The following is a 60,948-nucleotide window of genomic DNA, read 5'->3' on the forward strand; positions in this document are numbered from 1 at the left end:
CTTTTCACCTATGACATATTTTTACTGTACTGTTTTGTAGGATGGGCTGAGAATCACCTACTTCTGGATCAAGGAACAAATCGAGAAAGAGAAGGCGCAAGGCATTGACCTGACGGTCTACGGGTCATCTAAGGTTGTGGGAACTCAAGCTCCCGTCCAGCTGGGCTCACTCCGTGCAGCCGATGGCAAAGAATGAAGAAATAAAGCTCGTGTAGTTGCTTTAAAGCCAAGTTTTGTTGGCACTGAATGTGGGAACGCATAATCCGGTTTTTACTATTTATTTTTGGTACTGTAGTTTGTGTACTATTGTTAATTTGTTGAAGGGGAAAGCGTTTAAGTTTTTTCGCACTGTATTCAAATTTAGCTTTCCATGGTTACCCCACTGTTGTAAGATGATGTCCAAGGCTTTTTTAGCCTTTAAATAAAATATCATTTCTTCGTTCGAGTATATTCGGAATGAATTCGCACTTATGAACCATGTGCTCGATCGGTATCTCCGGACACAGTCGATTCATGGTTGTTTCGAAGTCGAGTTGTTATCTAAAAGCAGTGCAATTTGCTGGGGGGCTTTTTGGGGTGGTCCCCTTGAATGTTTCATGATATGGATCACGGTATTTTGAGCAAACTGGTTTTACCTTTGAGTGGTCATACCTGGGGCTGAAATAGGGATCAAGCAATATTAACCTTTGAATTTGATAAATGTTTTTCTTTTATTTTCAATTTAGTCAATAAATTTGTATAACCCTAGAAAAAATTAGCTCACCCTTACTCCCATATGTAATGGGGTAAGGGGAGGTATGATAGTAGGTTGTCCCCAACGTCAAGTTGAGAGCAGCTTTCGTAGGAGACCTCCAAATTATGAAATGCCCTCCGTGGGACTCGATCCCACGACCCCAAGATTAAGAGCCTTGTGCTCTACCAACTTAGCCTTGTATAACCCTAGAAAGCAACATGTAAATCCAAAAGTGCCCTAAATCATTAGATATACTGCCGAAATGTGGTTCAAATGTATGTGGCAGTAATGGTGATAAAACTAGTTTCAACATACACCTCATCAACATGTATACAATATAGATAGGCAGATAATTATAAACATGATAACCACTCTGGAGAGAACTAAATGCCGGATAACTATGAACAGACTCCGTTACTCGAAGAATCGGGCTCCCTCAATTCTCAAGGTCACAAAAGATGGGATTACCTTCGAGCTGTTCGGCAAACTTCTCGAGGATGCCTTTCACGAATTCTCTGAATTCCTCATCTGCTCCTGCAACACTCTTCTCGTTCTCTATTTCGGAAAATACCGCATTGTAGAGAAGAATAACAGCTTCGTTGGATTCCGATGGTGGCAAGCCGAGATCACCTCCATGTTTCTCTAAGTAACTCCTGATTAGCTTTGTCTTATGTAGCTCATCTTTTTCGCTCTTTGTTTCCAACGAAAGCCTCTCTATGACATCGTTGAGTTGCTTCTCATCTGCCAAGAGCTGCAATGTTTAAAGATATAGACGTCAGAATTCATCCTTGAGTTCAAAAGTTCGATAATTCTCCACAATGGAAAACTAATTCTCCTACTATATTGGATCAACCATGTTAAATATTCAAGTTTTTCCACTCATATGTTACTCATTCTTGGGCGTGAGTACCGGATAAGAGTATGAATCAGACAAATATGCATCAAATATGAGTACTTCAAGGAAAAAAAACAAGAGTCGGAGCAATGTAGCTTCCGCTTATCCCGTACGAAAGAAAATTTGAGGTTAAGCCATTTGGATGGATGCAAACCATCTCCCTTCCTTTTCTCGAATGATTAAGAACTTCGAGTAGAGATTACATGCTGAAATTCGAGAAACATAAGATCCTCTAACTTCATATTACTGCAAATATAAGAAGCAAATGATCGGGTTTGTGATCTACCTTTCTTAGCTTAGAACCATTGACAACCTTGATGTTATGTATGACAACAACATGCTTTTCGGACAATGCATCAGCTGTTTCCTGCAGAATTGGCTGAAGTAATTCGGCGAATTGTGCTTGGCCCAGTTCTTCTTCCCCCTCAGCCCCATGCTTTTTCAAGATGTCATTCAACATAGGAAATTCTGTTTAAACATTGGGAACCAACACGAAGATTAGACTCTGATACCACGAGAGTCACCTACGGAACAGGGAAATGCTCTATTTATTTAAAAACATTTTTGCCTAATTCCAGAGGCAGTAACAGCTCCCAAATCAATGGAAGAGAATGGCAACAGGAGGCTTTCACGTCTGAACTTTTAGTCATTAACTCGAATGTTCGAACCAAGTTAAATACATGAATATATTCGAGTTCCGGAGTAAAACATCCATTTCTCAGTTCTCACGTAGCAATTGTCATTATGGTGTTCAAGTTACGGTATCAAACATGCCATTTAGAATGACGGGGAGGCGAATACAAAATAGACGCAGGGGAATAGATCAAAGATCTTATTTGATTCCGAAACGATTCTCCTCATACGCTCGAAAGTCGAACCAAGTTAGATTCATGAATACAATTTTCAACTTTTTGCTGCATAAACACTTCATCTGATGTAAGAAGTTAACTTCTCACACAGCATCTCATTTTGGTGTTAAACTTACGATGTCAAACATGTCATCTAAAACGACATGTCGATCAAAGACCTTATCGATCCGCAACAACTTCACATTAAAAAAACATAAGAAAATGATATGGAAATGGAAAGATGAACCTGAGAATGGAGGAATCCCCATTTCAACGCCCATATGAACAAGTGCATTTCTTATCTCACTCTTGCAAATCTTCCCTTTATCTTCAATATCAATATCAGTAAACAAATTCTCTGCCACCATAGCGTAATCATCTTCGTCCTCCATAAACATCTTCAAAGTATTCCCATCCAATATTGACACCACTAATGGATCATCTAAACAAATCAAGTAAAACCAATTTCAATAATTCAAAATAACATGAAAGAACAGAAAAACCCCAGATCATAAAATTACCAAACAGTTAAAGGTCCCCCCCCCCAAAAAAAAAGGTTGAACTTTTGTACATATAAATATCTTAACTACAAAGTTGACTTGATCAACACTTACCTTTCATCTCATCAGCAATGGCAGATATGTAATTGGAGAGAAACTTGGACGCTTTGTCTTTTCCGAACTCTTCTTGCCGGAACGTGACGTCATCATCTTGATCATCGGATCCGGCGATGACACGAGAAAGAGCGGAAGCTTTAAGGTTCTGAGGTAATGAGAGGCCAAAGATAGAGCTAGAGGCTTTGGAGTCAGCGATTTCAAGGAGGTGAGACCCACTGACGGCGCCGTTAAGTTCAGGTAAAGCGGGATTGAGCGACCGGAGATGGGTTCCGTCCAGAACCGTTAAACCTGTTTCCGACATTGTAAGAAAGAAAAAAATATCTCGGGAAGATTCAGTTTCGGTCAACGGGAAGATGTTTTGTTCCTTCACATTTTTGCTTTTATAGTTGAGTTTCTGATTATGGTTTAGGATTTGTATTTTGCTGAAAATATCGTAAATGCCATCTCCGATTATTCAATTTATGTTTACTTTTTGAAAGTTTTTATCATAATTATTATTTGGCTTAAACTAAAAATAAATATTTTTAACTATGCTCTTTTTTGTTTTAGATATTTAAATTATTTTTTTTATCAAATTAGGTATTTAAATTATTATATTTAATTATTTTAAATCCTTCAATTAAAAAATTATTTCAGTCAATAAGATGTTAATATGACATATAAAATTAGGCATTTATTTTAACTAAAAAATATTTTATGAGTTTAAAGCAAAAAAAATGTCTGTCCATTTTTCCCATATGTATGGGGTAAGGGGAGGTAAGATAGTAGATTGTTCCAACACCAGGTTGAGAGCAGCTTCCGTAAGAGACCTCCGAATTATGAAATGCCCTCCGTGGGACTCGATCGCACGACCTCAAGATTAAGAACCTTGTGTTTGAGTACTTTTTTTTAGTTCAAGCCTTATTATTTTAGATAGTACGAATCAAGCTACAAAGTATTTGAACACATTATATGTCAAGAGTGTTTAAACATTCATTGTTAAATTGGTTGAAAATCTTCAAACAAATATTATCTTTTACTTATCCATAAATTAATAAAAGAATTATTATTTCAGATAAATTTCATTTTATTATTCAATTAAGATAACTGAATTTGTATCGGTTGAAAAAGTTACAAAGTATTATTTTAAATTCAATAAATTAAATTATAAAATTGTTTTTATTAAACTATAGATATCTAAGCTGTGAACATGTATATTTATCTATGTTTTCTCTGTTTTAATTTTAATTTTTATATTTATTTTATATTTTTAAAATGATTTAATTTAATTTTTAATGTTTATATAAAATTTATAAAAGTATTTTAAATAAATTTAGGTGTTAATTGTACCATAATTTATAAGGTGGCTCTCATGTTCTTTTTTTTTTAATACAGAAGGAGTGAAAAACATTAAACTAGCTAAGCAGGCTCTCAAGTTCCTTATATGTGAAAATAACAATACAAATGATAAATTGTAGTTTGTTGTAATTTCCACGGGAAAAGAGGGAAAAGAGAAATAATGATAGTTCTGTAAACGAACCGAACGTTTAATGAACCGTTCAGTGGAAAATTCGTTTCTGTTCGTTTATTTATTAAACGAACGGACATGAATAAGATTTTATGATTGTTTAATTAAATGAACAAACACAAATAAAAGACTAATTCGTTCATTTATTTTCGTGAATGTTCGATAATCCGTTCGTTTATGTTTGTTTATTTATGTTCATATATGTTCTTCAACCCTGTTTGAAATAGTAAGACTTAATAAATTTTAACTTTAATCCCTTTAATATTTTTAAACTCGATTAATTTTAAACTCAAATAAAAAAAATACTCAAATCAATTAAGGAAATATAAATCCTAAAATTATTTGAAATGAAAAAAAAATCTTCTCAAATATAAAACCAAATAATTTTATATTCGTTCGTTTATGTTCGTTCGTTTGTGTTTGTTTACGTATATTCATTTGTTTTCGTTTATCATTTAAATAGACGAACATGAATGAACACGAACAAACTAAATTTCTTAATAAACGAAAACGAATAAGAAATTTCATTCGTTTAATTGTTCGTGTTCATTTATTTATTTAATTAAAATTAAATGAATAAATATGAACATATCCTCATTTATATTCGTTCGGTTAGTTTACATGCCTAAATAACATGCATACCCGGTTTTAGGCATTGCTTTTATCATGAACTTTCAAACGTCAACGTTTAGCTCTTTGAATTAAGGGTAAATTACACCAATCATAACTAAACTTTTCACTATCTCCTATTTTACTCATTGTACTTTAAATATTTATCATACTTACTTTTGTGGTCACTCAACCGTTTTCTCACTAAACAGCGTTATAAATGAATTGTTATATATAAGGTTGTAAATGAGATGAGACAGATCGTGAGCTACTCGAGATCAAATTGGTCAAAGCTCGATAAATACTCGACTTGAATGGACTCGACTCGACTTGAGTTCTTAACGAGCTGAAACGAGCTACTTGATGCTCAACTCGATAAGCTCGTGAGTAGCTCGAAAATATAATATATTAAGATTTAAAAAAAAAATTATTAATAATATTAAAATTTATGTGTTGATTTTTTTTAAATGCAGTATAAAGTTTTAATGTATTAAAGTTTAGGTTCGAGTTCGAGTTTGAGGCTTTAATCAAGTTAAGTTTAAGATTTTTTTTTCTTTTTGAGCTTTTACGAGCTTCAGTTCATGATTTCGAGTTCGAGTCGGGCTTGAAAATTTTAGTCTCGTGAGTTTTCGAGTCGAGTTGAGCTCGACTCGGCTCGTTCACAGCCCTAGTTATATAGATGCAAAATGACATCGTTTTGGCGAAAAATTTGTTTCTCTAAAACGGTGACGTTTTAACGCGTTAAATATTTAACGGCTGAGTGACAAAAAATGATAATTGTACTAAATTCAGTGAGGAAATTGAATGAATTTAAAGTACATTGAGTGAAATAGGAGAGATGATACAGTTGAGTGATGATTGGTATAATTTACCCCGGAATTAATTACCCCTTTGGCGTAGCAGCTCGTATGTTGTTCAAGATGACGTACAACAAATTATTTGAAAGTTTCCGGTGCTGGTAAATATATTACTCTAAAATAAAATATTAAAAATAATTGTAATAAATAGTTTTAATATAATATGATAAAAGTTATTGTATTAAAATTTGAAAGTGATTTTATTTTGATACCAATGATATATCACTCGTGCTAAAATTCAGTTGATATTTTGTATGTTCATATTAGGTGTGAAAATGCGTTACAAAGTTTAATGTTATGTTTATATTAATATAATTGGACCGTGTCTAGTGTTGGTAGATCAACCCCTAACTTCATTGGATTTGTGATTAGCGAGACACGGCGCCGATGAATAATGAAGGGCCAGACCTTTTTAACCCAGTTCGGAAGAAAGAAAGAAAAAACACATGGAGCATCAAAGCCACATTGAGCCTCGTGACCCTCGTCTTCTAACGAAAAGCCGTCCCCCGTACGGTGGACCAATAAACAAACCACACATCTTCCACTGGAACCTTTAATCAACGTCTTTAATCTCGGGTGTCGAACCCCATTATCGCTAAACTCTATACCATCAAACAACTGGCCTTTCTGCTCCCAAATTCAACTCCACCTTAAAGAAGTCAAATTTAATTAGTTATGACTAAAAGGAAACTCACCCACTCTCTTTTGAAAATTGTACATGTACGACATGTTCAAAGAACGTGAAAGACAAAAGGTTTGCTCGTGTGTCGGTCCAAAGTCTATGTCCAAATTTTGTGGCTATTATCAAAAGTTAAAAATTACAAATTAATTTACATTAATAAGAATCATCATTTTGATTTTGATCCACTCTAGATTTCGAATTTCTACTTCAACTCGTAAAAGAAATCGAAGGATCCAAGGAGAAAAGCCTTTTAATCCTTTTAAGCTGTCAAAAAAAGTACGTGATAACACTGAGGATTCCGTAGATCATCTATCATAGAACAAAATTTATATGGATATTCTAAGAGCTTCTAATAAGCTTAAATGCAACATCTTTTCAACTACCCATTGTATGTCAAAAATTGATATTACTCTCGTCCTTCTAATTCCATCTATATTTTTAGAGGATTACCATAGTATTTTGTAGGCACTTCTTGGCCAATAAAATCATTTTTAAGTTAGAGTGACTATCCTTAGGGTGGTACATGCAACATGAGCCATGTCTAACCTCCTTACATTATACCTTAAGATTCAATCGAGTTATTCATAATATTCAGGGATTGAAGATGATTTATCTATTATATATTGTCTTCATTTCGAGTTTAAAACATGAGCATTCGCAATATACGATAACGAAAAGAAAGTTGGATAAAATGAGTCAAGTATATGAGATGGTTAAGTCTATGATTGAAAAAATTGCATAGTAAACTCGCTCAAAACGAGACCCTAATACCAACAAGGATCATCACATCAACAGATAAGGCAAAACAAACCATGACCGTTAAGTTTAACGACACAAGACATACATGAACTATCGCATTAACACAATTAATTAACAGGTGAGCTAAGATAATTATTATATTAGTACGTACTATAACAGTCAACGACAATTTATGTGGATCAAAAGATAATGTTGATACAATTTAAACAGTTTAAAAACTAAATTGATATAGTTAAAAATAAGCAACAACATTAGTGATTTGCAGTGACTATGAGAACATAATTACCCTTTAATCAAAAATATATAATATAAAGCTCAATCTCATATAGTTCTTAATCCAAGTAAAAACGAAAAATAAAATAGAAAAAACATCTTTTTAACCTTATTCATGGGGAATATAGAACAAGACCTTACCGTTTCATCGAACTGGCTTATTCGATGATCATAAAATCTATTGCAACTTATGGTCCAATTCATTTCCACTATTTACATACATACATAGTATATATATTTCTTCGGCTGAAGGACTGATCCGCGATGGAGTATAGATACGTGGATTCACCATACAAATTGGTAACACCAACAGCTTATTAGCGGAACTTTGGCGAGTTCGACAAAGCCTGACAATAGCAAAAGAGCGTAATCATGTATGGATGCGTAATTTTATATTAGGGATGTGAACTTGAATTTTTAAAATTCTAAGGGGCGAAAATAAATTTCCAATAAAAAATACATAATTTTTTTTAAAATATATAATAATTTTAAATTTTCAAGGTCCATCCCCTCTCGATCCATCCCGGAACCTAATATAACAAGCCTTTTTCAAGATAAGAGCCAGATGTGAGTGGAAGGATGACCTTGAAAGCATAAAAAACTACAACAGAATAAACCTGCATTAAGACAGAGAAAATTGTCACTTAAAACCCTAAAAAATCCTAATATGTATTAACAAATGCTATAAATGAAGCACGCGAATGTAAAAGCTGAAATATACCCACGTAGATAGAAACATACCCTTAATCAAATCTTCTTAAAAAAACAAACCTTAACCCGAGAAGTATGCAGGAAAATAGAAGGGGTTTTCTTCTAAAAAAAATTATTAATTAGGGTGTTGTTCATGCTGCCATGGACAGGTGAAGATGCCATATGATCTAGTCTCTCCCTTGAATGTTTGAAAATGGAGATCACTCGCTGACTAGATCATGCTGGCAGCTTCAACTATCAATGGTGCATGATATATATATCGGTCTCCTGCAGATGAGACCATGAATTTGCAGAAAACCAATGAAACCCTTTTCTTTTGCGTAAGTATACTGCCTTGAAGGCTTGTTTGATGAGGATATAAATATAAACAGGGAGACTTCCTTTATCCCTAAGGTACAACTTCTTTTATACAATAGGACCAAAGGGCTAGTTGAAAGTGTGGTCCCAAAGGAGAGAACCACCCCCAACTTCTTTTTATCAAACTAATGTAGCTTTTAATAAAATTATTAGTTTTGATGGATGAAAGTTCAACTTTGTGTTGGTTTTAAAATATGGTGATTATGTTGTGTAGGTAGATTCACGCATGAATATGTAAATGGTGGAGAAATCATCACACCAACTCAATCCCATTAACTTGGCTATAATTATAAAGCTTCTTTCTTTATCTTATATTAATAATGTGAATTAATCATTACCTACTGCCCTTGGCAATAGGTTTAGCGAAAAAGGGGGTTGGATTTCGAGGGAAATGTGTTTAGGGTTTTGGACAGCATTGGAGGGGACTCTGATGTGTGTTTCAATTGTTCACATGGCTCTAATTTCATCAAACGGTTGCAAATGAATGAAGGTTGATCCAAGAAGTTGATTTTAGAGTTTTTTTCACCAAGAAGCAGCAACAACTAAAGGAATTCAAAAAATTTCATAACCAGATGGTGATACGTGTTATCATATGTTTAGATAATTAAATTTATTAAATTAAAAAAAAAATTAATATCTAAATAATAAGACATATAAATAACAAGAACTATATATGTAATTGATATTATTTTGATAATTAAATAATATAACTTACAAAATTAAAATTGTTCCATAATTAAGTGGTAACAAATACATTGTTCTTGGACCTTTATTTCGAATAGTCTTTCCAACGAACACTACAGCAAAACCGGCTTTTTGCGGCGTTTTTTTACATATAGCGGCGTTTTTAAGCGCCGCTAAAAACACATGCGGCGTTATGAAAAACGCCGCAAAAAGCGCCGCTGAAAATAGCGTCGCTAAAGTTCGCTGCGTTTGTTAACGAAAAACGCCGCAATAGGTGACGATATATAGCGGCGTTTGTTAAAAAAACGCCGCAGTAGGTATTGATATTTAGCGGCGTTTTGCTTACAAACGCCGCAATAGGTGTTGTTGTTTAGCGGCGTTTTTCCCACAAACGTCGCAATAGGTGTTGTTGTTTAGCGGCGTTTTTCAAACAAGCGCCGCAATAAGCATTGAGATTTAGCGGTGTTTTTATCGAAAACGCCGCTACATGTTATGATATTTAGCGGCGTTTGTGGTAAAAATACCGCTAATAACTATGTATATAGTGGCGTTTTCTTCACAAAACGCCGCAAAAGAACCTGACTTCTGGTGACTTTTATTTACAAACGTCGTTATGGTTATCTGATTTCGCATATATCATTTTCTATTTTATATTACGTAAATTTAATATTCTATAGCATTATCTAATAACAATAAACTTAAAATTTAATTACGACACAAATTATGTAGAAAAATAAATCAAAATTACTTGCGGCGAAAGGAAAAACGCCGCAGGAAGCGCCGCTAAAACCAGCCCAAGGAAATTAAAAAATGACACTCCACTTCCAACCATACCCAGAATTACATGTAGATTGAGACCTTCTTTACCAAAGAAAAATACTAACAACAAAATAATGTAGTTTGACATTGTTCTTCATTGCAATAATCCAATAAGAAATTTTTAATAAAGGCCAAGGAAATTAAAAAATGACACTCCACTTCCAACCATACCCAGAATTACATGTAGATTGAGACCTTCTTTACCAAAGAAAATGAAACCTAAAATCAGGACGAGAATAGTCTTCATATGGCCAAGCACTTGGAACGATACGGCCGTAAACATGCCGATGCAGATAAACTGGCTGAGGTTGGTCGTCCCCACGGTAATGGTGCAAGACAGGATTATGAAAAACTGCAAGAAGAGAGTATCACATATTATTTACAGCAGTCATAATTACCTGCATGCAAAATATATTAATAATCCATATGTCAACTTGCACTAGCACATGAACTTAAGAATGTAGAGTTCATGTTCATGGTTCTCCAGTTACAAAAACAATACAAGACAATATTAAAAGTAAGTATGATGGTTAAATCTTCCATGTTTTCTTAATCATTAATCCTAGTTATATGACCAAATGTAAGGATGGAAGTCAGTTCTCAGTACGCTCGATACAAACGAAGTATTTCTGATAAAATACCAATACAACTTAAGTTAAAATGATGTATCATAACCAACTATATTCTAGTAAACTCTGATAAGAACCGTACCATAGATATGGCAGTGTAGTTATAGGCATAAACCTTTTTCTCTGTTAACCAGTAATCCACAAAAGGACCAAAAAGCAACATGATTGCAGCTTGTACCGGAGCAGTATGTCCCAATAAATCAAAAGATCCTGAAGAATGCTTGCATTGAAGATAATGTACATACCGCAAAATGATAAATAAAATTAAAAAACAAAAAAGGAGCCAAAATATCAATCCAAGTACAAGATCAAGGAATGGTCGGTGCTTCATTTATGGAATGGATCAGTCCATGACAAATACTTAGAGAACCTTGTTCAATCATAACATTAGTTGAAATTACTATATGAAATCTTACAACTTAATTGTAGCTGCGGCACAGTAACAAATGGGACACAAAATCAAAGTATTTCTTAGGTGAATATTGTTAACTTTTGACTTGCACCATCAGAACTAACATAGTCATAACAAATAATATTATACTCCTCTACATAAATTCTATCTCTAACATTATTTTATTGTTTATAAGAGTTACTAGGCATTTGAAAAAGTTAGGTTTGCTTCAATTGGAAAGAATTTTTAATTTTTCATCTCAACTTTAAATAAGATCTATGAGAAAAAATGAAAACAAGTAAAACTCTAGAACCCTTAGTTTTTTGGGTTTTGGGGGAAATTAAGAAAAGACAATCTTAAATAGCTATCCTACCTAGTTATCTCCTTAAAGATATAAAGTAAAAAAAAAGGAAAATGAGCATTGTTTAACAAAACTAATAGGCGTAAATCTGTTTGCATCCAAGAAAAAAACCAAGGTGTAAGAGGAAGCTTTGTTCTAGTTTATGGGAGCGATCTTAGGAGATGGATTGTTCCTAAATTTTGAGATAGTCAGCAATTAGTCTTGCTACCCTGTTTTTCTCCTTTAGGTTGATCATATGGAGTTGGACCATAGAACAAGAAGGCTACATAGAAACATAATGAGCAAAGAAGTAATTGATCCATTAGATACCAAATCTATATGCAAGCGCAATGAACAAGACTATGTGCAAAAGCAAAGTTAATCAATGTTTGCATGTAAATACTCACTCAAAACATACCAAAACTGAAGCCATAGGTAGCCATCAAGGCTTTATTGACCATTATTATACCCACAGATGTGACAACGTTGAAAAACCAGGATGCCATATCTAGAGCTGCTTTCCTATCAACCTTGCTTACTGACGACATTTTTACCAATATAACTAGCAGAGTCTTTGTTTCTCAATTTTCATGCAGGCAAAAGTTAGGTTCAGATCTCGAAAATCCAGTAGGTGGTACCTGTATCAACAAATTGTTTGGAAAGCAAATATCACTTTAACATGCATAGTTTATAATTTGTACAAAGAAATGTTAAAGAGAGAACACAAACAATCATCCAATTCTAACAAAAACAATGAAGAGTGTTTCTTGCTCAGAAATAAAACGAGCAAACTAAAAAATAGACTGCAATTACAATGCATGCGTTTCCAAAACAATTACAGGGAAGTAAAAGTTTTAGAGGAAGGAATCTCTTCCAACTCTTGAGAGCCGCTTGGAAACCATCATTGGAACAATTATGAACTTCAAAATTCAAATTTATACTTAAAGAATGATGCTTACGTGGAGATTCGGTTTCATACAACTAGACATTTCATCAAACACAAGAATTCTCTTTATCTCAAGCGCCTCAGGTAAAATATGCTTCAATTGAGCTAAGTGACTGTATAAAAACCTCTTATAAAACCACATCAAACCCAAAAAATAAAATACTCAATATAAACAAACCAAACAGAACTTAATAAATCTATTAACCAGCACTAACTGAGATGATTAAGGTGAAATTACCTATAAGTTAAACACTATTTTGGGGCTGATATTTGTAAAAGTAGGCATTAACCCCTTCGATCTTAGCATCCGGATTGCAGAATCTAAGCTATTGTAAAACTAACACAATATCTCGTACATTTTCCAAAAACCTTTAATCAATAACATTATTAAATAAAGAAACCAGGGTGAGGGTCTTAAGCGGGCCTACTTTTCAGGGAGTTTATCGGGACGGCCACCGGAGGCCTTGGGTGGAGGATATTCGGTGGGCCAGGATAAGATCTGCTTTCGGGCCAACTTGATCTGGACTGTAGAAGCTTTGGATCGAGTCTGAGCCACTTTCCGGACCTCTTTAATGGAGATGGCAGGGTTACGAGCACGATTGGGGAGCCGGGAGGAGTGCTTTTCTGGGGTTTTGGAAACCGACGATTTCGAGGTTAGGCTCCGAGAAGCCTTGGATTTCAAAGCGGTTGCTTGATGAGAATCTAAGGAGCTCATAAGTAAAAATTTATAGAGCATACAGACAATAGACAGCAAAAAGAAAATGGAAGTGACTTTATGGCCGAGAAAGAAACAAGCTTGATTTTAACAAGAAAATGTGAATCTAAAACCCTAGATGTTTTTAAAAATATATAATTTTCAATAAATTTTAAAACATTTTAATTTCTTAATTTGATAATTAAATGTGATTTAAAAAATAAATTATTTTTATTTAAAAAGTATTAATAATATTTATATTTTAATATTTTTTATCATTACAATAAATTAAAAATTTAGTTTTAAGAAAGTATTCAATTGAGATTATGTTACTAATCACGTTAAGTTATATATTTTAATGTTCGTTAACTTATAACTATTATAATATTTTTTAAATATTATTATAATAACTTTTAATTCAATTCATGTCATTTTTGTTATTAATCCATAATTTAATAATATTTTCCTTTAATTATTATAGCATTTCGTATAAATTCAAACAACTGCGGCGTTTATTGAAAAAACGCCACTATAGGTAAATACTATTACGGCGTTTGTATAAAAACGCCGCCAAAGTTATAATCTATTGCAGCGTTTATTGAAAAAACGCCACTATCGGTGAACCCTATTGCAGCGTTTGTATAAAAACGCCGCTAAAGTACTAATCTATTGCGGCATTTATTGAAAAAACGCCACTATAGATAGACCTATTGTGGCGTTTATATAAAAAAGCCGCTAAAGTACCACACTGTTGCGGCGTTTTTTTAAAAAACGCCACTATAGATGAACCTATTGCGGCATTTGTAAAGAAACGCCGCTAAAGTTACCATTTTGTGGTGTTTGGAATGTAAACGCTGCTATATGTTTAAAGTTAGTGGCGTTTACTCTAAAAACGCCGCTAAAAACGCTACTAAAGAACAATTTTGCTGTAGTGGAAGTTGTGATCTTTTCCGAGTTATGACGTGTGTCTAACTAAGTGAAGATACCAAGTTGATAAGGCAATTGAGGAACACCAACAATACAAACCTCAGTTAGCGAGAAAAGAAAGAAACAAAATGTCCGAGCAGCAGCAGAGTATTCAGATTCCTAGAGTGAAACTAGGAACTCAAGGACTTCAGGTAATACATTCATCATTCGGATGCTATTCTCTTCAAAAACATATATTTCAACCGATCATAACCCATAACTCAACATCCAATCTCTTGAACCAATCGTATTTTGTCGTAGGTCTCGAAGTTGGTGTTCGGCTGTTATGGTCTTACCGGAGGATACAACGACCCTGTCCCCGACGATGTCAGGATATCGATCATCAAACACGCGTTTCACAGAGGGATCACTTTCTTCGATACTTCGGATATCTATGGTCCCCATACCAATGAAATATTGGTCGGGAAGGTAACATGTTTAGTGTCGTGGTCTTGGGAAAAAATAACACGAGAGTTTTAAAATCAAAGGATCTTTGTGTGTGTTTCTTTTTGGCGTTGAAGCAGCTGCCTCGGGAGGAGGTCCAATTAGCCACAAAATTTGGTTTCGTAGAACTGGATACAGCCGGTGTCATAGTTCTAAATGGAAGCCTGAATATGTCCGCAGCTGTGTCGAGGGCAGCCTGAAGCGCCTCGATGTCCAATACATTGATCTCTATTATCAACACAGAGTCCACAGCCACTCCGATAGAGCATACCGTAAGTGATGTTATGATTATTAACATAATAAATCCTATGATAGGAAATCACCGATTTCGATGATTTTTTAAAAATTATATTTAATGTTTAGTTTAAGTTTCATTTCGATATTTGTCATTAGAAAAACTAAATGGTGATGTCCACGTGTCACTATAAGATAATGTCATGTTACTATTAAAAAAAATAAAAATGATACGTCAACAGTTCTGATAATTTTTTAACGGTATATTATCAAAATAGAATCTAAACTAAACGTTAGGTATAATTTTAAGAAAAAATAAAGTTTGGATGCTATAATGGAATAAAAGTAATGATTTAGATACTAATCATATAATTTACCCTAAAAAGAAATAGTACTTGTTCATTCTAAACGATTGGAGTTTGAGCAGTTAACTTTATAAGATTTATACTTAGTGATAATTAATTAAAAAATTTAAACAAATAATGCTTATAATCCTCGTGCATGTACGAAGTCATAGTTTTCATTACTTCATACTCGGAATGATATTCAGTTTGTTGAACTAAAGATTAAGCAATAAATTATGGTACTACTTAGATGGGTGAACTGAAGAAGTTGGTGGAGGAGGGGGAAAATAAAGTACGTGGGTTTATCGGAAGCTAGTGCCGACACTATAAGGAGGGCGCACGCCGTGCATCCCATTACCGCCGTTCAGATGGAGTGGTCGCTCTGGGCTCTTGAAATCGAGGAAGAAATAATCCCCCTTTTGCAAGCTTCTTCTTCATTTTCTTTTTGTTCGAGTTCGAACATGGTAGATGATTCTTCAAAGATGAATCAAAACTAAAAGAAGAGAGTTAAGCCATGCAGGGAACTTGGAATAGGGATTGTTCCATACAGTCCACCTGGTCGGCGTTTCTTCGGCGGCACAGCGATCTTGGAAGGTGTACCCGAAAGCAGTATTCTGGTAATGGGAAATCTAGCTATCACTTATCTTTTAAGTTGATTTTGTATATGAAAACAAATGTTCTGATATAAAACTACTTGAAAAGCCACTATTCCCAAGGTTTCAAGGTGAGAACATGGAGAGGAACTAGAGGTTGTATTTTGAGTTCGAGAAGTTGGCTGGGAAGCACGGATGTAAACCTGCACAACTTGCACTTGCCTGGGTTCTTTCATCAAGGACTTTGAAGCTTGTATTGTTAATTTACCTCTCTTTTTTCACTGGGACTGTAAAATTTGCCAAAGCTCTACATTTGAGTTATTAAATGTAACGTTTTAAAGATAATTATGCAACTCAATTACATTTTGAGTTCTAGCAAAAGTAATTTTGCAGGTCGTGATCTCTAGATAATTATATTTACAGTTGGTGAATGAAAAGAATCTCTCTTTATTGTTTTGAAATATTTTTTATTGGTATCTTCCACCTGCTTTCTTTTTTCCTCTCATTTTAACTTGCTTTGACATGTTGCATATATGAATTATGTACTCTATTAAACTTAATATTCAAATTGTAAAAGGTCCTCTAATAAAATTAATTGTTAATTAAAATAATTTTTAATCAAATCTTTTAAATTATAAACTGTAACTAATAAAATAACATTCAATCAAGTCCCTTATACATTATTTTTCTTGTTATCACTAAATATGTCGTAAGAGGCATAAACATAATAAAACTAATTTTGAAATAAATATAAATAAAAGGAAAATAGAAGCTATATTTCTTATATTTTATTGTCTTCCTACATTTTCAAAAACATAATTAGGATTCTTTAATAATAGAAAACTATATTATAATATACATTTAGGGAATGGTACTTTGCCTCGGTACAGACTCGGGTTCGATTTCCGGCTACTGCATTTTTTCTGCTTCTGTTGTTATTTTCATTTTGTATTTTTCTTCAGATTGCCATTTTATATTTAATTTCACCCATCAACATTTTCCCAACTACCAGCCATCTCAACTACTTCCATTCCCAACCAAATTCTCAATTTAGGAACACTTTGGAACCAGAAAAAAAAACAAAACAGAAGTTGGAGCAGAGATTATTCAGACATGGCTTTACTAGAAAACTTGGTACAGATTCCCAGATTGAAACTGGGTAGCCAAGGACTTGAGGTAACTTTTTTTATTCTCATTTGTGGACACTAATTTCAGTTTTTGTCTGAAAATCTTGCTGCTGTTTAGTTGGATTCTTGCTCTGAAAACCCAATCTTATATATGTTCTCCGTGGATCGAAATTGATTCTGATTAAAAAAAAATACCATTGTAATGCTTGCGAAAGTTTTGAACTTTCTAGCATAATATTAGTAGAACTCCGAAATGGATATTTGAGATTTGTGTCACATTTGAGAAATTACAGATTTTGATCCAACGGATAATATTTCAAATCTGTTAGCTTTATCAAAAGGCGACTACCCTAAAACCCCTTTTTTATAATGGAAGTTGCAGTTCGGGGATAAGAGCAGGGATGAAGGTTTATGGGGTGTCAATTTAGGGGGTGTAAAGCTTCAAAATTTGAGGGAGTACGGAATTAGTTCGTGGATGGAAAAGACAAAGAAAATATCTAAAATATGTTGACTTTCGAACTTATTTGTTCTTACATCAACTGGAACATGTTCATCTCAGTTTTCTGCTTTTCCTGAAGCAGGTTTCGAAGTTGGGTTTCGGATGCATGGGTTTAACTGGAATCTACAACTCACCTCTCTCCGAGGATGAAGTTTTTTTTTTTTTTTGGATAAATAAAAGAATATTATTACCCAAAAGGAGCAGTATACTGCTACAGTACAGTCATCTAAACAACCAAGGTGGAGCATGAACAACCAACATAGTAATAAGGTTACTCAAAACCTTTCCGATATTATTCGGACTCTTTATTTTTCTTGAAGTAATCTTTTCGGAATCCCATGATCCAGACAAATTCGGATGAGATCCTGCGGATCCTCCAAAAAAATCCGTATTAGAAACAGAGCCATGTCCGACACTCACACCCGAGTCGAAGTAACATAGAACGGTTTGCATTTGGCATGTTTTGTGTCTTCTTGTTAATAGCATGTGATATAACATAATCAAGAATTTGTAGTTTACATACAGTGAACTGAAAAGTGTATTCAACTTGCAGGCCTTAAAACAATTACCAAGGGAGAAAATTCAATTGGCGACTAAGTTCGGTATAGTGGGGATGACATCTACTGGCATGACTGTGAAAGGTAGCCCCGAGTACGTACGGTAGTGCTGTGACGCAAGCTTGAAGCGTCTTGATGTCGATTACATTGATCTCTATTATCAGCATCGGGTGGACACTTCGGTACCTATAGAAGAAACCGTGAGTGAATCTCTTCATCCTTACGCTATGCAGTTGAGAAATTGATTTATTCTCTTCTACATTTGCTGGTAGAGCGTATAAAACCCACCCTTTTTTCTTGGAAAAATGCAGATGGGTGAACTTAAGAAAATTGTTGAAGGAAAGATCAAATACATTGGATTACCCGAATCTAGTCCTGATATGATACGGAGGGCACATGCAGTTCAGCCCATCACAGCAGTTCAAATGGAGTGGTCGCTTTGGACTCGTGATATCGAGGATGAGATTGTCCCTCTTTGCAGGTTTAACTGGAGCTTGATTTTGGGATTGTGCACCAACTTCACTTCCTAGTCTAGTTGATCTCCGAGTAGTGGATTTAGCTCAATTTTGGTATTTTAATATTTGGTTTCAGTTTATCAAATCTTGAATTTTGCCCGAGTTTCAGATCAAGCTTGTACTCTTTTAACTTGGATCTGGTCAATTACGTTCCTGCATTTGGATCATATTATATTAGTGCCACTGATATGAATCGTTATTTTGGTGAATTTAGATATCTTCTCATGTTCATTGATGACAATATTAAATTGTCAATGCATAAAGTATTTAATTCATTCTTTGCATGCAGTGTGGCAATTTCATTTGTAGTTGCTACACATAATATTTACCATGTTCTGTCAGGACATCCTGATGGAGAAGGAACTGGTAGGTCAAAGCAAAGCAGAAGTGAAAAGAAGAGTCGCAAAGCTATGTTGAATCTCGGGATGAAACCAATTCCAGGTGTTCGCCGAGTCACCGTCAAGAAGAGCAAAAATGTAGGTCCCCTTTCCATATTGTTAAACCATTCATTACTTCCTTGCCTTGTCTGTTACTAGATGATAACTGATTTTACCGTTGTATTCAAATCTTATTTATCATTTCAAAGCCGGATGCTTTCAAGAGCCCCGCGTCAGACACCTATGTTATCTTTGGAAACCTGACCTTAGCCACGTAGTCTCGAAACCTGAGTCGTCGTCAACCCTCGCTCAGGACGATGAAGAAGTAGATGAGACGGATGTTGAGCCAAAGGACATTGACTTGGTGATGACACAAGCGGGAGTTTCCGGACCGAAGGCTGTGAAGGCACTCAAGGCTGCCGATGGGGATATTGTTTCGGCTATAATGGAGCTAACAACGTAAGAATGGTGTTTGCTAGTGACATGTGATGGATTTAGTACGCTTGTTAACTTGGTTTCTTGTAGTTGTGTTTCAGGTTGGATATCTTAGTATCTTTTCTTGTTAACTTAATCAATATGACAATACTTCCAATTGTTTAAGAGTTTCAAATCGGTAATTTTTTTTAAAATTTTCTGTTTTAATGAATATGATTTTTTATTTTTCATTTTTACTATTAAAAACATCCCCAAAACTTGTCATTTTTTTATAAAGGAAAAAGTCCTTATCTATCTACAACTTATTTAATTTTCAAATTCGGTAAATAAAAAAAATGTGGAAACAACATTCATCATCAAAATATAAATTTCATTTATTTCGATTAATAAAACCCGTAATACAATTTTTCTTCCAAAATGAGCTTTAAACAACACATACAAGAAATAAAACAAAAAAGAGAGCAAACCCCATTGTTAGAATTTCCCCAGTTTAATTATTTATTGCTCAACTCGTACGGAAATCTCATGTATTTCGTTTTACGTTGCTACTTGACTTGCTTTTTTTTTAGTTTTTATAAAATAGGAGGATGTAATTCATAATTAGGCCTCCCTTGTTTTAATTACTTTCCCGTCCCTCTTAACGAATAAAAAATTGAAAACCAAAAGCCAAGAGTGTCTTTGGGTCTGCTCAATACACTCCAAAAAGAGAGGGAAAATCCTTACAAGGAGCAATTCCGTCCCCGGTGCTCGTCTGCTTTCAAACAGGAAAAATACAGTGAATTTCCTACCAAAAGAACATCATCATCCCGTGTTCGCATTCGTCGTCAGCTCTGTTTGTAACGACATAAGAAAATGCTACAAAGCCTAAACATGAAATGCATATAAAATTACATGATTAGCAAAAATGAGCCAGAGGCCAGACCTTGTTCAAAAAAGCCAAAAGTTTTTTCTAGTGTACAGAATACAGGTTGCAGTCTAGGTCTCAATAAAAATAACCTCGGCAATTTGAGGATCCGCATAGGCACTTCTTTTTTCCATGATCGGCATTCTTACTTCCCGTCTCATCCGTGCAGGGTTGAGTATCATAATCATATGTCAGCTCTGTCAACCGAGGAATGTGTTTCTTCGTGAAGAAAGCGATATTGAGAAAAGCTTCATGGTTTTGTTCATGCGTGGCTACCTGCCAGAAAACATTTGGAGAGCAACTATGATTCATGAATCGAGCCACGTTTCCAATGTTCTTTGAACTTGTTGTAACCGGTTTTCGTCCGGGCACGAAATATTTATTTGAAGGGAAAATGTGATGTGAATAAATAGTTTAAAATAATTTGAGAGTCGCCATCGGCCTTTTGGGTTAGGTAGGTCGAATACCTAAAAAATTATCTTTTAAAAGAGTTTTTAAGAAAACATCAGTTAAAAGATAAATTGATCTGCGTTTTAACCAAAAATTCATTCTTTTTAGAAATAAAAAGGGATTCGGTTACGTTTAGGAAAGGATTAGCACCCCTACAACGCCCAAAATTGGTACTTTTTAATTATAAATTGTCTCTATTATTAGAAATTAAAAATTCAAAATATATTTAATTTATAATCCTATTATTTTAAAATTATAATTATGAAAAATATATATTAATAAAATATTTATTTATTTAGAAATATCAGAAAATGACTTCTAGATACCTTAAGACAGCTCTTTTCTTCGATATTAAAAAATAAATAATTAAAACAATTAATATATAATTTATAAAATTTATTTAAAAATATCAGAAAATGGACATCCAGTTGTTTTAAGACTGTCCTTTCTTAATATTGAAAAATAAATAAATATTAAAACAAGATTAAAATAAGTTAAAAGTAATAAGATTTAATAAATAAAATATTTAAAATATATATATTTATGGCTAAATAATAATAATAGTAATAATAATTAAAAGTAAACATATAAAATTAACATATAATGAACAAATTAAAACTATATAAATAAAAATTGAAATTAGTGACTAAATTGTAACTTAATAGAATAAATACCTAATTCTAATTAATTATTTAAAATTTGAGTGACTAAACATGCTATTCTTCTTATTTATTAATTTAGTGACTAAACTAAAATTATATAAAATTCATATATCAAATTAAAATAAATTGAAATATGATGTTCGGGGTTTAAAATATTAATTATTAAAATTAAAGGACTAAATATGTTATTTATCCTAAATATATTATTTAATATAAAGGACTAAAATAAATAAAATTAAAATTAAAGAACTGAATTAAAAGGATTATAAATTGATTTAGTGACTAAAATGTAAGGATTACAAATTAGGATGGTTGCGGAAAGGGTTTAACTTTTAATTAATTACAGACAGACCCATCCCCAAAACGGCGTCGTTCGAGGAGGGCTATTTAAGTCCCAAACGGCTGGCCCTTCGGGCCAGCTCTCCCATTTTTTCTTTTTTTTTTCTCTCTAACAGAGAGAGTTTTATAACTCTCTCTCACCTCTCTCACCTCTCTCTATTTTCCCTCATCGGAGGGATTAAAGTTCCGGCCGGCAACCGTGCTCCGGTGCCGACCACCGCCGCTGGCCACCGTGAACGGTGGCCGGAATTTACAAAACCATGTCAAATCAAAGCTCTTTTAACCCTAAAGCCAAATCTGGTATCCTTTTCTCCTAAAACCCCATAGTATTTCCTAGATCTAAAGATAATACCTTCGGTATTTTAACGGTTCGACGACGTTTTGGAGGGCTCCGATGGTCGTGGTAAGTTTCTCTCCTCTCTCGATTTATTTTTCGTTGTTGGTTTGTTGTTGGTGTTGGTTCTCGGTTTTGTGTTGTTTTTGCTCTCTGTCTTTTGTTGTTTTCGGTCCCTTTTTTTGTTACTCTCTGTTGGTTGTCGTGGTTGTTGGTTGCCTCTGTTTTTCTTTGCAGGTTCGGTGGTGGCTTTATAGCCATCACCGGCGCTTGTCTCGGACCGGGTAAAAGAGTAGAGTTCGGTGAGTCACCGAACTTCCAGTGGTGACTCACCGTTGAGGGCAACGTGTGTGGCTGTGGCTTGGCCTTATGGATCCTTCGGTTGGCATTGTGGCAGCGTGGTAGTAGAGGCTGGCAAACGGCGGCCGCGTGATCCCTAGGGTATCATTACCCTAGGGTTTGTTCTGGATGAGTGTGGGCCATTAGATCTCTCAGATCCAACGGCTGTGATGTTGAGGCGGTTGGATGATGATATGGAAACCTTAAATTGGTTTTAGGGTTTCCTGATGGGTTTGGGCTTGGTCTCTTGTAACTGGGCTCGTCTGGGTTGGGCCGGACTTGGCCTGTTTGTAATAATAATAATAAATAAAATAATAATAATAATAATAATAATAATAATATAAAATAATAATAAAAATAATAATAGAAAATGGAGAAAAAAATAGTATCTTCAGCTGCCCCTCTTTGCTCATTCCCGTGTTAACAAGAATAGAGCAAAGACGAAAAGATAATAATATTTTTTTATCCATTTGAATTCACTTGATTAATATGAAGATGTTGAATAAATTCTTCTCTTTCTTCATATGAGTTCTTCTCATTATGAACTTTCCGTTGGGGATGATAATATCTCCTTCTGTGATGTAATTTGGAAAAGGGTTGAACAAGTTCTTCTCATTATGAACTTCTTCTTCCTCTTTAGATAAGTTCTTCTCATTATGAACTTTCTGGAAAAGTTGATGCTGGTCTATCTCATTCTATGATAGAGTCATGAAAAAAGTTGAACAAAATTTTCTCATTATGAACTTCTTCTTCCTCTTCAAATAAATTCTTATCATTATGAACTTTCTGGAAAAGTTGATCCATCGAATGATGAATTCAAACAAAAAGTTGAACAAATTCTTCTCATTATGAATTTCTTCTTCTTCAGCTGACGAGTTCTTCTCATTATAAACTCTACCTGGCAATGTTGATCCATCAAATGATGAATTCAAACAAAAGGTCGAACAAATTCTTCTCATTATGAACTTCTTCTTCCTTCTTCAGATGAGTTCTTCTCATTATGAACTTTCTCTGGAAAAGCTGATCCATCGAATGATGAATTCAAACAAAAGGTCGAACGAATTCTTCTCATTATGAACTTCTTCTTCCTTCTTCAGATGAGTTCTTCTCATTATGAACTTTCTCTGGAAAAGTTGATCCATCGAATGATGAATTCAAACAAAAAGTTGAACAAATTCTTCTCATCATGAATTTCTTCTTCTTCAGATGACGAGTTTTTCTCATTATGAACTCTACCTGGCAATGTTGATCCATCAAATGATGAATTCAAACAAAAGGTTGAATAAATTCTTCTCATTATGAACTTTTTCTTCCTTCTTCAGATGAGTTCTTCTCATTATGAACTTGACCTGGTAATGTTGATCCATCGAATGATGAATTCAACTGAAAAGTTGAACAAGTTCTTCTCATTATGAACTTTTTCTTCCTTCTTCAGATGAGTTCTTCTCATTATGAACTTGACCTGGTAATGCTGATCCATCGAATGATGAATTCAAGCGAAAAGTTGAACAAGTTCTTCTCATTATGAACTTCTTCTTCCTTCTTCAGATGAGTTCTTCTCATTATGAACTCGACCTGAATTGTTAATCCATTGAATGATGGATTCAAGAGAAAAGTTGAACAAGTTCTTCTCATTATGAACTTCTTGTTCCTTCTTCAGATGAGTTCTTCTCATTATGAACTCGACCTGGAAATGTTAATCCATTGAATGATGGATTCAACTTTGCTAAAATCTTTGAAATTCCTGTCAAATATTCAATATGGATAAAATGGATGAAAATGCTCCTATTTTGCAAATGTCTAAATATGATGCATGAATGTTGATGCAATCTTCATTTGACTTCAAAATGGTGAACTTAGTTTTCCTCCACTTCATCATTTATTGCCAGGGTTGCTTCTGGATATCAGTGTAGCAACTTATGCTATCAAGCTTGCATTTCTGAAGAACAATCTGATCAACTTGTATCTTTGCTTCATGAAAGTCTCAGAAGAATTGTTTCATTTGTGGAACTCTTGTCGTAGTCAGAACTATGGCCTTGATGCCCCATTTTGTCTTAGATAAAACCAACTTTCTTTGCTTGGAATTATGCAGAAATCCGATAAAGCTTTCATATTTGAAAAGAGAATCTGTCATCTTTAAAAAGGGAATCTATCATCTTTGAAGAGTGTAGATGTAGATATGCCTGACTCAGCAGGGATTAATTAGGAGAGTAGAGTCTGTTCTGATTTGACTCTTGAAACATATCACAAGGAAGATTTATTCCAAATTTTTTTCATGTCTCCACATATAATCAGATCTCGAATAAGGCAACTTGGACCATATCATGTCGAGATGCTTAACAACAACCTGTCGTTCAACCATAGTTGGCTTCACTAGTTTCTTGTTGTTAAAATTTCAGCTCTCATTCTGTGGAAAGAAATCTTCATCATATCTCACTTCTAATCTTGGGGTTGCAAAAGACAGACTTCATCTTGGATCAATAAATGGAAACCATATGATTGCAACATTGGTTCAGCACCATAATTACTGGTTCGTAAAACATTTGACAATACATTCATCTTTTCCTGTGGTTTCTGTCCAGATGTAAAACATTTGAAAACACATTCATTCTTTCTTACGGTTCCTACCCAGATTTCTGGTCAGTGAGGCTCTTTTGTAGCGCTCGGAACTTTCATATAACATCACAAGACCACTTGAGAACAAAACTCAATAGGAATACAAATGAGATGCTGGTGTGACCAAAAAGTTGATCAAATTCGCAAGATATGCTAGTGATGAATTGAATAAGAGATACCAATTGATCTTGATATTGTCTCAGGCAAGGGTAAATATGATATTGATCACGTTTTCTTCTGTAATGAGCGTTGTAGGAATTAGAAACATACCCACTATAAGAGCCATGTATGGAAAGATATCCGTAGAATTCTTGATGATGGGGATGAAACGCACATGATAAACCAAATAGATGAAAACTCGGTTCAGTCTAGCTGGCAATGATAACCCTAGTAACACCGGGAAAGAATAATATACATGAGCTTCTCTTTTCAATGTCATCAAGTAAACAAAACTGATGTGAAAAATAGCTTCGTAACCTCAACAGTATGGTTGAAACTAACTGACAGGAATCTCAAAGAAATATTTTCAATTATCACCGACACACAAAAGGCCAAATTCAGATTTTGAGGTCTCGAGGAACTAATCCTTGGATCGAATGGTCTACAAAGGGACCATCTTTATTCATGCAACCATGATGTAGCTTAACAAAGAACACACTGTCATGTGACACATGGTTTAAGAAGATTGGGTATTTGAAATCATACTTGCTGAATAAATATTTGTTCAACAACAGGACCCTAATATAACTGCCTGATAAACGAAGCAATTATGTGTAGTCAGATTGACTGTTATTGTTTCACCATTTTTATTCTTCATATCTTTCTATCTCATTGGAAATATTTGTTCAAGTCAATGATCTTGACACATGATGATGTGGGCCTTCAGCATGCCCTAACATTTGCTGATATGAATATTCAAAATGTTATTCTAATTTCTGATTAAAATGGGCTTTCAGCATGCCCCAACATTTGTTGACGTGAATATTCAAAACGCGTCAATATTCCTGATTATGATTGAAATGGGTTTTCAGCATACCCCAACATTTGTTTCTTGTTGATATGAGCTTTCAAAATGCCCAAATATTCATACTGACGTGAGCCCTCAGAATGTCCCACGTGAATCATTTCTGTCTGAAATGGGCTTTTGATATGCCCCAACATTTGCTAATACAAACGTTCAAAATATATCAATATTCTTGATTCTGATTGAAAGGGGTTTTCAGCATGCCCCATATAGATCTTTCCTTCAAAATGCCCCAACATTTGCTGATACAGATGTTAAAAGTGTGTTCAACATTACTTCTTGTTGAGATGAGCCTCCAAGAATGTCCAAACATTCATATTGTTGTGAGCCTTCAAAATGCCCCAATATTCTATTTCTGGTTTGAAATGGGCCCTCCAGATGTCCCTCTAGATCTGTCTGATTCACTCTCAATGTCTATTTGACTGAAATGTCATGATCCCCACAAGGTCCAATTTTGACAATGAACTGTTGTAGGTATTTGTAGCTTTATTCGTGCCCCAAATCTATTTATCTTGAATACTCTCATTATGGTGTCAATAAACAGTAGTATTGTCAAGTAACTGGAGAAATTCTCTTCATGTTGTCACAAACTTAAGAAATACTCAATCATTATGACAGAAACGTCCGAGATATGTGTCTTCTGAATGAGGTGACCTTTTTATGTATCTGGAGGGATTTAGTCAGACAGAGTAATATAAATAGCTTGGTGATCTGTTCCAGGCTAACACAGTGGCTTATCATCTTTCAGTGAAGGCCATCTCTGAAATATACTTTTCTGTGGGAGAGAAACCAATTTACGTGGACAGTAATTTGATGCAATAGCAAGAATACATATATAGTGGTACAGGCTCATCAAAAATCCACATCCATGCAACATGTTGATTCTGATAACAACTCATCTGATTATGAAGTGATCTTTCAGGATAATTTCACAAATATTGATAGTTCTTCTGATATTGAGGAAATCCTGAATTCTGATTCTAATGAGGAGAGTAAACTGTTATACTTGACAAAAATGGGATTCTCAGAGGCTGAGGGTTCAATAGCCATGGAGAGATGTGGTCCAGATTCATCAATTACAGAGTTGACAGATTTTATATGTGCTGATAAAATGGCTAAGGCTGCTGACGTACTTCTTCCAGTAGAAGGTAGGAATTCATTATACAATGACCCCAATTACAAGCAAAGGCAAAACTTGTGTTATGATTTTTGAAAAGGAAGAAGTAGAGGAAGCTTGAAAAGAAGCTTCTTAATGAAGACGATCATGCAGTTCATCTTTCAATTTCAATGATTAGTTCTGGGGTTCCTACTGAACCAGATCAGATAACTCAAAGAACACTTCCAGAAGATGCTATTGGGTCTCCTTATTTCTACTATGAGCAAATTCATCTTTCAAATCTAATGATTGGTTTTGGGGTTCATACCAAACCAGATCAAATAACTCAAAGAACACTTCCAGAAGATGCTATTGGGTCTCCCTATTTCTACTACGAGAACATGGCACTTGCTCCAGTTAATGTTTGGACTGGAATATCACAGTATTTATTCGATGTAGAGCCAGAATTTGTAGATTCAAAGCATTTTCATGCTGTTACACTGAAAATAGGCTATATTCATAATCTGCCAATTGAGAACAGATTTCCTCTTATCTTGTTTTCTCCACGCACTATACATGATATTTTTTCATTGACAAAGAAATGATGGCCTTCCTGGGATCCAAGAACAAAGTTGAATTGTTTACAAACATGTACAAGAAGTGCCAAATTGACAGAAAGGATCTGTAAGGCTCTTGAAGCTTATGACGATGAGCCACATTTGAGTGTCCAGAAGTATGTTCTTGATGAGTGCTGAAAATGGAATCTGGTATGGGTTGGAAGGAATAAAGTTACTCTACTTGAACCTGATGAGGTGGAAATGCTTATAGGTTTCCCTAAAAATCATACATGAGGATCTGTATAGAGACATGTTCCATGGTGGTATCAATGTCCTGTCTCTTTTCTCTGGGATCAATGATGAAGAAGTTGCCTTTTACTGTCTTGGCATACTTTTGAAAACAGATGTGCAAGAACTGAATGATGATCGGTTGGAGCAATTGATGAGTAGTTTTGTCGAATTCGACCTTGTTGTCAGTGGCATCCAGCGTACCAATCTTACTGGAAGAAATAAGCATCATCAGGATGAGCTAGACGATTTTTGTTGGTGCATTTCCTTGCAATGATTGCTACAGTGACTGTCTCTTCAGCTATTTTAACATATTCCCCTCTTTTCGAATCATGGAACAGTTTAGTTAACAGTAAAACTGGTCATCTTCAACTTTTGGAATCCTGTAACCAATGTTACACTATATAAAAGGCCTATAAGGGTAGATTTTGTTCCAATGTCTTATTCTGTGCCATAAGTCCTCAAATTCAAATTCAGAAATCTTCTGAAGGACATAATGGATATCATCTTGACAAAGAAAATGATCAGCATAGAAGAAGTAGCAATGATGTATCAAGACTTGAGCCAGCATCACGGTATAACCAGAGTGCAAGTAGTGACTTGTTCATGGCTCTATGATGTAATCTTCTAGAGAACATGAATTGATGGTTGGGGAAAATAATATGTCTGGTAATGCTTATTGCCCTCAGCATGAGATAAGCGATAATCTTTCTTGATGAGCTGCTAATAATGTCATAGGAGAGTGTCACAAGTTCAATTCTCCAGACTTTCTGGCTTCTTGGACCACTTGCCTTTAAAAATGTGAAGTGCTTCATTATTATGGCCTCGTTCATTCTTTTTCTATAACAGAGGTAGAACAGGCATCAACTTGTTTCAAGGACCTTTCTCATTTGAGACTGTCCTGTTTGAAAATGTTTTTTCCTCCTTTGTTTATTGAAGAATGAAAGAATTTTACAAAGTATTGCCCTTCTCAGGTTCACAATAGAATCAGATCATAAACAATGAGTTTAATAAATATCAAATAAATCAACTACACTTTTAAATCATTCAAAAATCATAGTCCTATGGCAAGTGTCAAAATTATTGACTGATTTGAGGTGTAGGTTGATTCTGGTAAAGTAAGGTCTCTCAGGTTCTCAGGTTAGTCCAGCATATATGTCTCTTTGGGCTTCCATTGATTTGAAGAAATGGTTGTTATGCTCATCTTGTAAAGATGTTTCTCGTTTCCAGACTCTCATGAATGTCTTTGGGATGTGTGGTGCTTCATTAAGATCGTCTCTTATGTCATTGTTGCACAATTCATTATTCGAGCCACCTTTTTTAGGTTTTCAACTCGAATCCTCCTTTGGTTTCAAGATATTATTTAACAATTTACATCTTGAACCCCCCCCCCTTTATCATTTTTCATATCATGCATTAAAAATTTTAAAAACCAATTTTTGCAAATAAAAAATCAATCTCGAGAGGCGAAATGAATTCTGAAGATATCCTCTTTTACTTAGAAATCCATGTATGATTAGAATGGACTTTTCAGGTACGTAACGTAGGCCATGGCTTATAGTTACGAAAGAAAGGGATAAAAAGGCCCAAATAAGTGTTTAAGGGTAGTCAAACCAAGGATCAATTCATTCTGATGTCATCAATCTTGCCTTGCTTAACTTGGATCTGCTTTGTTGGGGATTTTTCCATCATCTGTATCCCTCTAGACTGTCAAATTTTGGATTCATTTCCATTTTCTCATATCTTCAGCATTTCTTGCTCTTCTTGTTTGTACTTGATCAATCTTGTAACTTGAGGCTCAATAAGTCACCCATCTTAATTCAATTTTTTCTTTTTTTTCTTTTTTCTTTTTTCCTTTTCTTTTTTTTATTTGTCCTTCTTCTTTCTTTGCTGGATGAGTATAATACTTTAACTGCTTTGATCACCTCCTTTTCCTTTTGCATTTTGCAGATTTTCCATTATTCTTGATTGGATTGATCTTCAAGCACTCTGTATTTGACATACCTTGTAGTTAAAAACTTTCTTGACTTCATGGAAACTTGTCTTCTTAATAAAACTGTATTGACAATCTTTATTCTTGTGGGCAAATATCCTTCACTTTACCCCCCAATGTGGAGAGTGATCCTTGGTTAGGGTTGAATTAGAAGAAAAATCATTCAGACTCAAATGGGGACAACAAAGGATATATATATATATATTAAAGGATAAATGAAACAATGTCGTTCGTCATCTCATACACAGAAACCTTTGTAAAAAGAGGTATCTCCAGGGGGATGAATATTCAAGATTAACTTTATTTACATAAAAAAATGTAATTAATGCATGATATATTTATTTCAATCAATCACTTTCCCCTTATTCTTTGAGTATACCCTAATCACTCGAAATTATCATCAATGAGTTAGTCCATGATGCCTCATCTTGTCTCTTCTTGCAGTAAAATTCACGGATAATTGAAAGTTTGGTTCTTTTGAGGTCTTTTGGTTTATGATGGTTTTGTGTTTGGAAGGATAAATGTGTGACTCTTAAAGTCATGTATATGGTGGAAGGTAATATCATCAATCAACTCTATCTGATAAGGTAAACATCTAGAGTTGGTGTCTCAAAAACAGGTAGAGACATTTCTTCAGAGTCTCAGATAAATGTAGTGTTAAGATTTGGTTTTGGTAAGGATCGAGTAATTGGCATTGGATGGGATATTGAAGATATAATTTTACCACTTGCCAATAGATCTATAACTCTTGAAAAATTAAAAGAATATTTAATCTACTTGATACTCAATAATCTCAAGATTAAAATTTGACTCCTTGCTCATAACCATAAAAGAAATACATATTTATTTATTGCACAAAAGGCGGAGAAAGGAACAAAAAACATATTCAAACAAGATGCTGAAAATAGAAAGTACTACAGTGGTAGATAACACTTCCACTTGTTTATGCATCATTACTCCTCTATTGTTGGGTGTGTACTTGACCCAGGATTTTTATCCTTATTTGCCCCCCATTTCTTGATCATTTCTTGTGTCAAGACTCCCTTATCGACGAGTGTCTCTATTTCTTTTAACAGTGACCAACAATTCCCTGTTGAATGTCCAAATACTCCCAAGTGAAAATTACAGAAGCTATTTTGATCATAGCAATGGGCATAAGGCTTTGGTGACACCTTCACCAATCTTGGTGTAATGTATTGACCTTTAACCAAATGAGGGTACAGGTCTGAGATAGATTCTTGAAACACCTTCAGAGTTTTTCTCGCTCGCGAGGCTATCACTTTCTTTGATCGTTCTGAACGAATGAATGCTCTCATGTTATCGAGGGGGTTCTAAATGCTCATTTCAGCTATAACTGGGGTAATATTAACCAGATTTCTTAAGTTGTCCTTTGCCTTACTGGTTTTCGGAAAATCTGATACATGTATCTGAGATGTCTTCTGGGTTATATCTGCCTCATTCTTTCTTAGACCTATAGGTCAATCTCGAATTACATCCATGGGAGCCTTTTGATTTCTTTTCCCATTTTCTTGTGTCCGATATTCTTCGTAGGATTTGGTTACATTAGTTTCTGTTGCAACAACGGTTTCTGAACATTGAACCTTAACCCCTTCTTTTATCTTGCATTTTTGAATTGTTTGCTCTAAAGGGTCTTGGAAATTTCCCTTAAGGTTACCAGGAACCTTAGCTGAAAAATTTGGAATTCCAGTCTGATTTATCCAAGGAACTTCCTTATAGGTCCAATTCTCATTTGGAGGCCACTGTGATTGATCAAGTTGTGGAGTAATTGATCTGGCTGAGAGCATTTTTGGATGCAACTTTTCACTCGAACAGTGGAAGGGAGGAAATTGAAATCCCTGCACATTCTTTTTCTTCTTGATCACTCTATAAGGTTTGGCACCATGTTTAACTGAATAAAACCTCACTGTATTAACTCGAGCTTCTTTCTTGGCTTTAGTATTGTCAAGGCCTCTTATCTTGCCATTCTTGATAGCCATTTCGATGATTTCTCCACTTATGATGATGTCAGAGAAATTATTAGGGACAACCCCTATCATCTGATTAACATAAGGAAATTTTAATGTGCTGATGAACAAAATAGTGAACTTTTTTTCAGTCAATGGTGGATGTACTTGAGAAGCAACGTCTTTTCATCGTTGTGAATATTGTCGAAAGCTTTCATTGCACTTCATATTCATGCTTTGCAACATTGTTCGATCAGGGGCCATATCAGTCATGTGCTTGTATTGACCCAAAAAAGCTTGAGCTAAATCCCTCCAAGAACGCATTTGAGTACATTTTAGCTGATTATACCATCTGGATGCAGACCCAGATAAACTGTCTTGGAAACAGTGGATCAACAACTTTTCATTCTCTATATAGCCAGTCATACGACGACAATACATAGTGATATGATATGAAGGGCATGTGGTCCCATTATACTTTTCAAAATCTGGAACCTTGAACTTTGGTGGAATAACCAGGCCAGGGACCAAACTTAGTTCTTTGGCATCAAACCCATAAAATGACTCAACTGTCTCTATAGATTTTCTCACCTCTTCTATATTTTCCAGTCGTTGAGTGAATTTTTCCTTCTCAACTAATTTGTTTAGGTCAAGGACCTCATTAATAATACAAAATTCATCAGGCTTCAACTCAGAAGTAGTAGGACAATCAGTGGGGAATGATGCTCCAGCTTGATATGGTGAGTTCTTAACAACAAAGTAAATTGGTGATTGAATTTCATGGGGTATAGAGGTGAACTCAGGAATATGAACAGGTGTAACACCCAAAGAATTTGTGGGGTTTTCAACAAGACTCTTTCCAGCTGTCTGGTGCTTCTCAATCATTTCTTTCATATTGTTCAGTAGATCGATATGAGAATTTGTGATATTAGCTTCAATTTGTGCCAACTTGCTCCTCAATTCCTCTTGTATTTCTTTCTGTTCTATCTCAAATTTGGCTAGCCTATCCTCAATTTCTTTAGACATTTTTCTTGTGTCGTGCTGAGCGTTCTTGCTTCAAGGAAAAACCAAGATCACTTCGTTTGAAATCCTTATTTTAATGAATGAATGTTTTAACGTATTATGACATAAAAAATGCAAAGATACCAAATGCAAATGTAAATATGTGAATGTAATAATAAGAATACAAATTGTGCAATACAAAAGCAAACATAAAAATACAAATGCAAAGATGCCAAATGTAAATATGCAATTGTAAACATGTAAATGTAAATTATTTAAAATACCAGAATAGAACATCCAGTTTTATTAAGACTGCCATTTTCTTTGATATTGAAAATAAATAAACATTATTATTTAATTAAATATGTTTTAATGCATGATGTAGGTTTAAAAATGTAAATGTAAATACAAACATAAAAATGTACAAATGTAAAATACAAATGCATGTATGAAAAGGTGTTACTTAAGAGTGATCATCTTAGAACAGATTTCATTGAACGCAAAAGTTTCGGTACATCAAACAAAACTTTACATATAGGGATATATTTCATTCCTAACTTTTCCAAAGCCAAATTAGTCTATCAGCTTAAGGGACATATTACTTGTCTGGACTGTAACTTCTTCCATGACATTCTCCTTCATCTTCTGTGTCACTTCTCGGAGTTGCTCATTTTCCCTTGTAAGAGAACATTTCTGTCCAAAAAGTTCTTGAACAAGATCTTCATATAAGTTGCAGTTCTTTTTCAGCTTGGTGACCCCTGTGATCCATTCTTCTTGGGTACTTCCTAGGCCAGCATTTTGAAAAGCTTGACTGATCTTCTGAAAATCTTCATGCATGGTTTTCATTTCTGTGCTCAATTTCTTGTTTTGGTCGTTCAAGTCCTTCAAATAACATGCTTGAGCTTCATAAAAACCTCCACTACTCTGAATGTCCCTACTGATACTCTTACCATAGACTGCTTTTGGTATCAATCTGGCAGGATCTTTGTGGAGTACTTTTGGTATTAATATAACCGGTTCTCTATGTACAGAACTTCCCTTGATCCTCGTAGTTTCTTCAGGATGTCTTTCCTTGGCCGCATCATATTTTGTTTGATCATAAAACTTTTTGTCCATTTACGATTTCTTTCCAATATGATGAATAGTCTTTCCAGTAAACACCTTTTGGTTATGCCATGATCATGTAATGCAAACAAAAGAAATCAAATATAAACAAATTAGAGCAATGTAACATGCATGAAAAAAAAATAAGAAAAAATAGAATAGTTAGTACCAACTAATGGAAAAAAATCTATTTATCAAGGTATAAATCTTAACCTCATGCTTTCTAGTTCCATGTTTTGTTTGGAAAATTTAACCTAACCGCATGATTTCTAGTTCGCATGCATTTATTCAGGAAAAAGAAAAGGAAATAAAATAAATTAAAAGCTAGAGCTTATTTTTTTCCTTTGTGTATTCCTACTGGCATGGTTTCAGATCGGAAGAGTTTCTAGGGTTTATTATATGCAGGTTTTCAGTTCTAAGAGTAAAGGTACTCGAACTGTCCTTGTTGATGCCCCTTGGGCTATCAAACCCCCAATCATATTCCATTACAAACTTAAGCGGATCGAGTTCAATTCGAGGGGATACACTTCTCTATGCCTGTCACGGAGAATAAATTCTCACGAAGACATAGAGCATATGAACCCTGAAAGTTACTTGCTAGGTCTGACACGGAGAATAAATTCTCACGAAGACGTCGCTTTCACTCCCACTTAAAAAGGGACAAGCTTAATTAAAAAGCTTTATGTTATGCAATGCAAGTGTTGTGTGTGAAGAGAAATGTTCAAACCTCTGACAAACAATTAAGTAAAAATAAAAAATATAATAAATATTATGAAAATCATAAGTAATAAAAATTTTGAAAAAAAAGAATTAAAAATTAAATAAATAAATTTTTAATTTCTAATTAATAGAGACAATTTATAATTAATTTCAAAGCATGACCAGTGATCCCCAGCGGAGTCGCCAAGCTGTTGTAACCGATTTTCGTCCGGGCACGAAATATTTATTTGGAGGGAAAATGTGATGTGAATAAATGGTTTAAAATAATTTGGGAGTCGCCATCGGCCTTTTGGGTCAGGTAGGTCGAATACCTAAAAAATTATCTTTTAAAAGAGTTTTTAAGAAAACATCAGTTAAAAGATAAACTGATATGTGTTTTAACCAAAAATTCATTCTTTTTAGAAATAAAAAGGGATTCATGGTCGGTTACGTTTAGGGAAGGATTAGCACCCCTACAACGCCCAAAATTGGTACTTTTTAATTATAAATTATCTCTATTATTAGAAATTAAAAATTCAAAATATATTTAATTTATAATCCTATTATTTTAAAATTATAATTATGAAAAATATTTATTAATAAAATATTTATTTATTTATAAATATAATAAAATGACTTCTAGGTACCTTAAGACAGCTCTTTTATTCGATATTAAAAAAATAATTAAAACAATTAATATATAATTTATAAAATTTATTTATTTAAAAATATCAGAAAATGGACATCCAGTTATTTTAAGACTATCCTTTCTTAATATTGAAAAATAAATAAATATTAAAACAAGATTAAAATAAATTAAAAGTAATAAGATTTTAATAAATAAAATAAATATTATAAATATATATATTTATGGCTAAATAATAATAATAATAATAATAATAATAATAGTAATAATAATTAAAAGTAAACATATAAAATTAACATATAATGAACAAAATTAAAACTATATAAATAAAAATTGAAATTAGTGACTAAATTGTAACTTAATAGAATTAAATACCTAATTCATAATTAATTATTTAAAATTTGAGTGACTAAACATGTTATTTTTCTTATTTATTAATTTAGTGACTAAACTAAAATTATATAAAATTCATATATCAAATTAAAATAAATTGAAATATGATGTTCGGGGTTTAAAATATTAATTATTAAAATTAAAGGACTAAATATGTTATTTATCCTAAATATATTATTTAATATAAAGGACTAAAATAAATAAAATTAAAATTAAAGAACCGAATTAAAAGGATTATAAATTGATTTAGTGACTAAAATGTAAGGATTACAAATTAGGATGGCTGTGGAAAGGGTTTAACTTTTAATTAATTACAGACAGACCCCTCCCCAAAACGGCGTCGTTCGGGGAGGGCTATTTAAGTCCCAAACGACTGGCCCTTCAGGCCAGCTCTCCCATTTTTTCTTTCTTTTTTCTCTCTAACAGAGAGAGTTTTATAACTCTCTCTCGCCTCTCTCTATTTTCCCTCATCGGAGGGATTAAAGTTCCGGCCGGCAACCGTGCTCCGGTGCCGACCATCGCCGCCGGCCACCGTGAACAGTGGTCGAAATTTACAAAATCATACCAAATCAAAGCTCTTTTAACCCTAAAGCCAAATCTGGTATCCTTTTCTCCTAAAACCCCATAGTATTTCCTAGATCTAAAGATAATACCTTCGGTATTTTAACGGTTCGACGACGTTTTGGAGGGCTCCAATGGTCGTGGTAAGTTTCTCTCCTCTCTCGGTTTATTTTTCGTTGTTGGTTCTCGGTTTTGTGTTGTTTTTGCTCTCTGTCTTTTGTTGTTTTCGGTCCTTTTTTTGTTGCTCTCTGTTGGTTGCCGTGGCTGTTGGTTGCCTCTGTTTTTCTTTGCAGGTTCGGTGGTGGCTTTATAGCCATCACCGGCGCTTGTCTCGGACCGGGTAAAAGAGTAGAGTTTGGTGAGTCACCGAACTTCCAGTGGTGACTCACCGTTGAGGGCAACGTGTGCGGCTGTGGCTTGGCCTTCTGGATCCTTCGGTTGGCGTCGTGGCAGCGTGGTAGCAAAGGCTGGCGAACGGCGGCCGCGTGATCCCTAGGGTATCATTACCCTAGGGTTTGTTTTGGATGAGTGTGGGCCGTTGGATCTCTCAGATCCAACGGCTGTGATGCTGAGGCGGTTGGATGATGATATAGAAACCCTAAATTAATTTTAGGGTTTCCTGATGGGTCTGAGCTTGGTCTCTTGTAACTGGGCTCGTCTGGGTTGGGCCGAACTTGGCCTGTTTGTAATAATAATAATTTTAATAATAATAAATAAAATAATAATAATAATAATATATAAAATAATAATAATAATAAATAATAATAATAGAAAATTGAGAAAAAAATAGTATCTTCAGAACTTATGACTAAAGGAGATCGAATATCAAAAGTTTCACTGGTGTTAGAAATTCCCTCTCCTGCTGACTCTGTTTCGTGATTCCACCTGAATGATTCATACACTCGATTTGTATGAAAAACATAATCATTGTTTTCACCATATTCCCCACCCTGCCCCTCAACGTTTTCAATAACTTCCTGCGTATACACAAAGAAATGTACCTGCACGAATAGGGTCCCATGACCGCAGACCCCAACCCCTATCTCTCGTCTTAAAAACTTCAAAGCGAACTCTAAAACCAGTCTGTGAAACTCTATTTTTGCAGTTACGAGTGCATGGGCATGAGGAACCGCATTCATAAATCATAGGTTTTTGACACACTAGAACCCCATTGCCAATGTAAGGGAAATCACCACTGTTCTTTTGATTGCAGGAGCAGTTTGAATTTCCCGGTTGGCATGCATCACTGCAATTACATCCAACGGAAGGTTGCACTAATTTGGATGGTTTTGGATATTTAACAACAGACATATGTAAAATAAGCAGGCCCCTTTTCGTCATCAACCTCGTTGACAAGTGTGACCGGGTGCTTTCCGCACCTGAGGTGAGGTCCGGAAGAATAAGTCCTTCCCTCGAAGACATATCTGCTCTCCACTTCTGAATGGATTTCCATGTGGAAAAAACACCAGTCTGACCACGGATCCTTACTAATTTATATTTGAACATATTACAACCTGATTTACCCTTCTCTATCCATGACTCTTGGACCTTGAAAAGACCATCGTATACATACACCTTAGATGTTGTGTGTGTAGGATCCTTGAAACCTCGAATGACTCTTCATTGTCTCGGTGCAAACTCCTTTCTAAAGCAAAATTTCCCCTCACAAGCTTCTGATCTGATGCTTCTTTATTGGCACTGGCATTCCCACCTTGACCAGTGTACACCAAAACATCAGGATCTTCAGCATCATCTTCATACCCTCCAGATGAAACTATGCTTACAGCCACTCGTTCTCCCTCTATATCACTACCCTTCATTGGCATGAAGTCAATTCCAGCCATGGACTGAGCATGCACTCCCACTAAAATCAACTCCATTCGGAAGAAGTAGATGTCCCCAATTTCAACACCGGGAACAACCCCTATTCGCTTTCTTCCATTAGTTCGCACCCCTTTTGTAGACAATATGTTGCCTGCTTTCAAGTTTGCACACTAAAAAACTTCAGAATGTGGTTCCCTTGAATCTTCCATTTGGCTAAGCTTCCTTCTAAGCGCATCAAACCTCATAAGCACATTTTCAACCAATTCCCTATTACCATCATCTTTTTCAGCCGCACTGATTCCAGGTTTGAAATTACTAAGGGCAGCTAATGCCAATTCTGATTCATTGCCCCTCTTCACATTCTTTTTAACAGAACTCGACCCAGCTAATTTGCGTTTATTACTGCTATGCACATTTCCACCATTAGAAGCCGGTAGTTCTGTGCTAAATGATCGAATCGGCACAGCAGTTGAACTAAAGGGATTTTGGTTAAGGACAGGTGTATATGGGGATCCTTGTGGCTGACCAAATGGGGGAAACGGTGAAAAACCAGACGGGAAGGGACCATTAGGAGGTGCATTCGCGAAAGGTTTGCCCCTGGGAATACAGGAAGCAAGGATCGAAGTGGCTTTACATCCAAAACTTCAGATTTATCAAATGAATTTGGCAGAGCAGTGTTTCCAGCCAGCCCTCCTTCCATTAAAAACAAAAAAACAAGCCTTTAACAGCCCAAGTTCTCTCCTTTCTTTCCCTTCAAAACCAGGAGCAATTTATCCACAACCAAAATTACACAAAAATCAGGCCTTCCAACTAAAAATATTCCCTTTTCTCTTCAAAACTAGCAAAAAAGCCACTTCGTTTTTCTCCGCTCTTAGTTAATGGCCTACATGAAACCAATTTACATATGAACCTTTCAGAAAATTAACCAAAATATTTCATTTTCCTTAAAAACCCAGACAGACATTTCGTTTTTCGCCACCATTGAACATGAATAAAATAAATAAACAGGAACACGAAAAAGGAAACAGAGAGAAAGAGATCTAGGGTTACTATCTCCCGTCCAATGAAAACGGAGAAACTATTATGCTATGGATGTGGAAGTAATTAAAATCTGGTCTAATTATTATTTTCATCCTTTTACTTTATGAAAAATAAAAATTAATTCCTCTAATTTAATATGTTGGAAGTTTGTTTTCATACTTTATGTAATATGACAAGTTAATTCAACTTTCAGTAAACGCATAAATTTCAGATATAATTTCGGAATTAATCTCTAACATTTATTTAAATAATTATTTTAATTTTTAGTTTTTTAAAAACTTTAATTCTATTAAAAAAATATTTATAACTATATTGTTTAATCTTAAGATAAAATAATGTCTAACATTTGATAAATTATCAATTTTGACTTTTACCTAAAGTATTTTGTTACAATGTGGATATATATATATATGTGTGTGTAATTTGTCTCACAAATAGAGTAGAAAAAATTGAAAATAAGTCATTGTCTTAAATCTGGCGATAGAACTGCGGAAAAACAAAAAAGACCCTCTTCGAACTCGAATAACTTTTACAAAAACTTCACAGCTTCGTTTCGACAGGTAATCGTCTCTTTTCTTTAGGTTAATTTGAAATATAATCATCCCTTTCTTTTTCCTTGTATGCAACATAACCCTAATCTCTTTGTGTCTATTTTTACACTGTGTTTTTCTGGTTATTTCTAGTATTTGTGTTACTTTTTGTTTCCTACATAGCAAAGTCATGGGTAGAGAAAAATGAATTGAGTATCGATTGGTTCAGAAAAAAAAAGTATTTTTTTTTGGTTCTAAAGGGTGTAGTTTTTGTATAATGTGGTTTCATGTAGGCCATTGTTTTGGGCATAAACAAGTAAGGATGGAGAAAAATGAAGTGGGTATTTCCTGGTTTTGAAGGAACGAGTCTGAATTTTGTGTAATTTGGTTCACAGGAGTGGATATCACTGGGTTTTGTGCAAAGGGAAAATTTTGGTTGAAAAAGGCTTCAAATTTTGTTTGTAATGGAAGAAGGGACGGGTATAAACACTGTTCTACCGAACTTAGGCGATAAATCTAGGGTTTTGGATGTAAAACCGATACGTTTTTTGGTTCCCCAGTTTCCGGATGCATCTAACGGTCCCCCTTTCTTTTGTGCACCTCCTAATGGCCCTTTTCCGTCTGGGTTTTCACCCTTTCCCCCCTTTAGCGGACCACAAGGATCCCAGTCGACACCTGGTCTTAACCGACACGAGTTCTGTTCAACTGCTGTGCCAATTCGGTCATTTAGAGCGGAACCGATAGATTCTAACTGCCAAAATGTGCATAAAGAGAAGCCATCTGGGTCGAGTTCTATTAAAAAGAAAGCGAAGAAGAGGAAAGTTTTTGAGTTTGCGTTCACTGCTCCTACTGATTTCAATCCCGGAATTAGTTTATCTGAGCGTGATAACGGTAACAGGGAATTGGTTGAAAATGTGCTTTCGAGGTTTGATGCGCTTAGGAGAAAGCTTAGCCAAATGGAGGATGCGTCTCAATCGCATTCTGGGATTATTAAGCACTCGGTCTTAAAAGCTAGCAACATAATGATGAGCAATGGGGTGCGGACTAATGCGGTAAAGAGAATTGGGGTCGTTCCTGGTGTTGAAATTGGGGACATTTTCTTCTTCCGGTTGGAGTTGTGTTTAGTGGGGTTGCATGCTCAGACCATGGCTGGGATTGACCCCATGCCTATGAAGGGTGATTTAGAGGGGGAGCGAGTGGCTGTGAGCATCGTTTCAGCTGGAGGGTATGATGATGATGTCAAAGATCCTGATGTTTTGGTATACACCGGTCATGGTGGGAATGCCAGTGGTGATAAAGGAGCATCCGATCAGAAGCTTGTGAGGGGCAATCTTGCTTTGGAAAGGAGCTTGCACCGAGCCAATGAAGTAAGAGTCATTCGAGGTTTTCAGGATTCTGCCCACCAAGCATCTAAGGTCTATGTATACGATGGGATTTACAAAGTCCAAGAGTCGTGGATGGAGAAGGGGAAAACGGGCTGTAATATGTTCAAGTATAAACTGGTAAGGATCCCTGGGCAAAGAGGTGCTTTTGCAACTTGGAAAATGATTCAGAAATGGAAGGAATGTCTGTCTCCAAGGGATGGACTTATTCTTCCTGACCTCACTTCCGGTACGGAAAGCACACCTGTTTCACTCGTGAACGAGGTTGACGATGAAAAGGGGCCCGCCCATTTCACGTATTTATCTACTATCAAATATCCAAAATCATTCAAATTATTGCAACCTTCTTTCTGCTGCAGTTGTTGTGATGTGTGCCAACCAGGAAATTCAATCTGCACCTGCTTTAAGAAAAATGGAGGTTATTTACCTTACACTTCCTACGGGAATCTAGTGTGTCGAAAACCCTTGATATATGAATGTGGTTCCTCATGCCCGTGCCTTCAGAACTGCAAAAATAGAGTTACACAGACTGGTTTTAAGGTTCACTTCGAAGTTTTTAAGACAAGAGATAGGGGTTGGGGTCTGCGATCATGGGACCCTATTCGTGCCGGTTCTTTTATTTGTGAATATGCAGGTGAAGTTGTTGACAACACTGATGCAAAGCCGGATGGGGGAGATGTCGAAAGCAACGAGTATGCTTTTCATACAAATAGAGTCTATGAACCCTTCAAGTGGAATTATGAAGCCGAGATAGTAGGAGAGGGAAGTTCCAACACTTCCGAAGATTATGATATTCCATCTCCCCTAGTCATAAGTTCGAAGAACAGTGGAAATGTAGCTCGGTTCATGAATCACAGTTGCTCACCAAATGTTTTCTGGCAGCCAGTCATGTATGAATATAACAATGAAGTTCTCCTCCATATTGCTTTCTTTGCTAAGAGGCACATCCCTCCAATGACAGAGCTGACATACGATTACGGCATTCCGTTCTCCGATGAGAAGGAAAGTAACAACGTGGACTATGGAAAGAAGAAATGCTTATGTGGATCGGCGAAATGCCGAGGTTATTTTTATTGAAGACAAGCGAAACTTTTGGCGTCTTGAAAGGAGTCTTGGACCTCTATCATCTTTTTGTCGAATCAAGTAACTCTTATGTATTTCCATTTTTGTGTTCGCAGGCTGTTCTAGGGTTAATCTTATGCCATTTCAAGCGGAATTGACAAGTTATAGAAAGTTAGAAACCATATATGGGATGTCTTTCCGTAGGTCAGCAGGAGTTACTTGAGAAATGCAGAATGCTTGGTGTTTCACTTAATTTTGTCTTAAAATCACTTTTTAGCAGTTGTTCTTTTGCCTGTCCTCGACTCTGCCGATGAATTGGATGTTTGGTTGTGTGGTTAAATACATGTTTTTAATGGAAAATGGTAAACCAATATTCACTCATATCAATATAATGAATTAAATGTGTTTTTTGGTTATAATATTTAGACACTGCTTAATAGTTGTTTATAAGAGTCAAGGGGGTCTGTACTTTGCTTTGTCATTTTAATAACTTAATTAATGCATATTTCCTATTTTGCTGATTTATGTTTCTTTCGTTTTATATTTTTGAGTTTTGATCTTCAAAATTTATTTAAATATACAAGGAACATTATTAAATTATTATATTATAGTGTTAGATATTATAAAGTGTTTGTCTGGACAGGCAGTCTATGATTAATGGGAGTGGGTATAATTATAGTTCATGTCTTAAGTAAGCGATTGAATAAAATATGATGCTAAATTTGAAATGATACACTAAATACGTCACTAATACAATGTTAGACCATATGCTAGTGAGTAATGCCATTGATGACAACAATTAACTAAATCTACTATTTAAAGAAAAATCAAGTATTGCATTTTGAAGTAATTTTTTATCACGTGATGTACTTTAAGAATAAAGAGAAATCAACTCCTGTTGAGTTTTATTATATTCTTAAATAGTTTTATAAATTAATTTTATCAAAATATAACCCCATAAAATAATTATTATATTTTATATTTTATTATGATATTACAGTGTTTATAAACATTTTAATACAGTAAAATGACATTTTTGTGCTGTAAAAATTCCCCAACTGCTCTCGTTGCCAAATAGTACGCCTCTCACCACCGCTCCGTCCCAGTTTCATCTTTCTCTTCCTCCTCCTCCGTTCCATGATCCAAGTTTCCGATGGAGCTGCAAATTGAAAGGTAATCTCTGAAACCCTAAACTTAATTTGAACATCGATTTCTACTTCAGTCGTGAGATTTTGTGATATTTAACATTCTTAAAACTGGGCGAGATAGGATCAAATTCTAATTTAATTTATTAGGTTGTTAAGAGTTGTAATTAAGGCTTAGAGGTTGGAACTTTTATCCAACCCTATGGCAGCATTTTCTGCAAACAAGAAGATGGGCAACTGTCATAATCAGACTGTGCAAGTGCAACAACCTTTTACATCTCCAACCATGCATGCACCGTTCCAACCTGGTACACTAGTTTTTACTGATATTAAACTTCTTTTTAGGTTGCACTTGCCGGCCAACTTCACAGGTTCTGCATATTTAACCATGTTTTTCTCCTCTAAAGGAGCTATTGATTATATTGATCATAAAGAGGGATGTAGATGGTCGGCTTTGATCTGTACTACTACTCATCTGATCCTTTGTGAATGAGTTATCGATTAAAACCAGTTGCATTGCGAATTAGCATTAGTTGGTAATGTATTCTTTTTGTTTTTCTAATTAGTTGGCCTATTTATTCTGGCTCGGCAGGATCAGGGAAATTCAATATGTTTTAAATACTCTCATTCTCGAGCCCATGACCTCTAGGAACAACAACAATGTTCTTTAATCACTAAGGTAAGTTGGTCCGTGTTAAATAATTTTATTAGAGGGATATTAACGCATTAAAGTGAAATCAAGGTGAAAACCATTAGGACCCATCATAAATGGTAAAAACACCATAGCAGTATTTGTACTATATTATGGGACTTTATTTTAGGCTTCTATTGAAAAATTGATAAATTAGTCCATATTTCATTTAGTAGAAGTACATATTTCATTTAGTAGAAGTACATATTTCATATATAATCCTTCAAAAAGTTATTTCGCTTCTTTTCCTTGCATGCTTCCAACCACAGAAAGCAAATGACAAAAGCGCCAAATAGAACCTTATTCTTTGGAAAATAAGCAAAAATCATGATGAAATATGTCTTCGTGCAGGTCGCTAACCTTGTTGGCTATGTTATTGGTCCATCAGGCTTTAGTTGGTTGATTTCTCAGTTCCTCAACAAAGAAGGTATGGAAGTACCTATCGCCCTGCGTTATCCGTCATATTTACGTTGTAGTTGTCTGATTAATGGTGTACCCTGTTTTCAGGACTGCGTGTCTTGGGTTTTATGCTTCTGACATTTTACGTGGGAACTAAGGTAAGTGGCATAAGATACCTTTACACTCCATTTGGTACGAAGGACGGAGAATATAAAGGAAGGGTTAAAGAGGATAATCCAAATGTTGAAGTACAAAATAGAAAATGTTTAAAAAAATGTCATCCTGTTTCTTTCTCCATCCTCCCTACCAAATGAAGGATTAATTATTTTCTCGATGCCTGTCAGGCTAGCACTAATTTCCATTTACCTTTAGCTTATGTTTCGTATTAGTGATGTCAAGCAGAGGATGCAACGAAGTATATCTCTAGTGCGCACAATGCATCCATTTTTTGCCCTATGATCTGGTATGCATCATAATACTACACTGTAACCAGAATGTTCGGTCAAACTTGTTTAGGATACCGGGATGAACGGCTTGAGCTTAGGGTGGAGATTCATGCTACATTTAATTTTGGTCATTCGAGCTTTATGTATCGTGTGAAAACTTTTGCATACTCTCTTAGCATCGATCTGGTTTTGTATGAAAAGACCAAGTGATACTTTTTCATGCTGATATCCTGCAGGCTACCAGTTGCTTGAATTTTAATGTGACCCCAACAGTTTCAGCAATAGTTGACACTGGCCATTATCTACTTCAATTTTAGGTTGTCATAGGCAAGCATGCTAAGAGTTAAAACCACCATAATTTCTAAGCTAATTGTCGTACAAAGGCTCAAAAGGTATTTTGACAGTCCTTGTATAATATACTTTAAGTACAATTTAATCCTTGAACTATGGAACTGAGTAATCTAATCCTTTAATGATTGATATCGAGTAAAATTGATAATAATGTTAATGGAAAACCCATCTAGTTGATGGCGTTGGTTTCGAAAGTTGAAATCTAACAAAGCATGTGTTGTTTTAGTTTCATATATAAATTTATAGTCTGATTTTATTTTTTGTTCACTGTTATCAATATTCATTTTTGTGTACTCGTATCAAATGTATATTGATTAAATATCAGCAACAGTTACGTGATTTGCTAATAGGATATTGGATTCTTAGTTCCAATGACCAGAGATCAAGTTATAGGAAAACTATATATATATATATATTGCAATTTAGATAATTCACAAATGTCATTGTGGTTAAAGACCCAATAAAAGTATACTCATGACGAGACCCTTAGTAAAAGATTAAGGGAAACATGAGACTCTTACTTTAGTGACAAAATAGTTGAACCTTAAGTATGTAGTACTTAAATATGAGTATTCATACATCTACTGCTTAGTATTATGTCTTTAGCGTGCTTGTATTTATTAGAATCTTAATGATGCTCTAGATTAGCGATTATACTGTTGGGCTTTGTAAGCTCGGCATTTAGATGTTTTATGTTCGCAAGTTATTAACTTGAGTTGTTCGTGGAGCACTGTTGCAGCAGAACTTCCAACATCTCTCCTAAAATATTGTATTGTAGCTTTAATGGACATGAGTATTTACAGAACCTTATGTTTTTAATTATCAAACTTTGAGTTGTATTATTTGATTTAAACTGTGTGTCACGGAGCTCCGGTTTAATTAAAATATTTTTATAACTATCATGTATATCTAATTTGGTATCATTCAGTATGTTTTGAAATGAAAATGAACAGTTTTTGAAAATCGGAGGTTGCCTTGGTAACTCAATGTGGTACTTTAGGCCCCATTTCGATTTAGGGTGTTTCATAAATTGATAGAATATACAAGTAATAAAGACTAAATGTGTAATTATACTAAAATATTTAACCGTCACGTTACCTTATCCGTTAAGTGCTAACAAATAGTGGCTTAATTGAATGCCTTTAAATAGTCACGTGACCTGATTGACAAAATTTCAAAAACAATGATCAAAATGAAAAGGGGATATAATTAGGTGGTCATACGTCTAGTTTACCCCTGACTTGTGCAAAGAGGAATCCATGTTTGAATCAGGTCGGCAAAGGCTATTTGACATAACTGACACCGTTTTTTTTTTTTAATTTTCTCTTTCTGACACCGTTTGATCAATATTTCCAGAAGTAGCACCCTTTCTGCTGAATTGGCAAAGACGCGTCCCCGGGGACGCGCTTTACCCGTGTTTTCGCTGAGTTGGATGCCACGTGTGGAAGGCGCATCCCCGGGGACGCGCATTTGCCAACTTAGCAGACACGTATTTTGTTTAATAATAAATAGTTTATTTTTATTATTATTATAAATTAATAATATATTATGTAAAATGTTTCGATTATAATGTAAGAATTATCAAATGTATTTTGTTAATGTGTGTTAAAGATGGAGTGAATTATCTACATTAATATGATATAACAATATATGAAAATCAGTTTTGACTTTATTGTAGTTATAGGAAAAATGTATGAAATTATAATATTACACATATGGTTATATTATTATTTTTTATTTTGATTATCGATCTATTAATTTTATCAGTTAATTATTTAAATGTTATCAATCTAGTCATCTCATATCAATATTTAACGAAAATATTGATGCATAAGTTAATAAATTAGTATAATTACATATTTAATCTTCAAGACTTACATATTTTATAAAATTAGTCTTATTGAAAATTTAATTTAATAAATTTAATCCTCCAATCAGAACATGAAATGTGTCATCGTATACATAAATTTTTTAATAACTTTTAATTTGTTTAATTTAATATTTTTCTCTACTTAGAAGGTGGAATTATTATTATATTTTAAAAAAAATTATAACTAATAATATTAATTATTATATTAAATAAATATATTAAATATATTTATGTATTTAAAAGTTAAAAAAAATTATTTAGGTGTACATACATTGACAAATTATATAAATACAATAACATTAAATTATTAGAAACAAAAACATTCATTTAAATACAATATTAATTACATAAGAGTTAACGGTTATATGATGATAACAGAGCTGGACATTTTTTTCTATTGTGCCCGATGTTTCTACAATGCACACATCGTTTTTGTTCTGTTGACTTCTCCCGAATATCCATATCACAATGTATTCTAGTAGATTTTGGACGACCTGAGTCCCTCAATAGCAATGGATCTAGTAGAAATGCCAAAACTGCAGCACCCCAACTATATCTTCCAGCTTCATCAAAATCGATCAGATGCCGCAACCACATACAATGCACCTGGAGGCCCGAGACACACACTTTTCACCTTCCATGTGGAGAGGCAACAATTACATTGGAGGAATATTGATGCCCGACAAATCTCGCAACCAGGTGCATTGTATGTGGTTGCGGCATCTGATCGATTTTGATGAAGCTGGAAGATATAGTTGGGGTACTGCAGTTTTGGCATTTCTCTTTAGAGAAATGTGTCGGGCGACGAATTATAAGAAAACTGCTATCGGTGGATATCTTCTGCTTCTACAATCATGGGCGTGGTTCCGCATGCCTTTCTTATGCCCGATCGTGAATGAACCATACGTATTCCCCTTATTGTTGAGGTAATTTTCGAACTAAATTTTGATTTAAATATTTTCAATTAAATAGGGTGATATTTAGTTTATATTATATTTCATAGGTGGTCGATGAAAAGAAAGGACCATAAAAGTATACCTACTGGGTTAGAGGAAATTCGTTTACTTATTGATACGAAAGCTGAGTCTGAGGTATGTTTTTAAATTTGTTTAATTATTAATATTTTAATTTAAAATGTTAGATATAATTAGAATATTTTATTTATTTGAATTGTATATTTATATTTCAGTTTCAGTGGATACCTTATGCGAGCGATGAAGTGAAAGCTTGCATCCCACCCCACCTTAGTGGGTCATTAGAGGTATGGATATCGGTTATACCTCTTATATGTTATGCTATTATTGAGTGGCATCCAGTTGATCGCGTGCTATTGAGGGACTCAGGTCGTCCAAAATATACTAGAATCTACTAGAATACATTGTGATTGAGGGACTCAGGTCGTCCAAAATCTACTAGAAACATTTTACATAATATATTATTAATTTATAATAATAATAAAAATAAATTATTTATTATTAAACAAAATACGTGTCTGCTGAGTTGGCAAAGGCGCGTCCCCGGGGATGCGCCTTCCACACGTGGCATCCAACTCAGCAAAAATACGGGTAAAGTGCGTCCCCGGGGACGCGCCTTTGTCAATTCAGCAGAAAGTGTACTACTTCTGAAAATATTGATCAAACGGTATCAGAAAAAAAATTAAAAAAAAACGATGTCAGTTATATCAAATAGCCGTCGGCAAACCACATGGCAGGGCCAAGATTCATTGCCTGGCAGGAATCATGCATCCGAAACCGCAGGGCCAAGATTCATTGCCTGGCAGGAATCATGCCTCCGAAACCGTATTATCTAATATTTTTCAATGATAAATCTTTTTATTATTCACTTTAACTATTGGGTCAATGTTATTCTAGTCATCAAACTAAAAATAATATGAAATTTAGTCATTAATTTTATAATTTATTATCAATTTGACCATTTATCGTCAAGTTAATAACAAAATGTTGATGTGATGGCTTATAAATATATATAATAAAATATTTAATTTTGAATTTAAATAATTTAATAAATTTAATTTTTTATATTTATAAATTTTATTAATTTGATTCAGAAATCATTCGGAGTATTTAATAAAGTAAAGAAAAAAAGTAAAATAAGAAAACGAAAGTTCAGAGAAAAACAAACAAGAAAAGTGAGGTGACTCCCTGTCTTCTTTCCAATTTTCTTACCAACCATCCCTAGAGTTCATACACGCAAAACCAACCACGTAGGCAAGAGGAACACACATAACCAACGGTCTATTTTTTTTGGGTTGCCTTCCCATTTTTTATATTTTATTTTGATTAACCTGAATTGCCATTTTTTATATTTTATTTTGATTAATCTGAATTGACCTACGTCGCACATTTAATTTTAGTGGGTGAATCTCCTAATAGATATATTTTTACATATGCAAAGACTAGAACTCGAGTCTTTATTTAAATAATATCAAATTGTTTATCACTTAAATCAACTTTGTCGGTATAACCAACGGCCTATTTGATACTTAATTGTTAGTGATTTATTTGAAGTTAAATAAAACTTTTAATGTTTTTATTTTATTGGAGTGTTAAATTTATTAAAGCATTTCTAATTAAAATTAACATCAAAGTATGTAAGTAATTAAGATTAAATATGATATTATTTTAATTATGATTAATAAAATATGTAAATAATTAGAATAAATGTATTATTATATGAATTTACTTAATTTTTATAGTAATAGTTTCCTTAAATGTTAAACTATTAGTGATTTGATTGGTACCAAATTAAAAGTTTAATAATTTAATTAATAAAACTTTATTCTATGGTTAAAATAAAATTAAAATAAAATTGATCTCATAGTTTTGTGATCAATAGTGTATTTTATCATTTATTTTTTATTTTCAAAGGCATGAGGCAACCTTATTTAACTCAGGATGAACGCAAAATTTTATGTTAAAAATGGTAAACTCAAACTTATAAAATTATAGGATGACGAATTTTAAGTTATAAAATTTTAGAGTGATAAAAACATATTTTTAATAAAAAAATTACATAAAAATTTAAAGTATATAATACTTTTAAATTTTTAAAAACCGTCCACCTCTCCTCGGTCCATCGCCGCCTGTACCACAATATCATTGCGAACGTTAAAAAAAAAACATATATACTCCTATGTAAAAGACTAAAAGGAAAAGGAATGTATTTATTTGTTGTTTGTGTGTTTCGGTGGTGTATCTTTTCCTTTCCAGATTGATGGTTTTCTTTTGATGGAGACAAATTACAATTACTTATGAGAAAGACAAAATAATTAGATTGGTAAGAAAATCAAAGTCTATTTTTGAATAAATTACAAGTTTAGTACCCAAAGTATCATTTTAGTTCGTTTTAATGCCTAAACTTTTAATTTTTTAAAATCATACCTAAAGTTTAGTTTTTGTTTTACTTTAATGCCCTTGTTCAAAATTTAACGTTAATTTTTTAAGAAAAAAAATTAAAAGCTTAGGTATTAAAACGGATCAAAACCGATAGTTTAAATACTAAATGCGTTAAGTTTTTAACAGTAGAGTACTAAGATAAAACAAAATTTGAATATTAGGTATGATTTTGAAAAAAAATCAGAAATTTAGATTTTAAAACGAATCAAAACTAATAGTTTAAGTACTAAATGAATAGTTTACGGTATATTTGTTATGTTTAAATGAAAAACATTTTGGCACTATGATATTTTCAATAATACCATACTTTTAATGATGTAAGAGATGACTCAATGTTGTCTGACTACTTATACTTTAATAAGGTGAGCTTTTTTAATTTTTGATAAAGTTAATTTATTTATTTGTTTTATTTAAATCAAAACAAATGAACCAAATTATCCTAATTTTTAATATATTCCTCAGATAATATTTCAATTATAAATATTTATTTTTAATTCTCATTATTGTAAGGTGGGGAAAATAAACATTTTGACTACTACATTCTCACAAAAACATTACTAGTACTTTTTATAATAATTTTACCATTTTTAATCATTTTGATCATTTTTGTCCTTAACCGACATGATTGGGGGGTTAACTGTTCATATGAAGAATAATTTTATAAAAGAGAAAATAACCTCAGTGACAAAAAATGCCTTATAATATACGATTTTGATCAACTTTTTTTGGATTTGCCAAAATGACCAACTAAATCGCAATGCGATCGATAATTCGCAACGCGATCTCCGGTATCGCAAATCAGTTTCCAGATTCGCAACGCGATTCTGACTATCGCATTGCGATTTTCCAAATTCGCGTTGCGATTTTCCGACTATCGCAATGCGAATATGTAAATCGCAATGCGAATATGTAAATCGCAATGCGAATATGTAAATCGCAATGCGAATATGACTATCGCAACGCGATTCTGACTATCACAACGAGATTCTGACTATCGCAACGCGATTCTGACTATCGCAATGCGATTTTCAAAGCGCCATTATTATTGCAACGCATATTTTTTTCAAATTCCAAACACAAATATTAATATATCGGAACACTGAACCGTCCACAGTATATCTCGTAATCGCAACTCATAACCTAAAACCCTAAATCACAACTCAGACCCATCTCCATCTCTCACTCTCTAAGACGACATCCGTCCCCATCTCCGACGAAATCAGTCCCCATCTCCGGCAAAATCCGTCTATCTCCGTCTATCAGAGCCACCTTCACAATCATTCACGGTCAGAAATGGAAAATCAACCAAATCAACCACCAAGGGTTAGTTTTTTTAATTATTTTTATTTTGAAATTTTTGCATTATTATTAGGTTTTTCATATTGAAATTGATGATAAGTTTACTGGTAATTTCAATAATAGATTAACCATTTCATTTAGATTGCTTATTAAATTCATTCGATTGCTGCCAATACTGCTAAACTGTTTAGTCTTTAAACCCTGTGAATTTAGTATTTGTCTTTGTTTTGTCTTTTGGTTGAAGTAATGCAATCCATTAAAGTTTTGCAACGCGAAATAAAAATCGCAACGACAGAATCGCGTTGCGATTTTCATTTCGCGTTGCGATAGTCATTTTCGTGTTGCGGTTTTCATTTTCGTGTTGCGATTTTAAGTTTCAGAAACTATTCTTCTTCTGCAAATTGAAACTTGAATGAATTGCATTACTTCAACAAAAAAACAAAGACAAATACTAAATTCACAGTGTTGCAAATTTAAGTTTGAAGAATAAACTACTACTCTTTATGTTTATTGTTCTTGGTTATCTTCACAGTGTAGTTTTTGGTATATCTAACTTGGTATGTTTATTTTTTTTGTAGAACTTTTATTCGGCTCAATTGGCCTTAAGAAATAAATTAAGCCTGGCCAAAACAATTGTGTCGAAGCTTTCACCTGCACAAAGAAAAATATTTGAGGATACTTGCTTCGGGCCATGGCTGAAAGTACAACATCCGGGTGAAGATGCTATGTTGACCCATCTGTTTCTTCAAACCATGACTAGCGATCTACCAGAGACTATACAACGTCGTGATGAAGAGATATGGTTTGATTTTCCACCGACGTATACGTGTTTTAGGCGGGATGAGTTTTGCTTAATCACCGGTCTAAGCTTCAGACACGATGATGTAGGTCGGTACACTAGACATATTACCCGCCTATCATGGTTATCCCGGGTTTTTCCTGAGCTGTCAATGGAGAAGCCGAATTTACACGTGGAAGACTTGACGAGATTATTGAATAAGAAAGATTGTTTTACTCGGATGGATGACGTCGATGTTGTCCGAGTATGCCTTCTAATACTTTTGCATGCAGGCTTTTTAGGCAGAGAGGCCAGACAACCTATTCCTAATGATCTAATTAAATTGGTAGAGGACCTAAATGCATGGAACATGTTTCCGTGGGGTTCGTATCTATGGAAATCTACATGGAATAAGTTGTCGTCTGCCTTTGATGATTGAAAAAGTTTGTGTGGCGATGGTTCCAAATACATTTTGTCAGGCTTTATTTGGGCCTTTAAGGTAAGAATTTTTATATAATGTTTCCAAAATTATAATTAATTATTTAACAATTACTAATGTTTGTTATTATATTGTTTGTAGATTTGGATATTTGAGGCCTTTCCCGCCATGCAGACATATGCATTAAAAACTTCAAATGATATTCCTAGGGCTATTTCCTGGAAGAGGAAACGGACCTTGTAGCAATGGGAAGATTTACTACCGTATACGATAATAAATAATATAAGTTAACACAAATACTATCATATGTTTATAAACAAGTTATTACTAGTGCACGTTTAACTTTGTTTGAGCTTTTATATTGTTATGAGGCCAACACTCCATTACAGAGGCTGACACCCACAGAAGCTGAGCTTGCCACTGATTGGTGGTAAGCTAGTAAGCGTTTTTTTGATGGCACGGATGATGAGCAGCCTCCACTTCGAGATCCATCACCTCACCCAGAGCCATCACCTGATCGACCCGACTATACACCTCCATAACGAGAGTCATCACCTATTCTGTCACATCATCGAGCCTCTTCTCCACCATCACCTCATGATAGGCGACCGGCAAAGATGCCACGACGTTTATCTCCCTGTTCTCCACCTCCACGGGTTGAGTTAGGGGAGTTACGTGATGAGGTCAATGTCTTGCGTGAGGAGGTCGGTACTTTACGTGATGACAATGGTGCATGGCGTGTTGAGGTGTCTACTTTACGTGGTGAGGTAGCCGCTCTACGTGAGATGGTAGCATCGTTGCAGAATGAGGTTCATACTCTACGCAACGAGGTAAGTTTAATATTTTTCATATTTAACTTGATGATAAATTTACTCGTAATTTCACTTAGATTAACCATTTCACTTAGATTAACCATTTCACTTAGATTACTTAGTAAATTCATTCGGTCGCTGCCAATACTGCTAAACTGTTTATTCTTTAACCCTGTAAAGTTAGTATTTGTTTTTGGTTGTCTTTTGGTTGAAGTAATGCAATCCATTCAAGTTTCAATTTGCAGAAGAATAATAGTTTACTTTCACAACGCGAAAATGACTATCGCAACGCGAATTTGACTATCGCAACGAAAGAATCCCAATGCGAAATGAAAATCGCATTGCGATTCTCTCGTTGCGATAGTCAAATTCGCATTGCGATAGTCATTCATGTTGCGATTTTAAGTTTCAGATTCTATTCTTCTTCTGCAAATTGAAACTTGAATGAATTGCATTACTTCAACCAAAAGACAAAGACAAATTCTAACTTCACAGTGTTGAAAATTTAAGTTTCAAGAATAAACTACTACTCTTTATGTTGTCATTGAACCTGCACTAAACCTATATGTTGTCATTTTAAATGTTTATATAAGTGATTACTTCTGGAATGTTATCTGATGCATTTTGTGAACAATGATAGAATAATGACTTGGGTGAATAACGTGCAAGTTTGAAATATATTTGTCTTTGTTTTCACTGTTTAATATCATGTATGTTTATTTACTGATTTATGTATTAATTTATTTTTAGCGGCCCGCTAAGGTGGATGCTCTACGTCGGGTTTTTCTTGCAAGACGGAGTTCACGCATCAGACGATATGCACGTGTCATTACGTCTCCGTTTACCCCAATAGTGCAAAAAATTCGTAAGAAAAAGCCCGACTCGCCTATCATCGTTCAAGAGGCCTCCCCTATCGTTCAAGAGGCCCCTATCATCCCTTAAGAGTCCCCTCCCACTGTTCAAGAAGCCACTATCATCGTTGAAGAGGTCCCTCCCAACATTCTAGAGCCCGATTCACACGGCGTAATATATCGAACTATTGAGAAACCCCCTCACGTGCCGGACATGATGGATGACTGTTGGCTTTCGTATAAGTTACCAACCAGTACCATTCCGGCAGATGAAGTGGAGAGGAAACAACTACCGGAAACAATTCTGGATAATTCTTTTTGGGCTAAGACCGCAGTTGATTTTTATCTACATGAGCGGAGCCAAGGGTGTTACGCTGACATATACAAACTCAACGATGATATGCATTTGTTGATTGAACGGTCTTTGTGGGGTGTGTTATTAGGGGTTGAAGACAATGGCTATTTCGATGGGGGGTAAGTCTTATATTTCTTCTTATATTTCATTTTGATTAATTTTTTTTTAAATTTATGTAATTCACTAATATATGTATTTTTTTTTTGTAAAACAGCATATTGATGCATGGGTGTCACGTCTTCTAATAGTAAGGAAATTGAAGAAAATAAAAATAAAAAAATACACGATATACAATTATGCTGACGTCTTTTCACGTAGTCCACTTGAAGAATCAACGACAGGAATCATATGTGTTGGCTAATGGACAAGCTAAACTTTATCCTGTATGGTGGGAGGTCGATAAGGTTAGTATTTATTTTTTTTAAATATTTTAAAGGTGTTCATAAATAAGTGCGCAATTTGAATTATTACTTATGATTACATGTGTTTATCCCTGTTTTGGAACGTATTCATTGGCTTCTCGTCGAGCTTCAGCTCCCATCCCTGAAGACAATAGTATATGACAGCATGATAAATTACATATCATTGTCTGATTTGAGAGATATTATTAAGGGATGGAGCTCTCATTTGGCTAAATTTTTGGATGCGATTAATTATTGGACTTATTCTGGAAACAAGAAGCCAAAGAAGTTCAATGTTACAGTTATCATAGACGAGACCGCGCCACAACAAACACCGGAAGCCAGAGGGGATTGTGGTTCTCTCGTATGCATGTGCTTGGAGCGCTTGACGACAGGAAGTGCACAGTTTCTACCTCCCACCGATAGAGATAGAGGTGCATTAGGCTTGTGGTTTCGGCATTTTATGGCTAGAGCGATATATGCGAGACGCTGGCTACCTGCATCCGCGTTATGAAAGTGTCCATAAACAATTTGTAAGTCAAATGCAAGTGTTGTTAAGTACCTAGAATTCAATAATAATTTGTTGTTTGTTGGTTTTAGATGTGTAGAAAGTGTTATTTGAGCAAATGTTTGGTTTCTGCAGGTTAATCCTGAAGTGAGTTGCGTGAAATTGATGTATGTGTGTATAAACAACTATCTGGGGTACACTTTTTTTGATTGTTTAATTGATTCTTAAAAGTCTGATTTGTTTAATTGATAAGGAAAATGTAACACCCCCAACCCGTATCCCAACCCGGATACGAGTCAGAGATATTACATTGACTTTTAAAACACAACTCATTACAAATAATAGTAAAATACTTGAACTTATATTACGAAAAATACAATAATATACATATGGTAATATAAGTTTACCAAAATATTCAGAGCATACACAACTTAACTCTTTAATTACATGCCAACATCCATTTTCATAACAAAATGACCTACTGATTAAGTTGCTTCTGATCTGATAGTTGCACGAGTAATGTTGTCCAGCTGCTTAACCTCGATCGTCTACTTTATCGGATCCTACGTGTGAAACACTCACACACTAAGTCATCGACTTAGTGAGGCAATAATATAATAATAATATAAATAAATATAAAGTAATTGCCAAAATGAGAGGGGTTGCAGTAATAAGATGTATGTAAACAATGCAATAACCAAAACCATGTTTCTTACACATATACTTATCAAATTCACATTCATAAGTTCGCCTTAGTAAGTTCATTAGCCCATGGTACCATACAGAGAACCTAAGGTATGTGAGTATTGTGAGGTTGTGTACTATGCTGTCACCACAGCTCATATAATTGCACCTAAGTGCCACGTAGAATTGCACCGGAGTGCCGCGTAGAATTGCACCGTAGTGCCATATAATAATGTCCATAAAAACCACATATCATTCCTTAAGAATCATATACATATGCCAAGGATCAAGTATGTGTCTCACCAGACTTCACACATGTTCCAAAGAATGCATATATGTCCCGAAGGACCACATATCATTCCTTAAGAATCATATACATATACCAAGGATCAAGTATGTGTCTCACCAGACCTCACACATGTTCCAAAGAATACATATATGTCCCGAAGGACCACATATCATTCCTTAAGAATCATATACATATGCCAAGGATCAAGTATGTGTCTCACCAGACTTCACACATGTTCCAAAGAAAATATATATGTCCCGAAGGACCACATAGACCCTCTACCCTTGGCATGCCAACTATACATATAGTTCTCATTTACATAACATGGGCTTTCACAATTTATCTAATTCATATCACGTAGACATATTATTTCCATACCTTTATCATATAACTCATATAACTTTTCTTTCATATTCATGTCCCATAATGCATATGGTATGGATTCATGTCATATATCATCATATGAACTACGATCATGTATCAAAATATTGAATCTAGACTTATTACAAGTCTAGAACTGAATAAAATACATATTCATGCTATGTATATGTACTCACCTAGATTTGTCTTTCCCTTGATTGATCCTACTTGTCGATGGTTCCGGAACTCGATTAGGCTCAATATCTACATAAGCAAAATTTTCAAGATGATTATTAGATGCCTAAGTCTTGAAATTAACCTCTAATAGCCTACCAATTTAAGGGATTAATAGTTTAGTCTCTCTTCTTTCTTCTTCTTTTTTCATTATGGGGGAATCGGTTCCCCCTGGGGTTATCGATTCCCCTCTAGCAATATGGAAATTCATATTCGTTTGAGGGGGGATCGATTTCCCTTGAATGGGTATCGATTCCCCTAGCCCAGAAATCCTATTTTGAGCTCGAAATTCACTTCATTTCAGCTTAAAACTTCATATTTTACTTCCTTTAATATTCCTAACTTCCATACACATATTTAAACTCATTTTTATTCCATAATCACTTCTTTAAACCCAAAATTCCATCATTTACATGGCATTCAAGAATCACACTAAATTTTCAAGGTGTTCTAATTCCAATTCTAACACTTCATATCCCTTAATTAACTTGATGACAAGTCAAATCTCACTTCCAATTCTTGTTATGAACTCTAATCTAAGATTTCACTTTTCTACTTCATTTCTTTAATTCTTCATATACTTCTCCTCTTGAGGTTTTAAAATAATTTAAACCTCCTTTAAGCTTAACTATTGCCTAATAGTCATGAATCAACCATAAATTCATCAACAAATTCACTAACAAGAAAATCTTACCTTAGCTTGGGTCTCACGTATGAAGAAGAAGAAAGAAGAAGATGACTCTGGAAGCTTGTTTTAATTTCTTACTCTTCCACGTGCTTAATATAATACTAACCTCAAAATTATATTGCTATAAAAAGACCATTTTGTCCTTCTAATCTTCCTTCTTTATAATTCAATCCTACACCAAATAACTCAAATAGGTCATTGAACTCTTCCATCATTCTACTTAAATCACCAAATGCTGAAACTTTACAAATTAATCACTAACCCGGCATGGAGGATGTTACAAATCTCCCTCCCTTAAGAAAATTCGTCCTCGAATTTTCAATAAGAAAAGATATGGGGATATTGATTCCTCATATCCTCCTTACGCTCCCATGATGCTTCCTCTACTTTGTGATTCTTCCATAAAACTTTAACCAATGGAATAGTCTTGTTCCTCAATTGCTTAACCTCATGAGCTAAAATTTGAATCGGTTCTTCCTCATAAGTCAAATCCAGTTGTACCTCGATCTCTTCTGGGTTTACGATATGGGAGGGATCCGATCGATATCTCCGAAGCATTGAGACATGGAATACATTGTGAATCTTTTCCATTTCTGGTGGTAAAGTTAATTGGTATGCTACGGGTCCCACTCTTTTTACAATCTCATATGGTCCAATAAACCGAGGACTTAACTTTCCTTTCCGACCAAACCTCAACACATTCTTCCATGGAGATACCTTTAAAAACACTTTATCCCCAACTTCAAATTCAATCTCCTTTCTTTTAAGATCAGAATAGGACTTTTGCCGATCATAGGCCACTTTGAGGTTATGTTGAATTTCTCAAACTTTTTGTTCTACATCTTGAATTAAATCCGGACCAAGAACACTTCGATCTTTGAGTTCATACCAATTTAATGGAGTACGACATTTTCTTCCATATAATGCTTCATATGGGGCCATCTTGATACTAGACTGATAACTATTGTTGTAAGCGAACTCTGCCAGCGGTAAATACTTTTCCCATGATCCTTTGAATTCCATTACGCATGCTCTCAACATATCTTCCAATATTTGAATAGTTCTCTCTGATTGCCCATCAGTCTGAGGATGAAAAGCCGTACTAAAGTTTAAACAAGTCCCTAACGCTTCATGCAAAGATTTCCAGAATCTAGAAGTGAATCGAGGGTCTCGATCAGAGACTATGGAAACAGGCACTCCATGCAATCTAATAACTTCTCTAATATACAGCTATGCATACTTTTCCATAGAGAAATCTATTCTAACCAGAAGGAAATGCGCTGACTTAGTTAATCGATCAACAATTACCCAGATTGATTCTCTTTTGTTCGGAGTCAAGGGTAACCCCGAAACAAAATCCATCGTAACATTTTCCCATTTCCATTGGGGAATGAAAAGCGGTTGCAATAATCCTGACGGAACTTGATGCTCAGCTTTGACTTGTTGACATATCAAACACTTAGACACAAATTCGGTGATGCTTCGTTTCATCCCTGACCACCAAAATCGATCATTCAAATCCATATACATCTTGGTTCCACCCGGGTGCATCGTTAACGGACTGCAATGAGCCTCTATTAATATTTCTTTCTTCAAGTTGTCATTGTCGGGTATTACAAGTCTTCCTTTACAATATAGATTTCCATCTGACTTAATCTCAAAGTCTTTAATCTCTTTGTTCTTTACTTGCTCAATTCTTTTCAAACACATTTCATCTTTACTTTGCAATTCTCCTATTCGTTCTAACCATGTTGGTTTAAGGGTTAACTCTGCACAAAGACCACCGTCTCCCGTTAAAGATAATCTTGCATCCATAGCTCGTAAAGCTGCAAACGTCTTTCTACTCAAAGTATCTGCTACCACGTTAGCTTTTCCGGGATGATAGTCAATTATCACATCATAATCTTTTAAGAACTCTACCCATCTACGTTACCTCAAATTCAACTCTTTTTGAGTCATCAGGTACTTCAGGCTCTTATGATCCGTATATAAGTAACAACGCTCCCCATAAAGATAATGACGCCAAATCCTAAGAGCGAATACTACAGCAGCCATTTCTAAATCATGAGTGGGGTAATTCTTTTCATGTGGTTTCAACTGTCTCGATGCATACGCTACCACCTTCCCTTCTTGAATTAATACACACCCCAACCCGTTATGGGATGCGTCACTGTATACTACAAAATTCTTGCCAGATTCCGGTTGAACCAATATTGGAGTTTCCGTCAGAATTCTCTTTAAAGCTTCAAAACTTTCTTGACATTCAGAAGTCCAAACAAACGGTACATTCTTTCTCATCATCTTTGTTAAAGGCAACACTATCATCGAAAAATTCTTAACGAATCTTCGATAATAACCGGCAAGTCCAAGGAAACTCCGAACTTCAGATACATTCTTTGGAACTTCCCAGTCCATTATGGCTTTAACCTTCTGAGGGTCTACTCTAATCCCAACTGCCGAGATTACATGCCCCAAGAAAATTACTTCGTTTAGCCAAAATTCGCATTTGGACAATTTCGCATAGAGATTTTTATCCCTGAGAATTTGCAAAACTAATCTCAGATGTGCGCTGTGCTCTTCAATGGACTTCGAGTAAACCAGTATGTCATCAATAAAGACAACAACAAACTGGTCCAAATAGGGCTGAAAAATCCTGTTCATGAGATCCATGAAAGCAGCT

The 60,948-nt window shown here is 34.6% G+C and overlaps 4 protein-coding genes, 1 long non-coding RNA gene and 1 pseudogene across 8 annotated transcripts in view; 4 read left to right on the forward strand and 2 right to left on the reverse strand.

The window, feature by feature from the left end:
* LOC120154233 (GDP-mannose 3,5-epimerase 1-like) overlaps window positions 1–445 on the forward strand; it is a 2,812-nt gene extending 2,367 nt beyond the window's left edge. For all 3 annotated transcript variants that reach the window (XM_039166053.1, XM_039166054.1, XM_039166052.1), the window contains one exon: window positions 41–445. In XM_039166053.1, the coding sequence (XP_039021984.1) occupies window positions 41–196 (156 nt within the window). In that variant the 3' untranslated portion in view covers window positions 197–445. The remainder of the gene's footprint in view (window positions 1–40) is intronic.
* Window positions 446–966: 521 nt separating this feature from the next.
* On the reverse strand, window positions 967–3,459 carry LOC120154234. The gene is made up of 4 exons (XM_039166055.1): window positions 3,091–3,459; window positions 2,724–2,918; window positions 1,915–2,096; window positions 967–1,484 (listed from the first exon to the last, which is right to left on the reverse strand). Exons 1-4 carry the CDS (start codon window positions 3,392–3,394, stop codon window positions 1,170–1,172), a joined length of 996 nt encoding a protein of 331 aa, XP_039021986.1. The 5' UTR covers window positions 3,395–3,459; the 3' UTR covers window positions 967–1,169.
* Window positions 3,460–14,406: 10,947 nt separating this feature from the next.
* Window positions 14,407–16,257, forward strand: LOC120154118 (annotated as a pseudogene).
* Window positions 16,258–16,929: 672 nt separating this feature from the next.
* On the forward strand, window positions 16,930–18,619 carry LOC120153686. The gene is made up of 3 exons (XR_005518813.1): window positions 16,930–17,108; window positions 17,641–18,315; window positions 18,427–18,619. It is a non-coding gene; the product is annotated as an uncharacterized LOC120153686 (long non-coding RNA).
* Window positions 18,620–37,221: 18,602 nt separating this feature from the next.
* On the reverse strand, window positions 37,222–38,937 carry LOC120154119 (histone-lysine N-methyltransferase, H3 lysine-9 specific SUVH1-like). The gene is made up of 5 exons (XM_039165940.1): window positions 38,845–38,937; window positions 38,512–38,758; window positions 38,021–38,388; window positions 37,415–37,850; window positions 37,222–37,298 (listed from the first exon to the last, which is right to left on the reverse strand). Exons 1-5 carry the CDS (start codon window positions 38,935–38,937, stop codon window positions 37,222–37,224), a joined length of 1,221 nt encoding a protein of 406 aa, XP_039021871.1.
* Window positions 38,938–39,745: 808 nt separating this feature from the next.
* On the forward strand, window positions 39,746–42,529 carry LOC120153675 (histone-lysine N-methyltransferase, H3 lysine-9 specific SUVH1-like). 2 transcript variants are annotated; one of them, XM_039165586.1, is made up of 2 exons: window positions 39,746–39,838; window positions 40,102–42,529. In XM_039165586.1, the coding sequence occupies exon 2, from the start codon at window positions 40,273–40,275 to the stop codon at window positions 42,265–42,267; it is 1,995 nt and encodes a 664-aa protein (XP_039021517.1). In that variant the 5' UTR covers window positions 39,746–39,838; window positions 40,102–40,272; the 3' UTR covers window positions 42,268–42,529. The 2 variants fall into 2 exon arrangements, with proteins under 2 accessions (XP_039021517.1, XP_039021518.1); XM_039165587.1 differs by having other exon boundaries at window positions 39,786–39,838; window positions 40,204–42,529.
* Window positions 42,530–60,948: the final 18,419 nt, after the last annotated feature.

Source organism: Hibiscus syriacus, unplaced genomic scaffold (assembly GCF_006381635.1).
Source record: "Hibiscus syriacus cultivar Baekdansim isolate YM2019G1 unplaced genomic scaffold, ASM638163v2 tig00111105_pilon, whole genome shotgun sequence".
Classification (NCBI taxonomy): Eukaryota; Viridiplantae; Streptophyta; class Magnoliopsida; order Malvales; family Malvaceae; genus Hibiscus; species Hibiscus syriacus.

Excerpts from the sequence above, each read along its gene's own strand:
- LOC120154234 (XM_039166055.1), bottom strand. The coding sequence starts at position 3,394 with ATGTCGGAAACAGGTTTAACGGTTCTGGACGGAACCCATCTCCGGTCG. Across the intron at positions 2,919-3,090 it reads CATTGCTGATGAGATGAAAG|ATGATCCATTAGTGGTGTCA; the intron begins GTAAGTGTTGAT and ends TGATTTGTTTAG. Across the intron at positions 2,097-2,723 it reads GGGGATTCCTCCATTCTCAG|AATTTCCTATGTTGAATGAC; the intron begins GTTCATCTTTCC and ends ATGTTTAAACAG.
- LOC120154119 (XM_039165940.1), bottom strand. The coding sequence starts at position 38,937 with ATGGAAGGAGGGCTGGCTGGAAACACTGCTCTGCCAAATTCATTTGAT. Across the intron at positions 38,759-38,844 it reads CACTTCGATCCTTGCTTCCT|CCACAAGGATCCCCATATAC; the intron begins GTATTCCCAGGG and ends CCATTTGGTCAG. Across the intron at positions 37,299-37,414 it reads ATGGGACCCTATTCGTGCAG|GTGGAATCACGAAACAGAGT; the intron begins GTACATTTCTTT and ends TGAATCATTCAG.
- LOC120153675 (XM_039165586.1), top strand. The coding sequence starts at position 40,273 with ATGGAAGAAGGGACGGGTATAAACACTGTTCTACCGAACTTAGGCGAT.